The sequence below is a fragment of the Bufo gargarizans genome, chromosome 6, assembly GCF_014858855.1.
Source record: "Bufo gargarizans isolate SCDJY-AF-19 chromosome 6, ASM1485885v1, whole genome shotgun sequence".
Lineage (NCBI taxonomy): Eukaryota > Metazoa > Chordata > Amphibia > Anura > Bufonidae > Bufo > Bufo gargarizans.
The window spans coordinates 124450440-124522528 of NC_058085.1; the positions used below are offsets into that span (position 1 = coordinate 124450440).

At 41.2% G+C, this 72089-nt stretch overlaps 1 protein-coding gene across 1 annotated transcript; it reads right to left on the reverse strand.

Moving 5' to 3' along the window:
- Positions 1 to 13279: 13279 nt before the first annotated feature.
- LOC122940901 (keratin, type I cytoskeletal 19-like) lies at positions 13280 to 47336 on the reverse strand. The gene is made up of 8 exons (XM_044297800.1): positions 46879 to 47336; positions 30057 to 30139; positions 25896 to 26052; positions 23938 to 24102; positions 21321 to 21446; positions 20823 to 21040; positions 19700 to 19725; positions 13280 to 18521 (listed from the first exon to the last, which is right to left on the reverse strand). Exons 1-8 carry the CDS (start codon positions 47254 to 47256, stop codon positions 18430 to 18432), a joined length of 1245 nt encoding a protein of 414 aa, XP_044153735.1. The 5' UTR covers positions 47257 to 47336; the 3' UTR covers positions 13280 to 18429.
- Between the last annotated feature and the right edge of the window lie 24753 nt (positions 47337 to 72089).

Genomic DNA, 72089 nt, shown 5'->3' on the forward strand with positions numbered 1-72089 from the left:
AGAAATAGAATGTTATACCTTTTTTAGACATGAAGTAGATATCTGGCAGCTACCGCTGTCCACCTTATTGACTCTCTTTCTCTGTGTTCTCCTTGGCAGTCCAGTAAGATAACCTTCGGTTCCTCTCACTGAGTAGAGGCATGTCTGATTGAATCTATTCTTATAGAGTCTGCACAAACTCTGATATTAGTGACCAAATGCTTATTTACCAGACACTTTTCCAATACACCCAAGCCCTTAGGCGCAGCTGAAATTGGTGCAAAGGTAGCAGACTTACCTCGGTTCCTGATGCCTAAGGGGCCCAAAGGACAAGTTAGATGAGGGCTTTGTATAGATTTTGCAGTTGGGCCCTCTATATTTAAGTTACGCCTCTTCCGCAGCCTTTCCCTTCATAATACAGCTACCGCTTGTTAACTATTTGACAAACTGGAAAACTGACAAGCAATGGATGTTGGAAAGATGGCCTGAACTGCCCATTTGGCAATTCAGGGAAATACTAGAAGGCCCAGTGTTGGTATTGAGCCACTCATCCAGATACCCAGTCCATGCAGTTTCTTCTTCTTTTTCTCCCAGGCAGGCTCCTATATCTCATCCCCATCCCAAAGTAGTGCCCTGAAGCAAGGTTACTTTGGAGTATGGACGTTTATGGACAATTGCCCCTATTGCTCCTATGCAAGGCCATCAACTCCGTACTTTATTGTACTTTGAAGGGTTACAGTTATACTGTTTAATTTTGTTGAACTATATTTTATATATTTATTGCAATATATCCTGTTCTTGTCATGTAAATAGAGAACAGTGCACCCCCTCTGCCCAAACCACTCTCACTGCCTACCTGGATGATCCCGAAATGACGGCAACAAAGTAGTCAACGGGCCCTCCTAAGTGCACAGAACCTAAGAGGGTTAAACAGCCAAACAAACAGTCAAATGTAAACAAAGTAAAAAACTAAGAGATCATGTCAGAGTCAGATCATCGGACAAAGACAAAGTCAAATAACAGCATGTCAAATACCACGAGGTAACACCAGCAGCAAGATCAGTAGACAAAAGCAAAGTCATAACACAGCAGCAGGTCAGAGATAAGGAACCTAAAGTGAAAGTGAAACTAAGTGAGTGAGGTATGAAGACCAATTGCAGGTGACTGTGGCTAGCAGTTCCTGTTTAAATAACCGCTAACGGGTAGCATGTGACATCTACACAGAGCCTGATTGGTCTTTTAGGGAGCAGAGACGATGGGCCAATCAGCCCCACTGTCAGCAGGTATGATTACCACAGCAATGGAGAGACACTGATGGTTCTGCAGCTGAAGGGCCAGGTTCACCATAGAAGCATGGATAAGTACACTCTTATGGCACCATATTTGCACTCCACTGTGGAAAGGTTAATGCACAGCCATCTAATATTGAAAGACTTTGGGACTTTCCAGTCTGTATACTGAGGAACTAGTTATTTTTCATTGCTACCATAAGGGACTATGAAGAGCTGAGTTTTGGATGGAAAAAACAGACACAGTGAACTTTTGACCTTCTGAACTAGCTTTGTCAGATGGTTGTTTACATCTGGAAGCTGCCTAGTCATTTCCATTGACTTGTATTGAAGCACAATACCAGTCTATGACAGCTATAAACTGCAACATTGTTTCTGTTAGGCTGTTTCTTCAGCATTAACCCTCCCACTAGTAGGTTCTGGATCAGTTAGAAACTGTATAAAAGTGGAGTAGTCATAGCCTCTAGAGGTCTGCTGATAGGGACCAGAGTTTAGTGTACTATTGTGTCTGACAGACTACATGAGTAACCACAAGAAGATGCTGAGACAGGGATACTGTGCCCGACGACTGAGCCAGAGACCCTTGTCACCAGCCCTTTTGCCAAGCTATCAGCCTTCTGAAAGAGAGAGGAACTAGCTAGGTATTTCCTCAGCACAGAAGCCTTCTACTAGCAGAGAAGAGACTAGAGAAGCCAGCTTAGTGCATTGCCTGTGTTGTTTTGTACTTGATTTACTCCAGTAAAGAAGCACATGCTTTACTGCAAACCTTGACTCCCTGGATTTATTTCCACCACACCTCTCATGCTTTATGAGATGTGTTATCTAAACTAAAAGCAAACACCTTCAATTGCTTTTCAATGGCTTTTGTTTCAAGATAACGTGATGAGTTAGGAGTTTGTGTGCTAACCCTGCTACATCTGCAGTCACTCTTCATCTGGTGGATCCAGTGTACTGTTGAAACCACCTGAAACCCTGTCACTGCACCAACCCTCTTCATGTTGCAGCTTCAGCACAAGGGAGTAATGTTCTATGTCTGCAGAAAAGAGATTGCTGCTGCCAAGGAATCCTACAGATTGCCCTCCTGTACCGATGATCAGCCCTGGATAGGGGAGCCCTGCTTTCCCACTCCACTGTATTTATTTATTATATGCTGCGACTTGTAGTATCGTTGTGTGCCCTTGTGTATTTCTTCATTACTCATACTTCTCAAAAAACACTGAGGGACAATTCATTTCTATTTTTTTGTATAGCAATCCCTTCCACAATTTTCATTTTTTTCGCGTTTTTTTTTTCCTTCCCTTCTTCCAAGAACCATAACTTTTTTGCTTTTCTGTTCACATAGGCACCATTTATTGTACCATATTGTGTACTGAAAAATGGGAAAAAAATCTTTGTGGAATGAAATTGAAAAAAAATATGCAATTTCACTATTGTTTATTGGATTCTATTTTTATGACATTCACTGTACTCTAAAATTGACATAACTTTTTCCATGGATCAGTATGAAGCAAATCTAGATTTTAGTTTTAGATTCGTTTTTCTTTTCTACTACTTCTAAAGCAATAAAAACATGAAAAAATATCTTAGAGACACCACATTTTGACAGCCATAACTTTTTTTATATTTCTGTTTACGGAGATGTGTGAGGGCTTGTTTTTTGTGGGGGTAAGCTGCAGTTTTTCTTGCTATAATTTTGTGTACACAACTAATTTTTTTCAGGAGACGATGTGCTAGAAAATTGCAGATTAGGGCATTTAGATTTTTTTTTCTTTAAAACATTCTCCAGTCCAAGATGAATACTTTTATATTTTAACAATATGAACAATGTATTTATTTTGTATTGTTTACTTTTATATGTAAATAGGGAAAGGGTGAATTTGAATATTTAAAGTGATATATATATATATATATATATATATATGTATATGTATATATATATATATATTTGCAGAAGGATCCGACTTTGCACGGGTATATTTAATCTATTTCATTTAATATTTGTGTGTGAAGTTAAAAGATATCAACAGTGTTCGCCATCACAATGACCTCTACAGCATACCGCCCCTTTAACAGTGACTACCACAGTACTCTGCTCCCTTAACATTGACCTCCACAGTACCTCGCTCCCTTAACAGTGACCTCTACAGCAGCTGCTCCTTTAATAGTTGCCTCCACAGTCCCCTGCCCCCTTAACAGTGACCTCCACAGTGCCCGGCCCTTTAACAGTGACCTCCACAGCGACCTGCCCCCTTAACAGTAATATCCACATCATCTGCCCCTTTAACAGTGACCTCCACAGCGGCTGCGCCTTTATTAGTGACTTCCATAGTACCCCGTCTCCTTAAACCTTTGACGTGAACGCATAGCACCCGCACTGAATCGTAACCCATTCATTTCAATGGGTCTGTGTACATGTGCGTTTTTTTCGCACATAAGTTATGTGTTGCCTGAAAAACGCAGCATGTTCTATATTCTGCGTTTTTTACGCAGCCCTTTCCCCATGGAAGTTAATAGAACTTCAGTGAAAAACGCATTGCATCTGGAAGCAAGTCCGGATGCAATGCGTTTTTCACTGATGGTTGCTGAGAGATGTTGTTTGTAAGCCTTCATTTTTTTTCATGCACGTTAAAAACGCATAAAAATGCATTGCAACCACACAGAAAAAACGGAACAATTGAACGCAATCACAGACAAAACTGACTGAACTTGCTTGCAAAACGGTGCGAGTTTCACTGAACACATCCTAAACGCATCCTGAGCCAATCCGTATCGTTCACGCGAAAGCGGCATAGCAGTGATTTCCACAATAACCCGCCCCCTTAACAGTAACCCCCCCACAGTACCCACCCCTTTAACTGTGACTTCCACAGCGGCTGCCCCTTAATAAGTTACTTCCACTGTACCCCGTCTCCTTGACAGTGATTTCCAAAATAATCCGCCCCTTTAACAGTGACTGCCACAGTACCCCGTTCCCTTAACAGTGACCTTCACAGTACACCGCTCCCTTAACAGTGACCTCACAGTACCCTGCTGACTTAACAGTGACCACCACAGCAGCGTGGTCGTAAACTGCTGTACGGGCACACGGCAGGGCGCAGAAGGAAAGGAATGCCATACGGTTTTAGGAAGGCAGATTTTGCTAGACAGTTTTTTTTGACACCATGTCCCATTTAAAGCCCCCCTGATGCACCCCTAGAGTAGAAACTCCAAAAAAGTGACCCCATCAAGGAAACTACACCCCTCAAGGTATTCAAAACTTATTTTACAAACGTTGTTAACACTTTAGGTGTTCCACAAAAATTAATGGAAAATAGAGATACAATTTCAAAATTTCACTTTTTTGGCAGATTTTAGTCCATTTTTTCCAGCAACAAAGCAAGGGATAACAGCCAAACAAAACTCTATATTTATGGCCCTGTTTCTATAGTTTACATAAACACCCCATATGTGGTCGTAAACTGCTATACGGGCACACGGCAGGGCGCAGAAGGAAAGGAATGCTATATGGTTTTTGGAAGGCAGATTTTCCTAGACTGTTGTTTTTTTACACCATGTACCATTTGAAGCCCCCCCTGATGCACCCCTAGAGTAGAAACTCCAAAAAAGTGATCCCATTTTAGAAACTACGGGATAGGGTGGAAGTTTTGTTGGTACTAGTTTAGGGTACATATGATTTTTGGTTGCTCTATATTACACTTTTTGTGAGGCAAGGTAACAAGAAATAGCTTTTTTGGCACTTTTTTTTGTTATTTACAACATTCATCTGACAGGTTAGATCATGTGGTATTTTTATAAAGCAGGTTGTCATGGATGCGGCGATACCTAATATGTATAAAAAAAAAATTTATGTAAGTTTTACACAATGATTTCATTTTTGAAACAAAAAAAATTATGTTTTAGTGTCTCCATAGTCTGAGAGCCATAGTTTTTTAAGTTTTAGGGCGATTATCTTAGGTAGGGTCTCATTTTTTGCGGGATGAGATGACGGTTTGATTGGCACTATTTTGGGGTGCATATGTCTTTTTGATCGCTTGCTATTACACCTTTTGTGATCCATCTTGGATGTTTTTTTCCTACTGTCGTGTCGCAGTCGCAGCGTGTTGCATGTCGCAGTGCGACACCATAGACTATCATTATAAAAAATTTCAGGCGACATTGGTGCGATAACAACCCATCCATTTTTCTTCACTGCTATAGATCAGCTTTAGGCTAGGGCTACACAACCACATGTGTCACGCAACACATAGGGCACAACTACACTGCAACATGTGTTGTGCGACAATTTTTATAATGATAGTCTATGGTGTCGCACTGCGACATGCTACAACGGCGACGCAACTGTCGCAGAAAAATCCATCTTGGATGTTTTTTTTCCTACTGTCGTGTCGCCATCGCAGCATGTCGCATGTCCCAGTGCGACACCATAGACTATCATAAAAATTGTCACTCGACATTAGTGCGAAAAAATGTTGCGCGACACATGTCGTCATGTAGCCCTAGCCTTAAGCCCTGGCAAAGGAAAGCCTTAAAGGGGTTGTCCGGGTTCAGAGCTAAACCTGGACATACCCTTATTTTCACCTATGCAGCCCCCTTGAGGTTAGCATCGGAGCATCTCATGCTCCAATGCGCTCCCTTGCTCTGCACTAGATCGCGGAGTGCAAGGTCTCTTTTGTTTTCAATAACACACTGCCGGGCGGAAACATCCACCCGGCAGTGTGTTCAATAGGGATCGACCGATTATCGGTTTTACCGATATTATCGGCCGATATTGAGGATTTTGACCGTAAATCGGCATCTATTTTGCCGATATTCCGATAGCGTATGGGGTGCACAGATCGTGCTGCTGTACGCGCTCTCCGTGTTCCCCTTAGCTGCACAGGGGAGAAGGAAGCAGTGTCTCCTCCCCCTGTGCTGCTGCTGCTGCCGCTGCCTCCAGTGAAAGGACAGGGGACAAGAGGAGGGGAGGAGCTATGGCCACTGCGCCACCAATGAAGCTTAATCTCTCATTTATTCATATACAGGAGGCGGAAGCTGGCTGCAGAATCACATAGCCGGCTCCCGACCTCTATGAGCTGTAGCTGCGATCTGTGGTAGTTAACCCCTCAGGTGCCGCGGATCGCAGCTACTGCTCATAGAGGTCGGGAGCCGGCTATGTGATCTGCAGCCAGCTCCCGCCTCCTGTATATGAATAAATGAGAGATTAATCTTCATTGGTGGCGCAGTACAACCCCCCCAACACCCAGTATTGGACATTGGTGGTGCAGTTTCCCCCCCAATCCCAGTATTAGACATTGGTGGCACAGTGCGTCCCCCCCCAAGCCCCCCCAGTATTAAGCATTGGTGGCGCAGTGCGCCCCCCACCCCCACCCCAGTATTAAAAACATTGGTGGCGCAGTGCGCCCCTCCACAGGATCCCCTCTCCCCTGCTCCTCCGATCGGAGCCCCAGCAGTGTAATGCTGGGGCTCCGATCGGTTACCATGGCAGCCAGGACGCTATTGAAGCCCTGGCTGCCATGGTAAGCTCCATGCTGCTGTGTGCACAAAGCACAGAGCAGCAGGGACAGTGTGAGCTCCTATTCACCCTGATAGATCTCTATCAGGGTGAATAGGACAAGGGTTCTAGTCCCTAAAGGGGCTAAAAGTTAGTAAAAAAAAAAAAAAAAAGAAGTTACAAAAATAAAAATAAAACACCAAAATATTAAGTATAAATGAAAAAGAAAGATTTAAAAAAAAAATACACATTACAATAAACATTGATTTTCAGCAGATTTGTGTAGGAATTTTTATCTTTTTTTCAAAAATGAAAATTCCCAGAATATCGGTATAAATTATCGGCTATCGGCCTGAAAGTTCACAAATAATCGGTATCGGCCCTAAAAAATCAATATCGGTCGATCCCTAGTGTTCAATGACGTCACCGGCTCTGATGGGCATGCTTTAGCACAGCTCTAGATGTTTTTCTAGCTAGGGCAGCTCTAAATCCCGCCCATCAACATGATGGCAGCCAGGTGAGCCACCATAATGCTTCTTGAATCTTATTTTTTTTTTTTTTGCCTCTTTGCGTTAATGCAGCAAATTGTGCTATTTTAATTTTTTGTGGGAGAAATTTTATTTTTTGGCATTGGTTACATATACATATAAATTAAGTGTAATTTATAAAAAAAAATAATATATATATTTTTTATTTAATGTGTGCACAATAAAATGTATTTTACAGTAAATCCCGCCCATCAGTGCCGGTGACATTACTGGGGTTCCTGGCAGCCCCATGGAGAGCCCTGGTACATCACCAGATCTCCAAAAAATGCCTTTGCAGGGCAAAGGAGAGCATCGGAGCATGAACTGCTCCGATGCTCATGTGTCAGGGGAGCTGCCGGGGTGAAAATTGAGGTATGTCCGGTTTCAGCTCTGAACCCGGACAACCCTTTAATAGGATTATTATCATGGAAGGCCTGGAAGCCTTTACAAGGCTCCAGACTGTTATCACAACTGATTGGCATCTGATGATTTTTCCATAGAAGTGGAAAGAGGGAGCAATTGAGCAACAGAGTAAGCCCTCCCCCTCCAACTAACCTCTTAGATGCTATAGTTGCTGACTGTGGCATCTGAGGAATAACTATCTGCGTCCCATAGACATTTGGGATTACACAGTGCATAATACAATACAATAATCCTTTTAGCAGTAAATCTAAGGCCCCTTTCACGCAAGCGAGATTTCCATAGCACCCGCACTGAATCCTGACGCATTATTTTCAATGGGTCTGTGTACAGGAGCGTTTTTTTCACACATCAGTTCTGCGTTGCGTGATAAAAAGCAGCATGTTCTATATTTTGGGTTTTTCACGCAGCGCTGGCCCCATAGAAGTGAATGGGGCTTCAGTGAAAAACGCATTGCATCCGGAAACAAGTGCAGATGCAATGAGTTTTTCACTGATGGTTGCTAGGAGATGTTGTTTGTAAACCTTCAGTTTTTTATCCTGAGCGTGAAAAACGCATCAAAACACATTGCACCTGCACAGAAAAAAACTGAACAGCTTGCAAAATGGTGCGAGTTTTCCTGAACGCATCCGGACCTAATCCGTCACGCTAAGGCCTCTTTCACACGGGCGTCGCTGGTGAGGGCCGGATGCAATGCAGGTGCGTTCAGGGAAAATCGTGCGAGTAGGCACACAATTACAGTCAGTTTTGACTGCGATTGCATTCCGTTGTTCAGTTTTTTTCCACGCAAGTACAATGCGTTTTGCACGCATGTGAGAAAAAATTGAATGTGGTACCCATTCTATCTTCATTCAGCAGGACTTGCGTTGACGTCACCGAAGGTCCTTTTGCAGGTCCTTCAAGAACAAAGAAGAGGATCCCGGCTGCGCGATCTAGTGGATGAGGTGAGGAATGTTTTTATTATGTTTTAACCCTTAATTGACATTGGACTTTGCATTATGTATTAAGAATGCTATTATTTTCCATTATAACCATGTTATAATGGAAAATAATAAAATCTACAGAACACCGAACCTAAACCCGAACTTCAGTGAAGAAGTCCGGGTTCGGGTCTGGGTACCACATTCAGTTTTTTCTCACGCGCGTGTAAAACGCATTGCAAACTAAACAATGGAATGCAATCGCAGACAAAAATGACTGAAATTGTGTGTCTACTCGCGCGGGTTTCTCGCAATGCACCCTGAACGCATCCGGTCCTCACCCGCGACGCCCGTGTGAAAGAGGCCTAAGGGTTTCTCAGGCCCTAACCTGAAAGATTAGCCCTGAATCTAACCTGTGGAGAGAAGATGGGGATAGTAGTACTTACCAGCATCAGCATTTCCTGGATCCTCTTCACTGTCACGTGATCACTCCTTCAGCGTTTTGAACGTTTCCTGTCGCATCCTGTCTTCTTTTTTCCTTTTTTCAGCAGGAGATGGTGCGTCATCAATGACATCAACACCGCCTGCAACTGATGGGCCGGCCGTCTTCCTTCCCGATGTCTGCGCACTAGGTAAACGTCGGGACCATCTCACGGGGCATCATCGCTGATGTCGGTGTCAAAGCTCACAGCACTGTTCACGGCTGCTCAGAAGGCTTCTGTGAGAAGCCTGTGCTGGGCTCTGTAATGGCGCACTGTGGATGACACTTTGAGGGAGCGCTGTGGATGTCACTTTGGGGGAGTGCGCTGGATGTCACTTTGGGGGAGTGCTTTGGATGTCACTTTGGGGGAGCGCTTTGGGGCCACTTTGGCAACTGTCACATTTTTGCAACATTTGGTGTTCCTTGTCATTTTTCACAAGGGTCTATGTTTAAGAGCTAAAAGTCAGATTAGACCTGGATTACGGCTCATTTACTATGTGCGACTTTTAAAAAAGTCGCTAAAAAGTCGCAACCTGCGCCAGGCAACCCCTAGTGTATTTTTACACATAAAGGTGTAAACTACATTGAACCAGATATATTATTAAGATGCGCCAGTTCATAAATTTGGCGCAGGCACACAAAGCAAAGCCGGGCTTATAAAGTGACATAAGAACAACCTTAAATGATAAATGACACCCTTATTGTTTTAATTTGATCCTATAGGAAAAAAATTTGATTCTCTTAGTGCTGATCTGCTATAACGTAAAAAAAAAGTGATTCTCTTCTTAGTGCTGATCTGCTATAACGTAAAAAAAAAAGTGATTCTCTTCTTAGTGCTGATCTGCTATAACGTAAAAAAAAAGTGATTCTCTTCTTAGTGCTGATCTGCTATAACGTAAAAAAAATTGTGATTATCTTCTTAGTGCTGATCTGCTATAACGTAAAAAAAAATATGCATTCCTTCAGTTTCAGTTCAGCTTCATAAAAGAACTTGTGAATCATAAATACCTGTGTCTGCTGGTTAATTGTTTTAGGATACAAAATAATTAAACCAATCAAATGAACTCAAATGTTAATTAAAATAACATGACATCACTTATGTAACAATTAATTTGCCGCAAATTAACATGATTTAAATAATTATTCTCTCACCATCTGTAGCAAATTCTTTCTGGCTTGAGGGCAAAATTGCAGTTTGTGCCTTGTCATAAATTATATCGCTCCACCGGCAGTGCAGGCCCCATCAAGATCGGCATATCAGACGCCAGTCTTGTTGAATCAGGGCCTTAGAGGATAACTACTGTATTGTCATATAATTTTGAAGGTGTGTCCCAGGAGCAGAAGCTTACTTTTTTTCAATTGGACTCACCACTTTTATGTCTCATGCACACAAACGTATTTTCTTTCCGCGTACGTTCCCGTTTTTTTGGCGTATATGGAACCATTCATTTCAATGGGTCCGCCAAAAAATTGCATTCCGTTTCCTTATGTCCGTATTTCCATTTTGCAAAAAAAAGTATAACATGTCCTATTATTGTCCGCATTACGGACAAGGATAGTACTGTTCTATTAGAGGCCAGCTGTTCCATTCCGCAAAATACGGAATGCACATGGATAGCATCCATATTTTTTGCAGATCCATTTTTTGCAGACCGCAAAATACATACGGTCGTGTGCATGAGGCCTTAGGGAAAACTGTCACACAGCTCAACTCAGCTCAGCTCACTTCAAATGTCAGTGCATCTTATGAAGCAAATAGTAATAAACGCTTCCATTATGAAAGCACTTATTAGTACACAATAGGACAGAGGGGCGGTGAATATAGCACTCCTAGTGCTGGCTGTACTCTTGGCTCCCTGGACTTCTGCAGGAGCCGCGCAGCACTGCGTCCTGACTACAGTGTCAGGACGTAGCACACTATGACCTGACTCTGACCTGTGCGTCATCAGGTCACAATGAAGTGCGGCAATGGCAGAATACCAGGGAGCATGCAGAAACAGCATACTGGATCCCCCAAGGGGTGTCACCATCTGGAGCGGTAGAGGCAAGTTCATTTATTTATTTTATGTCTAATCTGAGGTCTGATTGAGGTCTGATTAGGGTTGGGGTCTAATGAAGATTGGAGGTCTGATTTGGCGGGCTAATCTCAGGTCTAATAAGGATTGGGGGTCTGTTGAAGACTGGGGGTCTGATGAATATTGGGATAATATTTAGCTCTCGTGTCAAGGGTGGCAGTATTTCTGAAACTGTGCGGTTTGTGAACTGTTTGTGAAAGTGTATTGTGAGTAGACAAATGGTACCATTGCGGATGAGCAACATGGAAACTGCCGAACACCTCAAGCCATTGATGCGATGTGAACGTCGGCTACAAAGGTGTGCGAGGGTGGACCGATACACTAGATTCGAGCAGCTCACCCCCAAAATGAACCAGGGGAAACCAGACGAGTGTCTAAAATAACAGTTCAATGAACCCTACTGTGTAAGGGGCTCAGAAGCAAAAATCAACTTGAAGAGTTGATGTTTCACGAATGACGTGTCAGCGAGTACTGAAATCTCCGAACCTGAAACTGTACCAAATAGCATGTGTGCAGGAACTAAAAGAGTCTGACAAAGCTAAACGTGTAAATTACTGGACTTGGTTGCCTTCTATGGTTGCTGACAGACTTTTGGACCCATTGCTGTACTTAATGATGGATGAAGCTTGGTTTCATTTATCAGGACACATAAATTCCCAGAATACAAGGTACTCGTCTGCTAAAAATCCCCATTTGACACAAGAAATGTTACTTCACAACAAGAAAATTGGTGTTTGGTGCACAGCGTCAGGAACAGGAATAATGTGCCCAATTTTATTCAAATTAATTGTGAATACCGCACTTTACCTGGACATCTTTGAACAGTTTTACAACCAACTAACACCAGAAGAAAAAATGTCCTGCTTTTGCCAACAAGATGGGGCAACATGCCAGACCTCACGGAAATCACCGGCACGGATTCATAAACTGTTCACGGAGGAGTGAACTGTGAGCAAGGAGTTATGGACACTACCTTTCCTAGACTTGTCCACATGCGATTTTTATCTGTAGGGAAATTTAAAACAGAAAGTGTCCAATAACAATCCACATCCCCTGGATGAACTCAAGGAAAGCATCACAAACACCATCCGCAGCATCACAAGCAGTATCAGTCGACATAATCTGACGATCCAAAGATGCGTTGTTGTGAACGGGGAACATTTTCTGACTTGTGGGTCAATTAAAACAGAATCCACTTGCTCGTTCACCTTGTCATACTATCGCTGTAGGCGGGCTACTTTTTTGTGGGCCACCCTGTATATATATTGCTTTGCACTGATGTACTATATATTAATTGTCGATAATGTTCAATAAAAGCTTATATTCCCAAAATAATATTGAATGTTTAAAAATATTTTACAAAACATAAAGGCTTCACTGTACACATGTGGTCTACATCAACAACAGTGCCAAATTCTGGTCTGTCTATGGAGACTTCCATATTAACCCCTTCCACACCGCCACCGTATATGTTTGGCAGACGTCTGAACTCTAAAGATGGCATCCCCACTCAGGAACATAGCGGATGCCATAGCCACCGGGCGCCTGCTCTTTTACACAGCAGAAACCCGAAGGAAAAGTGATCTGTGATAATGCCAACTATGGATTTTAACCTCTTAGATGCCATGGTAAATTGTGACTAAGGCATCTGAGCAGTCTTTGGCTGGGAGCTCTGTGCCCCCCGGGACCCAAACAGTCCCCCTTAGCTGAGATCGAGAGAGCTGCTTGCTTGCTGTGGCAGCCTTGGTACCTCTGAATGCTCCGAAGCCTGCCACAGTGATGTTCCTATGAAGCCCTGCTTCTGGCAGAGCTCCATAGTAACATAATGAAATGCCAATAGGCAGTCTATTGGGAGAAACGATTGCATCATTGCATGTTCAAGTCCCTCAGGGACTTCTGGCTTATAGCTGTGGTTTCACCGATAAGGGACTGAGAAGATAGCTGGTGTTTTTTCTGTAAAATTTCAGCGTGGCTGTCCTCAACAAAATTACACAGTGTGAATGGACCCTTAATGTTACCTTTATCGCTTTGTTCCCACTTCTATACATGATGTCTGACACTATGTAGTCATACTTTACTTGAAATGAGCTCATGCAATATGTTAGAATATTTTATTTAGAACTACAGACAAAATCAAGAGATAAGGGACACATGGACATATACACAGATGACAGGTAAGTGCTTATGTTCACAAAATAAAAAATTATAATAATACAGATTTGAGTTATTGCATTTACAGCAATCCATAAATATGCCTTAATCAGTGGGGTACAACATATATATTATAAATTTCTGTTTTCATACATTTTTATATCTTTCTCACATATACTGTACATGTAACAGCTCTCTTACACCTGCAAAGTAAACTGATCTGTATTCACCATTCTTCATCATAAATAACCTCTAGTAACAATTGAACATTCTTAAAACTGTCAATTAAAGGGGGAAAAGGTAAAAAATAAATTGAAAATACAGAAGTGGACAATGTTTTTGACTTAGCCCCCTATTCACAGGATTGGTGATATGTATCTGATCGTTAGTGCTCTGACTTATAGGACCCCCACCATGAACTGAGATCTATTCCCTTATATGAATGGAATGGCAGATCGGATAGAGCCGAGTTCTGTACTTGGCTTTCTTTGGCAGTGCCATGGTGAATGCATTTAGAGGCAGTGCACAAGTGTCATCTGCCAGTGCCATTCCATTCATATTTAGAGTCCCAGTGATCAGACTCCCACCAATGAGATACTTATCCTCTATCATGTGGAAAATGAACCTATTAATCTATCTTACCTTTTAGTAATATATATATATATATATATATATATATATATATATACTGTATATTTAGAGAGAGAGAGTTTCTTATGATTTAATTCCGTATTTTCATGTAAAATGCTATTTAAGTGCTGAAAGGACTCCTGGCTCCCCTGCCACTTCATTGCGTCTATTTGGTAGAGCGGGATTTGCTTCATTCATTGTGGGAATGGGACTAGGTGAATATTAATGTTTGTTTATTTTATTTATACCACAGGGGCCTAATTACTGTGAAGGGGGCACTAACGGAGTGGACTTCTGTGCGTGAGCACTAAAGGGGAGTATTGTGTGGGGGCATTAAGGTTGAGCACTACTGTGAGGGGGGCTGAGGGCATAATTACTGAGTAGTGGCACTAAGGGGGCATAATTACTTTGTGGGGGAACTAAGAGGATATTCTACTGTGTTTGAGCCCCAAAGGGCCTTTCTTTTGCATGGGGCCACTTAGGGGGCATTCTACTGTGTGAAGGTACTAAGGGTGGATAACTACTGTGTAGGTTATAGGGGGTTGTATGGAGAGGGTGGCCAATGTTGACCGGTGGTCGTGTTGGAAGTTGATCAGGGGAGGGGGGGAGCCAGTTACGCCCCTGTTTCTATCATATGCTGTCCTCGGATAAGAGACCTGACAGAACCAATATAAAGTGAATATACACGGTAGCTCTGGATGAACATTTTAGAGCAATTCTCGAATATTGTCCTCAATTTTTTTTTTTTATCTCTAAATAGAAATATATTAAAGTGAATACCTTGCTAGGAAATCTTAATCGTATGGTTCTCATATCAATTTCAAAAAAAGTTACAAAAATAATCTTTGATACTCATATTTAGCACATTCATAGTGGTTTTACCACCAGCACTGAACTTACATATACTGTCCAATCCAGGTTAAAGGAGTTGTATAGTATTAGAAAAATAGGGCTGCTTTCTTCAAAAACAGCACCTCACCTGGTCATATAGTAGGTCATGTCCAGTATTGCCTCTCAGTTCCATTGAAGTGAATGGGGTAGAGCTGCAGTATCACACACAACCTGTGGCCAGGTCTGACTCTCTTGGAGTACTTAAGCAACCCCTTTAAGCTTTACCATCTAGTTCTGAAATCATTGCATAGCATACATTCATTAAAAAAAACATGTTATACCATATGCGTGAAATGGGGCAGTCACGTTTTTATATACATGTAGCAGAAATGAGATTGTAATTTGCTACAAGTCATGTTTTATTATTTGTGGTCATCTATAAAAGATTAGGTAAACCTACTGCATTGTCTTAACTGTAAAAGGGGTATTCTGGTAATTTGAAGCTATCCCCTATCCACACAATAGGGAATAACAATTAGATTAGAAGGGATCCTACCACTGAAACCTCCACCAATTACACGATAGAGGGCCCCGTACCCTGCACGGCTCCCCCCAAATGAACAGAGCAGTGTACTTGGCTATCTCTGGCATTCACATAGAGAAGAATGGAACGGCTGTGCATGCTAGACCTACAGCTCTGTTCATATCGGCAGGCCTTTTGAGGTAAAGTGGCCTCCAATCTCCAGATCTGTGGGGATCCCAGTGGTAGGAACTTCCCCAATCTAATGGTTATCCCCTATCCTGTAGATATAACTTCAAATAACCAGAATACCCCTTTAAATGACACATTCATCTCTCCTAAATCTGCTAATGAGCATCTTTAATTCAATTTTCTCTCTTATCTAAACTACATTCACACCAAACAAGAGATCTAAGTAGTCCTAAAATATGGGAAAAAAATGAATCATATAAGAAAATTATAATTTTTTTGTAAATACATGCAAGAATTTACAAATTGATTAAAATATTAAGAAAATTTAAATAAGAAAAAGGGACAGAATTGCAAATGGTAACAGCTTAATATGAAGCAACTAGGATAGAGACATTGAGATCAGATAGATTATGGGCCTCCTCTATTACTAGTAGAGAGAATGAGTGGAGTAGTTGCCAATAGCTACCAGACACATTCAAAGGGGTTTTTAGGAGTTTTACGCCTCAGAATAGGAGGTCATCAATATCTGATCTGTGGGGGTGTGACACCTGGAAGCCCCACAGATAAGCTGTTTGAGAAGGCAGCGGTGCTCACAGTAGTGCTGCAGCCTTCTCTCAGCTTTCCCTAGGTTCATGTGACGTCACATTCAATGGTCACATGGCCATTAAAGTGAATGGGGATGTGGTGCCAAGCACAGCCGCCATACAATATACAGCGCTGTGCTTGGTGAGCAGAGGGAAGGCTGCAGAGCTACTGCGAGTGCCGGTGCCTTCTCAAACAGCTGATGGGTGGGGGTCCCAGGTGTCACACTTCCACCGATCAGATACTGATGACCTATCCAGAGGAGTGTCAAACTCCCAGAAAACCACTTCCAGTAATGATCACAACTATATCTCCCACCAGTGGCATTTTTGCCTAGGCGGCTGTACGATGGCACAAGCCTTTTTTGCAAAACCTCCTTTGCAGGAGAGGCCTCTAGCCTTACACAATTACCAAAACAACTGGATTGCCCATCTTTCCAGTTGCATCTTTTGCCATCATTTCAAGCGGACACACAGCCATGATCATAGCTAGTGGTACCCTTTAAAGGGGATATTCTTCCAAAATGTAAAATTGCCCACATATTAGGCAGTCACAAGTTAAAGCAGCAGCCAATGTTTAGTAAATATGTTAATTTACTTACAGATATTCTTTGCCGTTTGATTGCGGTGGCTGTTTTGGTAAAGGTAACAGCAGGAAGTTGAGCCATCTTGTTTGTCATCTTTTAATTAGCTCCTCATAAACTGATGTTAAAACGGATACTTTTTCATAGATTGTAAATAGGGATGAGAGAATCGAGTTTGGTTGAAACATCCGAAGTCAATTTGCATAAAACTTTGTTCCAATACTGTATGGAGCAGGAGCTTCGCATAGTATTAGGATGTATTGGCTCCAATGAGCCAAAGTTACTGCTTTGCAAAGTGTCGCGAGACTTCAGGTAATAACTTCATAAATTAATTTGTACTGTAAAAATCTATTTCCCGAACTCAGTTCCGGTTTCAAGGTACCACTTGGAACCGAACCCAAGTTGAGGAAATGGAGCTCCCTACAGTATTGGAACAAAGTTTTATGCAAATCTATTTCTATGAAAGTACATAAACTATAATTACCAAACTTTGGCTGTGGGGGGAAATAAATGCTTGCATCTGATTGATTTCTATTTTCTATTGGTTTTGAGGCCTAGTGTGTATTTTTACATATCAATCATTTAACAAAAATGTAAAATATGATTAAAATAAAATTCTATAAATTTGTAACAATAAAAGATATCCTATGTCCTTAAAAAGCATGAAAACACATTTTGGAAACATTCTATGTTTTACGTTACAAATTAATTGTTAACCGTGACTACTCTGTTTTATGTTGATGAAGGTGTAATGAGTTTGGTCAATAATATTTGCAGCCCTATTTTTGTATGTCAAAATTATGGACACCATGGCGAAATCTGATGAACCCCATTATAAGTTATTGGGTCTGTTGGACACCAGTGGTATCCTTCAAACGATGGATCCAAGCAGAGTGTTGTGGCTTCTATTTAGAATATAGCCTTAATACTTTAACTGGACAATCGTAAATTATAAGTGATATAAAGATGGCCTTACAATCATGTCATTTCGTCTTATTAGGTCTTAAGGAAAGCTGTGTTAAGGTGGGGGTTAAGGGGTTGCTCACTTGGATAATCCCTTTTTGTTAGGAATGTCTTTCAAACATAAACTGATTCCAGGCTGCTGGGACCTGTTGTGGAATCCAGGGGCAAGTGTTTAATTCCCCTGCAGTGCCACCACAGGGGACATAAAGCATTACACAGGGCCCATTAAAATCAATAAGTTATTCATGTAATACATGAACGTGCTCAGTCCTCGACAGACACTCTTTGGGTAACTCTTTGACTAATAGATAGGGGTCTCAAACTAAGACCATGTCTGTTAACTCAGTGCCTTATAAGGTACTTGAAAATGGGATGGTCTAAACTAGACACCATGGCCCTCTATTGTCTTTGGAGGTCAATAAGATGTGTAGAAAAGACCAGTTTAGATGTTAATGAAACATGAAAAAAAAATAAAAAATCACATTTTCAGGAACACATGCCTATATAAAACCTTTACAAAAAGACCAATCATGTAATATAAAAAATGTAACCTAGATTATATGACCATAATAATATGAGTAGAACTGGCATCATTCTATGTTTCAGTTTAAAAGGCAACCCCCACACTGCAAATTGCTCTTGTGTTCTCATCAATAAATATCTTTCTGGACATGTATGTATTAGAGTAGTCCTACTGTACATTAATGATAAATATTGGCACATGTAAACAGGGGATCTGTCACGCGCTTTTGATGTAAAACACTTTGCATCCCAAAATTTGAGTGTCTATAGCTGTCACAGTTTCTGTGGTATCTCAGAAATTCTGGAGTTCACTACTCTTCCATTGACCATGTCTTGAACGATGGTTTTGACTTTTCGGTGTATGTCTGAAATAGCAGAAATATTGAATTATTAAGGTGATTATGCAAAAATAAGCATCTGATTAATCTGTATTTTTGAAAGTCAAGCAGTATGAAGGAATCTTTTAAGGTTTGTCTCAAAAATGAGGGTCCCTAAAAGGTTGCCTTATAAATTACTGTTCCTGACCATGACAATGTATTGAATGGCTGGGTTCATTCTAGCTCATAGAGGCGGATCCTGATAGAGCACTCTTCTCTATGATGCCACAATAGGACTTATGGAAATGGATTTTCTTTATAAGATAAACTCTGTGAAGGGTTTTCTGAGAGTACAGTATTGATGACTTATCGTCAGGTCTGACTCCTCCTCATTGAATACCAAGCACAGCCACTAGGAATAGCTTCAAACAGCTGATCGGCAGGGGTTGGAAGCCCACTAATCTGATATTGATGACCTGTCCTGAGGATACATTATCAATATTATACTCCCCCAAAACCCCTTTAAGGCTATATGCTTTAATAGGTTGTATTTAATTGTATGTACAAATGGCACATTGTGGTGTTATATAGGACAAATAGTGCTGCAGGCTTAACTATTCTTCCAGTCACGTCGGACACAACTGCTGAGAGAGGCTCCAAAAGGTGACAGTGTGAACAGTGCTCTATAGTCTTTAAGGCAGTTTTTCCTCAAAAACAGTGTCAATCTGTTTTAGGATTGTCTCTATTGTTGCAGCTATTGCCCAGTTAAGTGTATGTAAAACCTAACATAGCCTATGAACAAGAGGTGTACAATTTCTGCAATAAAATACCATATTTTGTTCTCTTTTATATCCATTTATTAACATATCATGTCATTATGGTCATATCTGTTAGGATTTGGTGGCTGGCACTCCACTCATGGAGGCGGAGGCTGCCCAGTGTTGATCAGATACTTTTTTATTTTAATGGTAGTTATTAAACTACGGTATAAGTGAGAAAAAACATTGTTAGAAAGAAGACATAATAGGTCATTCAAAATTTACAAGACGTAATGACCTCATTAGTGATACAACTGAGTATTTTTGAGGTAGGCTCAGTTCATACCCTGCATTCTTTTCTATTGAAGTGCCACAAATTGACTAAGAATCCATATTTGATTCACAAGTGTGAATAATTTCCATATAAATCAGTGTATAACAAAAATATATATGAAGACTAAATTTTACCTGTAGATTGTTGAGTAGACATCTCACTGAAATGAAGAAGAAAAAACAGGAACATAGGTGAATATAGAAAGGGCTAATGTAATTCCAGTCTATAATAATTTCATTTTATTTTGGACGATCAGTCAAATGCTAAGTGACTGGGATTGATAACAATATACTGTATTTATGGCAGTTACGTTCTTCAAAGGAGTTGTATGAGAAAACAGTGTTACTCTTGTCCCTAGTCAGTGTCTACTACTCACATCAATGAAGGTGAGTTGCAATACCAGAGAAAGCCCATGGACTACAATGGTACTATAGTATTTTAATCCCACGCAATCTATTTAACCATGATTTAACAGTAATTGACTGGAACATATTTATATGGAATCAATTAATGCACTTCTCAGCATTTATTTAGTTCATATATTTACCTGGATATTAGATAGGCACCAATGCTGTATAGTCAACTTCTATGGTCTTGCACTACTGAAAGGGTCATACTGTTTATGTAGTTTCAAGAAACGAAGTCTCAACAGAATTCAGATAGACCAAAATGCTACATTGGGGTAAGGCCTACTGAGTTACATGGTTACGTGTAGCATTCTGTGCTGGCTAGTATCCAAATGGCCAGGCCCACTCTATAAGAGAAGGCAAATCATTCTTTGCAACTTTAATGGGATGGCAAAAAATGGCAGGTAATTGAATGGATCTCTGCATAATTGAGTTTGCACATTCAATTACAGGTGGTGCCACCAGCTTCTGGTCAGAATTTTTAAGCTGCCCATATATTTTACATTTTAATAGGAAGAGCGGAGTAAGCTTCTTACAGACTCCCTTGCCATTCAAATTCAATACATTTAATCCTTATTTTATTGAGAGTTTTATTAGATTTTTGGCCAGTCCTGCCAAAATCGGTGGGTTTGTCCAATGTATTCCTAGTGTGTATGGTGGCCCTTTGCTTTGCATTAGTCAACTGTTCAACTATAATTTGATATTCAGGAAGCCTTGCTCTTCCTGTAGCTTGTTCAGTGGTGGGCTCATATTGTCACCCCAACATTATACTTGAAGTCAAATCTACAAGCGGTGCTCAATGTGTTACAAATAACAAAGTGATATTTCTCTTCCTAGAGTCCCATCATACCTGCTATTTCCATCAATTAGTCGTCGATATGTGCTAATTTCATTCTCTAGACGATTCTTTATGTCCATAAGAATCTTATATTCACTGTTCTGCCTTTCCAGATCATATCTGACTTTGCCCAACTCAGTTTCCAGCTGGCAGATTAGCGTCTGAATTTTCTCAAGATGTTCTGATGAGTGGTTTTGGGTCTCCTCTAATGTGTTCTCTAGACCATGTTTCTAAAAGATGAAATAGTTCACAATCAAGAATTGTGGAGAAACAGTGAAAATGGATGTTCCAAGACACTTATACAATTTCTTTTTTTTAAATATAGTGCCACTGACAGGGCACTATACACTCACTGGCAAAAAGAAGGAGTTGTTGGAATGGTGAGCTTGCTATTGAATGAGTATGTGTATATATATATATATATATATATATATACATATATACATATATAGAGAGAGAGACAGAGCAAGTAAATACTTATATACAATTAGACCAAGAAACAACACTCACCCTACTGATCTCTGCTTGAAGCTCTATTTCCAGATCCTGGAGAGTTCTCTTTAATTCTCTGATCTGGTTTTTGCTACTTTGTAAGGCTTCGGTGTTTGTATTTACTTCCTGTTGGACTGTTGATGACTGAAAAAATATTAATGTACATTGTGACAATCAAATGGACGATTATGAATCTTTTGACTTTTTGTCAAAGCTCACCATACAATGAAGATTAGAATGAGGCTTGGGACTATGAATACTTACCAGGCACAACTGTACATGGCAGATTGTTATATTAAACCATATTTGGAGGATTTATTGATTATCGTATATGCCATAGTCCTGCTTCTGTCACAAGACACGGTTTGTCAATAATTATATGAATTATATGATTTATTTTTTGAAGTTATAAGTTATGACATCTTTTCCAGTCACTTGGCGCAATCGTTAGAATGTATTAGGAAAATTAAAATTTGTACAACACTAAGGTCGGGTCTGTGCTGGGTTTGTTTGTAGTCTATAACCATGGAGACATACGACTACATGGCAGCAGTATACAAAAAAGTTGTTGTTTTTTCTTTTTACAGAAAACTATTATATTTGAAAATGTGATTAATTTATTTCATTTTAGATGCACTAAAACAAAACTGAATTGTAGAAGTGCACATATACTTTACATTTTTTTTAAGGATTATAGAAATAGGTTCCATTCCCTTGAAATAATGAACTCACCTTAAAGACTGTGGGGAATTTATTAATATTGGTCTTTGATAGGGGACATATTTTGATTTTCTTCATATGTACACTAATGTATGTAAAATATATTGTTGGGGTATCATAAAGCTTCACTCTCTCCAATTATAAAGCCATGATTATCTACATACGGAAAATGAGAGACCGGTTTTCTGTGGAGTGTAGTACAGTTTTTCTCCATTAACGATAGTATTATTTATGTTTCTGGATTGCCACAGGTAAAAGAAAAATAAATGAACATGTTCCAATTTGAAAAAATAACTAAAGTCAAAATTAAATTGGAATACCATAAAATGGGGGACAAACAAAATATTTTCCTATCAGACCAATGTGACTAGAATGTGTTGGCACAGAGCAAGTGCTAAGTCCAGAAATTATTAGATTGGATATTTCAAAGAAGCTGAAGCAAATTAAATATATATGCGGCAAGCAGGTAGTGGCATGTCACAAATTATGGATAAACACAGGGCTGTCCTCATAAATGTGCCAAGTACGCTAGATGACAATCTCAAGGTTGCAAAAAGAAATCCTATATAGTTAAGATAACAACTGGAAAAAGTCAGTTTCAGTGTATTAATATGTAAAAATACAACTGTGGTCAAACAGATTTAGCATGTGGATCCACTAATTATTCCAAAAACAGAAAAAATAAACTATGGGACAAGGCATGATCAAGGTCTCTGTAGGCCTTAGCAAAATATGTGTGGGGCACCACATTTTACTGCTATATTCAAATGTACAATATATTATACAGTGAAAAAAATAACCTTGCCATATAATGCACCAAATATTGCTGGCATATACAGATACAACCAGCATTATCTTTGGTTTAGAGTGTTAACGCAAGAAAATCAAATTACAGTTAAACAACAAATCGTGTTAAAATTACCATCCTGGCTCACCTGGAGTCAAAGTAATGCTAGCTACAGCTTTAGTTACACCATCAATTAAGAATGAAATAAACTGTAAGGGGAAAAGTTTAGAGATATTTACTTTGGGTGGGAATGGGTTAATAAAAACCCAGGGGCAAACACCCTTTCGTGTCTGTGCTATAATCTAGCCCTGGTAGTGAACATTAGTACTATACTGAGGAACAGGATTTCCATTATATATATTGAAAGTCGTTGTTTTCATTAAATGTGTATTCCCATCTCGGACATTGGCAGCATTAGAGGGCCAGTTCTAGATTTAGTTTGCAGAGCTGTTCAGGCTGGTGGTGGAAAATATACAGTGGATGAAGTCGGAAGCAGAAGGCTCCATCCACAATGCAGTTCCTGGCGATGGTCTACTGCAGCCCAGCTTCCATTCACTTGACGGATAGAACCTTCTGGCTCCATCCACTGTATAGTTTTGAAGTGTACATAGTGACAGCCTATCACTGATGTGATATTAATGACCTATCCTGAGGATAGGTAATCAATATCTAAATTCTGGAAAACCCCTTTAATAGGTCCGACAGGATGTTTGAGGGAAGTTGTGATTGGATGGGGTTATCAGGTCTCAGTATACTTTCTTCAAAATAAGTTAAAGGAAAGTCCAGAAAGGACCCTAATGGCAAAGCTAGATTTGCAAGCTCTATATATTTTCCAGAGCTTTTGGTTTGTATTTCCATAATCTGCCTGTAGGAAATGAGAACAACTAAGTAACATATCTCAAGGGGACACAAAGATGCTGTAAATTGCAGCCACTATGGACAAAAAGTCAGTAACATCTTCAGATGTTCAGATGTGGGAAATCAATCAAAATGTTATTCAATCCTGGTCATTTTGGTTCAATGTGAGCAATAAGCATAGCAGAGTGACACAATAAGAAAAAGGGATGGGTGTAAAGAAAATGTATTCATTGCTTTAATCTTTCATGTTCTTGATACAGAACTTCGTACCTGCTGTTTATACCAATCTTCAGCTTCTTTGCGTTTTTTTGCAATTATAGCTTCATATTCTTTTCTCATATCAGCAATAATCTTAGCTAAATCAGCTCCCTTGGGGGCATCAACTTCCACATTGACTGATGAACCCTGCTTCCGAGCTTGAGCCAGTCTCATGTCCTACAGCATTAAAAAGACATTATAAATAACTATATATATATATATATATATATATATATACACACACACACACACATACATTTATTTCCTAGAGCAAAATAAGCTGAGCAAGTAGGGATTTATTGACAGATGGATATTGAGACAAAATTTATTCCATTACACTCAGCATTCATGTATGAACAATCTGAATCTGATTATCTGGTTGTAAAAAGTTGAATATTTAAAGATCTGGTTGTTATGTCACTTGGCCTTTGGCTCCAGGGGTGTACTAACACACCACAGGATCTTTGATTTGGCCAAGGCTTAGATAAAGGGTCCCAAAGGGTCCAGCAGAAGTTAATTTTTGTAACTTTGAATCTAATCACTTCTCACTAGGGTGTAAAGGATTTGATTTGTCCTGAATGTGCAGTGATAATAATAGTTAAAGTGATTCTTTAATTAGGGCTGACATTTACATAGTGCCTCTTTTTTTATTTTTTTTAGCTGCTGATCTGCCAGTTCAAGAGCTCCTTTTCCGCTATCCAAGATGGCTGTATGACTTCTCAGACTGCCTGATGCATATTGTGCATTTGGTAGTCTGAAACACTTCCAATCCAGGAGCATGGCTAGACAGGTAGGAAGTGGTTTTGGCTAAGAAAGCACACTATGCACAGGAAGTCTGAGAAGCTGTGCGGCCAGGTTGGATGGCAGGAAAGGAGCCCGAGAATTAGTGGATCTGCAACTAAAAAATATGAAAAGGAGGTCACATTTAAGTTTTCTATTGGATCTTCAGTTAATGTGACTTCTTCCCTTGATCTGGAGGGTTGCTTTACAGTATGTATGGTCATGATCTGTACAGCTGGAGGGTGGGCCCTCAGAATAATTTCTTGCTTTGCGTCCAAGGTTGTTTGACTTTCAAGAGATACCTAAACATTGCAAAGGACCAGAAAGACAACCTTAAGGACCTCAGCCCCAATGCTAAATCTGTAACAGGGCGTTCAATATGATGCATAGTACTGGTGTCCTATTATACGGTAGGATCTTTTATGCCTTCCCAGATTTCAAGCTAGAGCTGCAACTGCAACATTTGTACCACCTATACAAAACTCTTTACTATAGATACAGTAATATGGGTATCCACAGTACACATCACAAATTAAAACTACTTGCATTTCTTGAACGGTTTCCTTAATCATAATCTGAAATGTATAAGAAGTTTGAATATTTCTCCATGTAGAGTATACTGTGGCTATTAATGTTTCCAGTGTATAGAGTTTTAACAATGCTACCCATGCCCATGGTACTGTATATACTACAAAAAGACTCTGAGCATATCCATGCATAGGGTTTTGACGTTTGACACTACAATCCAGGTGAGGTGATTCTCTATATATGTTTGTTTGTACCCTATGTAGTTACACCCTTGAAGGAGAGAAAGTTTTATCATGGTCCATTACAATTCATAGTTTATAATATACGCACTTATAGTGGGCATATAATTAACTCATAGGTCTTTAATATACAATTAACCCATTATTTGTAAGCTTACTTATTGTAATTGATTTCTGTATGGTATCACTGTTGGTAAAGTATAGGAACCTGACTCACTGTACACACCTGTGGTACCATGTTTATCTCTTCTATTCAGCCATATTGTCTTATGAACTGGTCACTCGTTTCGACCCAAGTTTCCAGACTATTGTCTTTTTCTCATTGTTACTTTATGTGAGACCTTGCCTAAATTTTTTCTATTGTGTCCACACCTTAGCAATGATAACAATTCTGTACAAAAAGAATAGAGAATTAGACAATACCTCCTCATGGCTTTTTCTCATGTAGATCAGCTGCTTGCGCATTCCTTCTACCTCCATTTCTAGGTCTGTTCTGACAATGGTGAGATTATCCATCACCTTACGAAGGCCTTCCAAGTCTGCATCCAATGCTGCGCAAAGTACTTTTTCTGTTTCATATCTAGAACCGCAAAATAAAATATATATATATATATCTGGCGAAGGCGTGGAGAATACTAAAACGTTTATATGAGATTAGAAAAAAAGATCTACTTGTTATTTCTATGAACAGTGCCACTCTTGTCTATTGGTTGTGCCTGGTATTGTAGCTAAACCCAAACCTCTTGAGTGAAACTGAGGTTCTGTAATAGACACAAGATGTCATAGTCTTGACCTGACAGCTGTTAGATTGCTGATTTTCAATTAATTTGGGTGAAAACATAAAACAACTCACAGAACTAGTGAGTAGCATTAAAACTTTGATTAAAGAGCTAAAAGCAACACCAAATTAGGTACAAAATACTTGTTTAAAAAAATGGAGGAAAAAGACCAGTCCACAGTAAGAAAAAGGAGGAGGTCAAAATGGAAACTGTCTCTATCATCTAATCTCTTACCTATAATGGGGCATCCATCCTGATAAGGATGATCCCATGTCGGAACCTAGGGTTATTGAACCCTTGTATGCCCCAAACCTAAGTTTGGGATACACTTGAAAGTATACAACAGGGATAAAAAAGTAAATGGATGCAAGTGACCATATAACTAATCATGTACAATGTAAAATGTACAGATAGCATAGCATGACTGAAATATTTACATAATCCAGATAAATAAAAGGGGTTAAGATGGAAAATAATTGGTCATTGTCATCATTGGATACTGGTATATCCCAAACTTAATGGCTTTAAGATGTACTAGGGTGCATTAGGCCTAGATTTTAGCAATGGATTGGCCTTATCAGAGTGAGCATCCAGTTATAGGTAGTGGAATAGTCCTAGGGCATTACATTTTCCTACTTGAACTCTCTGCTGATTTTCCTCTTTTCTGACCCCTTTACACTTGATTTGCCCAATTGTGCAAAAAAGAAATTGGTATTTTTTCATGGTGCTGCAAAAATAGTGGACTCCACAGGGCAAGGTATGGCCCTAGGTGTCCCAACATATTTATATAATTTGGCTTCTAGCAGGCATAGATTTCAGTTTTGTCGCAGACGCCCCATGATACACCACGATTATTAAGAAGCATGCACCTCTTTAATACCCGTAGTACATCTGACACTAGCAGACAGCAAATTAACCCTGCTATAAAAAAAACGCCATAATAGATGTCCCCCACAGTGCCGGTTTTGATGGCAGTCCTTTCAGCAACAGACACAACCAATATACAAGAGTGACAGCGTAAGAAAAGATATTTTATTTTAATATTATACAAACCTTTTAATTGTATATATCAATTACTGCCAAAAAGAGGAAAATGTACATTTAAAGTGAAATCCTAGAGCACAGCTACAAATCAAATAGACAGAAAGAACTAACAAATATGCAGTAATGTTTCTGTTTTCAAAAATGGCGATAAGTGACAAAAGTACAGATCTGGATATTATAGTTAGAATCCCTTGAGTCGGAGAGGACTGGTGGCTGGGAGATATAAAGGGGTTTCAGCTGCAGCTAAAGTGGTTGTCTGTATCCACCCCAACTCCCCTGCCCCAGAAACAGCATCCCTTTTGTTTGTGGTTGTTTGTGGTTAAGTATGCAAGTTCAGTCCCATTCAGATAGCTGCAATAACAGACACAGGCATAGACAAGAGAGGGGCTGCTTGTGAAACAGAAAAAAAGCAATTTCTCCCCTCTGGGCATTCCTTATCCACATTGCTGCATTTCAGACAAATGATCTTTAGGTTAAGGTTGATATGTCTGATTTTCTAGCAATATTTTCCGTTATGTATTTTCTAACATTAGACTGCTGCAGAGATTGCTGGAGGTGCCCCTGATGCCTCTCTGCCCTGTTGTACGCCAGAAACTGAGGTCTACACCAGCTACATTCTGGCATAGACTTCAAGGGTTTTTCTGGGTTTTTATATTGATGTCCTATCCTCAGGGTAGGTCATTAATACCAGATAGGTGGAGGGCCGACACAAGGCACCCTGCCGATTAGCTCTATGAAGAGACGACGCGAACAGTGTGCACATGCCGTCTCCCTTCTCTCTTCCTGCTTGATGCTGCTTTGCCATAGACATAGCAGCAGCAGGAAGCGAGATAGGCGTCAGACCCCTGCTGATCTGATATTTTTTTTACCTATCCTGAGGATGTCATCAATAGCAAAAGCCCAGAGAACACCTTTCAGCTATAACATATGCCATTTTCCGCCAGAAGTTATGGTAAATCTGGTGGGCAGAGTGAAGCCCTGCTTCTCCCGCTAAAGCCCTTCCCCTTTTCTCAGCACTTTGGAAAAGTGCAGGAAAACTTAAAAAGTCACAAATTAGGGTGCACATATCTTCTAAAAACAGTACCACAGTGGTCCACAAGTTGTGTATGGTGTTGCAGCTCAACGTCATTCACTTCAATAGAGCTGAACTGCCATACTCAACATAAGCTATGTACAGGTGTAGAGCTGTTTCTGGTAGAAGGCAGCCATGTTTTTCTAATCCTGTGCAATCCTTTTAACCAAGCTCTGAAAATGATCTCTTCTTTTTATTCCGAAGTGTCACAACATCAAATCCAATTAGTCCATTTCATAGAAAGCACATTCCCTGCATTACTGTATCCCCGGGTGAGATCATTTATGAGTAGTACTCCACATTTGAAACCTTGGTGTAAGATTCCACGTGTAAGAATTTGGCAGAATTGCAAGTTGTTCTCCAAGTTAATGTTTATTTTACCTTAACTGAAATAATTATCCACTGACCATTACATCTGAAGCAGGTATAGTCTGAAGAATCTATAACCTATAAAATATTTTTTTCCTGCATAGTAAGCCATCAGCAGAACTATTCTATGTGTCCACAAACAATGATTAAAAAACTGCCAGCAACTAATTATTAAATACTTATTTGTAAAGGTATAGTGGAAGAGCCCTCTACAAATTTCCTAATAAAGTGCTTGACCTGATGTGCTTACATATATATTATTAAACCACTGACGACCTATGAACAAATGATTAAACAGGTAAAATAGAAAAATACACAAGATTAATGGTAATAACTTAGATGAAAAGACAAAAGTGATACCCACGGGGTTTTAGAGAGTTTAGTTCTGATTACTGATATGTGATGTCAATGTGTTATGAAAGCATGGTAACTAGCCTGAAATATTAAATACCACTGCATTTATAATGGGTAACATATTACAATAGGGGTAGTACAGTAGGGCCATATCAAATGCCTGACATTGAATCACTTACTCAAGGTGGAGGTGATACATGACACAGAGAATTTCCAAGAACACCAAAATGAAAATCAATGGGCCATGCATCAACAAATCAGGCGCTGTACTAGGTATAATATTGCATATTAGTTTCTTCCAGAATCATCTAAATATACTACATCTTTTTTAGAATGCTTTACCACAGTTTAGTTCAATAGAAAACTGAACAAACTGGATTTTTATAAGATGCCTAGTTGGAATGTTAACCTTCAAGGCTTGAAATAATTTAATGATCTACTTTCAAAGATGCATTGTTGACATAAACATGAGTGTAAAGTAAAGAATGAACTGCCATCTGTACAGTATTTTAGGCATTACTGTAAATGTTGAGTAGAAACTTGGTTGAAAGGATGTGTGCATTTTTACATCATTTGGATCATTACCACTAATTAAGACTCCAAGTGGACTAAATGTATTTACAGTAGGGTGTGTTATCTTGTTAAGACAGGTTTGTAGACCTACATTTTTTATGTTTGAGGATTGTGAACATGGAACTTAGTCAACACTAGATACTTGACCATGGTTGCATTGACCCATCAACGTACCGGGGGTCTAGACTCTTACACAACAATGGGAACAAAAAGTCCAGCAGAAGATAACCTCATTTAGAGTTGACTTGATTGGGGCCAATCATTTGTCACTAGGATCTATTTCTCCATAGTGTGACCTGGTAGCCTATATTGTAGCCATCTCAATCAGTAAATTGAGATATTAAATTAGCGTAAGTATGGCACAGTAACCATGTACACAACCCATTTACTCACTTGCGCTTGAAGTCATCAGAGGCAAGTTTGGCATTTTCCATCTGTAGTGTTAATTTTGCGCCATTTACATGTCCATTAATAAGCTGTGAACAGAGAGAAAACTTAATGAATGAATAAAATAGGAACAAAATTTACATACTAATTTCCTGCATGTTTAATGTTCAATTATCTTGCGGCTTAACCTCGGGACCTACATTGATCCCTAGAACTGGGGTTCCGTGCCCCAGTTTGAATGGACAGCATATTGAGCTCCTCCACTGCTGCTTCATTAAGTCTATGGGATGGACAGAAATATCTAAGTATAGTGCTCAGCTACCTTTGTCAGTCCCATAGACTTTGAAAGGACCAGCAGTGTCCTTGCTCGACTACTGATCCATTCAAACAGGGACGTGGGACCCCTATTCTGGCAATCTGTGAGGATTCTACTAGCAATAAACTCTTACCAATCTCGCAGTTATCAACTATTCAGGGGATAGATGATAATTTGTTATTACCAGAATAATCCTTTACGCTGCCATACATATTCCATTGAACTGAACATAATCATCATAGAGTTCTATGGTGATCTGTGTCATGGTTCAATAGAACCACAGGGGTCACGGTGTTGTGGCTGTAATACAGATCCTAAAATGCATTCCTATTAACCAATCCTTTAGTGGGACACTGAACCTGCAGTCTAGCTTATCTCTATTTATCGAACAGTAGAATATCTTTTGTGGCCTGTGAGGAGCCATTTCAGGTTGAGAATTCGAGTAGTGTTCCTCTATGAGATCACTGACAGGAAGTCCAGAAAAATGTCTGCTCCATGGTCACTACAGTATGTCACATATATATCCAAATCTCATAACCTCCATAAATATCATATATTCATGGCATTCCATAAGAAATTATAATACCTGATCATCTACATGGGTTAATGATAAAGTTCAAAGACTCCCATCAAACTGAATAGATTTACAGCTTATGACATAAGCTAGAGATGGTTTAGCCACTTCATGTAGGCAGCTATATGGGCCTTCCACATATATGCAGCCACCTCCTTTACAAGAGACACATGTCTTGCAGTAATCAATGAAGAAGTGGTAACAGCACTCTTTTAGAATGTAGTGGCCCTTAATCTGACTTGATGAGAGAGTCCTCTCCAATAATGAAATTATGGAACCAATCAGAAGCTGTGAAAGAAGTAAGTTACCAAAGTATCCATTAAGCACTAAGAGCCGCTTCTTCCAAGTGCTCCATGATTAGCCCAAATTAGGACATTATGGAGGAAATTGATAAAGAGACCGCAGAAGTCTCCATTATTCCTCCCCTGCATATACTGTCTGTGTAGGAGGTTATTCAGAGATTCTAAAAGATGTGTTTTGACAAACATAACAACATTTCATGATCCGTCTCTACAAAATCCCAACCAAGTAATGTAATTGCATGAACACTATGACTCTAAGTTGTCAGAAGAATTTATTAGACGAGTAACTTCGGGTTTTGTTAGTTTGTCACTGACAAGGCGTGGGCTCTATGTTTGAAGTTCCAGCAATAACTTGCTAATGTAAATGTGTTAATCCATCCATCTGTACTATTAGCAGAGGGATCAAGGGTGGGACCCATTTACAGCTGCCATGCGAATAAAACTCACACATCTATTCAAATGACTAGTGATTGCACATGAAGCCTGTCCTCAAAAACCTTTGTATACTGTCCAGCCGATACTATGCTGCCCGCTTGTTCTATTAAAACACAAATATTGGCCCATGGGTACAATGCCCTTGTTTTCTTGAAGGCAGGATTAGGGATTGTATAATACAATGGGTAATTTGGGTGGGTCAAATGTCTTCATTTTTGGGGTTATCACATTGGTCTCATACAATGCCTAGGCAGGGTACTCACTCAAGCACATGACCATATTAGTGATACGTGCTGTACAGATCAGATCCATATTGTGCTGTCTGTGGACTACTATGGGCTTATACTGGGTTCAAAGTACAGATCTGTAGTGAGTCCATATGCTGCTGTACATGGTTCATAAATGTGGCAATGCTATGTGCAAGGACTTTAAAATAGTAACAATAGTAATACTAGATGTACTCACACATTTTGTATTCTGATGGAGTGGATGTGACATTTTGTAGATTTATCTGGAGTCCTATTACAATATTATTTCATGAGTTGAACCCAAGCTTTCATGCACCTAAAATGCCTATGCCACATAAGAAAATTCCAGTGTTATAAATGGTCGGGACTCCTTTAAAGATTTTGCCTCTCTTGGTTTCATGTACTGTATTACTTCATTTTCCCGGGGGTGGCATTGCAGAGCAACACTTGCTTTTGAGTTTGCCAACAGATTGCAGCTGACTGTTGGGTGTGTCAACCAAAATGAATGTTCGTTGGTTGAAATTTAACAACAAACATTCAGTTTAACTGACCGATTATAGACCAATATAATTTGAAATGAAGCCAACCGCATTGGATATTTTAGTACAAGCAGAAGATCTTTTGTTGAAAGAACCCGGAAAGAACTTCATTGAACGTGCATGGGCAGTTTGAACAACTGTCACAGCCAATATGGACTAAAGTGTGTCTGGCCGTGTCTACGAAACAAATGTTCACCAGATGTTTGTTTGTTCTTCTACTGTTCAGCCATCAACTAACTCATATCTGATGTGTATGCCCATCAAGGAAATCATGTGATCAGCTTACTGGATTTTCGGTATACCCTTCTGAAAAAGTGGACAGCCTCTTTAATTCAGATGGCATGAACGGTATTAAAACCTGCACTTAGAGAACTCGTAATAAAGTAAAAAAGCATGTGTCTAACCTGTCTCCAAACAAATCTGAATAATCCATGGGGAGGTTTATTGGGTCTAGACATTCATCACTTCCTCTTCCGTGTTTACGAGACTACTGGCTTAGTCTTCTCATGATGCCTCACAATATCATGAGTGCAGCAACAATTGTAATCCCATCTTAATCTCAAAATACCATTATGAATAAAAACATAATTTACTGCAATAACCCAATATACAACACAAGGTATAATATTAGGATGCTTTAGGTGCAGCACATACCTGCATAGGCAAAGTATACATCAATATTAAGAATACATTGTATATCATCCTATTGGAGCAACCAAGCAGATTGCTGTGCTCTTTTGGTTGGGTGACTGTAAAAAAATAAAGAGAAGGAATCTGGTTGCTACAGGCTACTTGACCATTTTCTTTTGCACTATTTGGTATATCTCCCTATTGTATATCCTAAAATATGAGCTACTATATGCCTAGGATTTTATTTGCCTATCATAGCACCAACAGGTCTGAAGTTGATTTGAAACCCATCACCTATAACTTAATACAGTTTTTATGGGTTGAATATGGAATGTATTATGACATATGACTGTGTATTTGCATTGAGCCTCAGACCTGCTCCTACAGCTTCTGTAGACCTGGAGCTTCTACATGTGTATTGCTCCATACCCATACAAGGAAATCAATTACTGATATTACAATTGTGTCCAGCTATCCAGCTATTTACATTCTTACTGTGACTCATCAAGTGATGCACCCAAAAAGCTGTCTCTTGCATCCAGTCATTTAAATTACTTCACTTGACTGGCGTCAGAAGTCAACTGAAAAAATTATATTACTGAGAAACTCAAGTTTGGCACAAACTGCCCAGCTTGCCTGCACATTGTTTAAGAAAAAAAAAAAAAGATTACATCAGGATCATTTCTGTCATGCCATTGAAATGATTATAATTACCTGATTAGCAAGCAACAGACATGTAGTAACAGTGAGCAACTAAAAGAATAGGCAGTATGCCTCAACCAGCCAACAGTATGAGGTCAGTCAATGTACCTGCACAGTTAGCAATGCCCCAAAACGAAATTATTATTTATGATGGCAATTCATGGTAACTATGGACACAATTCAGGGAGTTTTTAATAAAATAAACTATATCTTCATATTATTTTACCTTTGATTCTATCCATTATAAGTTCATATGAAAAAATATTTGGACATTTTTGAAGAGCTGATAATATGGAAATATCTTAGGAGGTTTTCACATTGCAACCAAAGATTCTAGGTATAAATTTAACCAGCTGCAACTATACACTATGGAACTACGTCAAGCCACCATATGTTGTTTAAAGGGCCTACAAGTCTAATGCTAATATAACTGGGAGGAATTAAGCTATGGTTTATAGAGACTTTGAGGGGTATATTGACACATAACTACCAAGGAACCAAAATCAACATTCTGACATAACTCCACAAAGCTTCTCTAGGTACATTGTTTGGTTAACAGGGAACAGTCTTATCTTTTCAACCATAAGTTGCTATAGCTATGCAACCTGAGGAAAGATGAACCGATCCATTGCAGTCCTTAACATTATAATTCTACAGTCCAATTTCACATTGCTTGACAAGCTGTAGTGCATAAAAAATATAAAATGCTTAGGCTCTTTAGGCAAACATGGACCTCTTTTAACTGTTTTGTTCCATCTGTTGGCCTTACTCTTGTTTAGAAGTTTGTTAATTCATCTTCTCTATTTGTTACTTTGTCTTTTATGCTTTGTTCCACTTTCATGGTTGCCTGTCCTTCACTATTCTATGTCCTATATAAATCAGAAAGCATTGAGATAAAATTTTTGAAAGCTCTACACCTTTTATATCATGGCACAAATTTATGAATAGAGCAAGGTATTGATAGTATTGGAATGAATTGCGAAAAAACTTTTATATTACATAAGCTATCAGGTCAATGGAAATATAATCTACTAATAATGAAGAAACAGTAATCTATTCCAGAAAATGAAAGACTTACACTACCACATTTTATTTACTGTAGTTCAGATGTATTTTTGAATTTCAGAATTATTTCTATGTGATCTATGTAATATACTATGAAAGCTGCTTTATCGTGCACACAAATTATAGTAGCTCAGTAGTAGATCCCAAATGGGCCTGGATTTATGCAGATTTTTGTACTATAGCCTAAATGTAATCCATCTGATTCTGAACCTATGAGCAACAAAACCAGGATCTCATGCAGGTGTAATTATGACTCATCTTCTTTTTTGGCCTTATAAATGCATACAATTAGGGTAATTACAAGGCACGGTCAATGCAATAACGCCAAAGATGGGCTATAATATACCTCACACACTTCCTATATGTTTAGCTCTATAGGATAATTCATAGACGTTATTTTATTTCCCAATTATTTCTTCAACAAAGATGAGTTAATCTACAAGATTCTATCACTGAAACAGTATGCATTAAAAGCTATGAAAAAACAACCATTTGCACATACACTGTACTTATTCTTGGCTCTCCCAGATGTATTGAACATTTCAGACCAAATACCCTAAAGTTTAACATTTCTTTTTGGGCATACAACTGAATTTGAGAAGGGCAACATATCCCTGTTAAGCATGGCCAATAATCCAATCTGTGTCCAAAGTGCACCAGGACCACAACTAGTAATGTCTAGCATTTTTTACTTTATTTTCTCTACCTTCACCCCTGTATATAGCCATATTGTAGTATGGTCTAACCAGGGTAATTTCTAAATACAATGCAAAGGTGGCCATCACCCAGGCCCCTCTGCTACCAAGAAAATAGCCCATATTAGTATATATGGTATGTGGTGGTATTGTTGCAGATTTTGAATTGGGGACCAGGAGCCTTAAGTTAGCAATTTGGATACAACTGATTCAGTATTTTAACCTCCATTGCCAATCTCTAACATATAACTAATTAGAAGTTGAACAGCCATGCTCTCTCCTTACTAGAATCTACAAAGCAAACATTTATGGATTCACACATCTTGAAGACTCTGAAGGAGACAGCCTACTGTCAGCCAAACTTGCTGTTTTTGACAGTATTGGCTGACCATCTAATTTGTTCCGGAAACTCCCTTGACAGATGATGTTGGGGGAGAAAAGGATAGGATCAGGGGCGTAGCTATAGAGGGTGCAGAGGTAGCAGTCGCTACCGGGCCCATGAGCCTTTAACTACGCCCCTGGATAGGATCTTTATGTTCTATAGGGAGATAAACCACTCCCAGAGGTGTCAAGAAAAACAGCTGTCAGCAAAACAATATATAAGGTGTGCAAGACTCATTCTGTGAAGTCCCAGTGAATAAAAGTCTATATTATTTCAACTATTTTTGTTTTTCTTTGAAAAAATGTTGTCTGCTATAAGAGGAAGTCATAAAAATGTGATTTGGTTATATTCATGGATGTATTGCTTGTTACTGGATATAGCCAGGACCAATGGCCCCACCAACATGATTCCCTTACAGTGCCCTGCTTTTAGAAAGTGGGGAGGGGGGCATAAAATGCCATTACTGTACAATTAAATTTAGTCTCCATGATGCTGAAAATGGTTTTAATGGCTTCTGTAGTCTTGATATTAATTTATGACATCTGTCCAACATTAGTCAAAATTAGGAATAAATATGTTCCTCAGATTTCTTGTGAAATATTGGTGAAAATGAGCTAGTGGGTCTGAAATCCTTCCTTTCTAGATAGATATGTTGGGTTAAAATTGCTTTGAGGGAACTTTGGGGCCTTTCAGACACCAGAGCCTAGGTTCAACTGAAACCTTTATAGCTACGCCCCTGCTTATGACTATGTATGATAGGGAATTATGGACCCATGCTGGGTGCATTCTGTGCGCTGGCTTATGGGGCCTTTTGAAAAGGACTGTATTCTCCACTAGAATTCTTTCTGTAAGGCTCCATTCAGATGGGCAATATTTCCATTTGTGTGCTGTTCAAATCTGCACAAACTAGACTGCTTACAGACCCCATTGTAATATATGGGGCCATTCATTCATCAACTTTTTTATGTGGACTGCAGATCTACGTGAGTCTCAGATCAGAATAGCCTATGTTATGGTGCACTCCACGATTTCCTCAGACTGCAACCATAGCGCTCGTAGCTACCAGTGTGCAATTTATCGACCATGCCAATAAAACCCAGCCAATAAAATATATGGCTGTCTGTAGAAAGCATAATATGACAAGCATAAATCTCTCTGTATGGGCCCATGGAAATCTATGGGTGTCATATTACAGATCTGTACTGTACATATTCAAAGTATGTGCATTAGTTCTTAGGATGCAGAAGTAATATTTACTCCATTAATATTTCCACTGTAAACACAAGTATTTGGCCTTCTGCCTGGAGCAGAAGTTATTATCTGTGTATGAAAATCAAGAAGTTATGTCAATATGATACGAAAGTACTGGATTGTTGTTCTGTGAAATTCTTCTGTCTGTGCTTCTGAAATTACATCCCCACAGAGGGAACTTTCACACAAAAGAACTATAGATATTTGTGAGCGGTTACATTTCAACCCTGTATTTGGAAACATCTGACTGACTACATTCTGATAATCTTGTGGAAGACCCAATCTCTCAGACACCAAAGTTTTTTCTGGGATTTTATTACTGACGATAGGTCCAACACCCCATTCCTCTGCCAATCTACTTTTCAGTGTAGCTTTGATACCGGACGTCAGCATTGAAACTACACAGCCCCATCCGTTAGTAATGGATGGGGGTGTAACAGCAACATTGCTCCCACTCCCTTCAATGGCAGCAGCACTTGAGTAACCAGTCCGATCCACTGCAAACAGACAGAACTGTGTAGTCGAATGCTGACTTTTTGTGTCGGAGCTACTCTAAAACAGCTGAGGATAGGACATCAATATTCTAATCCTGAAAAACTCCTTTAAGGTAACATCCACAGAATTTAGTTATCATTCTAGGTTGTCAGGGATATCAATAACATTGTTTAAAGTATTTGACAATATCAGCTGACCCAAGAGAGAGTCATGAGAACCACCCCATATATGCACATCCAACAATCCAAAGTTATCAAAAATATGAAATTTCTCAGGGGAAGCCGGACTGCTCCGGCGATACGCGTTGGGTGCGTTCTCATTCTTACAGGTCCACTATACCAGCGGTCTATTTAGGTTTGACATTTTTGCATTCAGACTTTACTTTGGTTTGCTTGTATCTTTAATGGTCTTACCTTATTTTATATTTGCTTAATGCTTGTTATTATACATCTACATGCTGGTTTATAATATACATGCCTAATTGCGGCATTTAGTGGACCTGGTTGTGTCGGTCATATTCTTTGTACACCGCACTTTGTTCTAATTGTATACAATTTTTAACTTGTATTTGTTGGTGTGTCTAATAAATTTCATATTTTTGATAACTTTGGATTGTTGGATGTGCATATATGGGGTGGTTCTCATGACTCTCTCTTGGGTCAGCTGATATTGTCTTATGTCTTTTCACCACCCTTTGCACTCCAAATTTTATCAGGTGTGCCCCCTCATTTGTGTATCTCTCAACATTGTTTAAAGTATTTAACATCAGTAGGAGCATAGGTGGCAGATGACCCTATATTACCGATTGTCACATTGAATAAAATCCTAAAAAGTGACATGGACATTGCGATAAGGCTGAAGAGCTCAATTCTTGATCCTAAAATCTCAGAACAAGGCACTAGTTCCATATTTGTGAACTCTTCGTCCATTAAAGCCTTTTGTAAGCCTCTTTAGAAATGTCACTTAGTTGGATCATACAGATCAAGACATTCTGAGTTGAGGATGTTAATCTGGTTTGTTGAGCTATATTCTAAGTACGGCAACAGTTTCCCTGATGCAGTTTTGGAATCCAAAACCAATGATTTGTAGAAGCAGTAGTAGTTCTGCAAGTTCAGCTTGGCAAGACCACAAATACAGACCAAAACCCATATATATCGAATAAGTTGTCAATGTGTATACTCCAGCCATCACATGAGCTGTTATACATAGCAATGTCCAATGACGATGATTTCTGCATTGTGGTGGTCACTGTCAGATAAAAAATAACTATCCCTTGTGTTGTAAAAAGGATCCCAATCCTATAAAACTGCCAAAATCTAAAATTCAATTACACTAGTCAACAAAAGCTTTATTTCATGATCCAGACATGAAAAACCAAGTGTACTGTATGTTACCATCTATAAAATTATACCCTCAAGTTGTGTGAAGATTTGGTAACATAATTTGTTACACTGGAATTGAAATGAATGACCAGGTGAAGTCTAGCAAAAAGTGGTACTTTTAACGGGAACATGAAAGTAGCTTTTCTGTCTCTTTTTATTATTCTATTCAACACAAACTCTACATTCTAGTCCTCAGCACATGCACATTTCCAGAAGACGATTATTGATCAACACTGTAAATTTGTGCTAAGTGGACGTTTCCATCTCAGGAAAACCTATATGTCCCACCATGGCTTCTTTGACCCACAATGATTGGAAGTGGATACTGGATGCATGAAGAAAGAGCTGATCTCACCTGTCTGATTTATGCTTGATGTTTAGATCATAATGTATCCATAATATTAGTTAATTATATATTTTGGTGTATTTTATGTTTTCATTTATAGATTGTACAACTGTTCCTTAAAGGGAACGTGTCACCATGGAAATGCAAAGTAAGCTACAGGCAGCATGTTATAGAGCAGAAGGAGCCGATCAGATTGATATTGGAGGTGGTCTTCTATGACTACAGAGATAGCTGTCAATCACTGATAGGACCACCTCCATGACTTCAAAGCCCAGAAAGAGCAGGAATTGAAATGAATGAAATACAAATTATACTGGATCTTTTCCCACAAAACGATATATCAATCTGCTCAGCTTCTCCTGCTCTATAACATGCTGCCTGCAGATCAGACACCATGTTCAATGTGACAGGTTTCCTTAACGTGACTAATTCACTTAGAACTACAAAGGAGGTGTATTCATGTTTATTAGCACAATAATGCAGGGTGTCATTTTATGAACCATTCTATTACAGATTGAATGTTTTATTTAAAGTGTGTTATAGTTTATGTTATCAGTTTATGAACATGTCACATTTGTAAAGCATAGCTTTAGAAGATTCATTATATTGCTATAGTTTTGTGTGAAAAGATTCAAGATAACTTTCCTGCCTCCTTATGTTTAGGAGTCCAGTGGATAGCCCTACTCAGTAGAACAGGAATTTAATGTATAAAATAATGAATATTTTCCCACAAAACTATATATATATTGATCTTCTCAGCTCCTCCTGCTCTATAACCTGCTGCCTGCAGATCAGGCACCATGTTCATTGTGGCAGGTTTTCTTTAACATTTCTGAATCTTTGCATTATAGCATCTAGTCATACATGTTAGATTATGGGTTCATCAATGAAATGAGTTTCCTATTAAACCCGGGTTCATATCTATGTTGTGAATTCCGGCACTCTGATCCGGTCACTTTATTCGGCATGTATGTTGGCTTTCGGCTGCACAAAAAATACTACACCTAACAACTTTTGTTTGGCCAAAAGCCTGCATATATGCCGGAAAGTGGCTGGATTCCATTACATTGAATGGGCATCCGGTGGCGCACAGTGATGCCGGATACCACAAACTCAGCGCAGATGTGAACTCTACCTAATCAGATATGTGGAGCATGGACAGAAAATATTGCACTGTGCACATTTTAAAGGGGTTTTCCTGTGAACATTATTTATCACTAATCCACAGGATAGGTGATAAAGGAAGGATCGCTGCCGCTGGGGATCAGTCCGACTGCTCAGACTCCAGAAATCCTGAGAAGAAGTGTCCGTGAGATCCCTGTCTGAATGGAGCATGCATGTCAGTCAAATTCACCTCCATGGAACTGATGGAGCGCTGTCTATGTTTGTCCCACAGAAGTGAATGAGCAATCAACCGACATGCACATTGGCAATTCATTCATATGGGGGACATGAGACCCCTATTCTCAGGATTGTTGAGGGCCTCAGCAATCAGGCCTCCAACAATCCTACAATTATCATCTAACTTGTGTAACGCTGATAAATGAAGCTCCTGGAATAACACATTAAATAAGGAAGAGTAAGGCCTCATGCACACAAGAATGCTCTGTATGATGACACATAGAATCCTTGCTGTTAAGAATATGTGAACACTCTGCATGTTGCCATATGATGCCTTCTTAAGGTACCATATCCTCCCAAAGACTCATTGCTTGTCAGAGAGAACATCTTCTTGCATAGTCCCATGTTCATCACACTGAAAGAAGGAGGACATCTTACATGTTATAGACATTACATAAGCTATTGAGCACACACATTAGTCTTCAGGAGCTGGTCCCTGGGCTTGCAGCTTCAGGAAGTACATGTACAGGTCCTTCTAAAAAAATTAGCATATTGTGATAAAGTTCATTATTTTCTGTAATGTACTGATAAACATTAGACTTTCATATATTTTAGATTCATTACACACCAACTGAAGTAGTTCAAGACTTTTATTGTTTTAATATTGATGATTTTGGCATACAGCTCATGAAAACCCAAATTTCCTATCTCAAAAAATTAGCATATCATGAAAAGGTTCTCTAAATGAGCTATTAACCTAATCATCTGAATCAACTAATTAACTCTAAACACCTGCAAAAGATTCCTGAGGCTTTTAAAAACTCCCAGCCTGGTTCATTACTCAAAACCGCAATCATGGGTAAGTCTGCCGACCTGACTGCTTTCCAGAAGGCCATCATTGACACCCTCAAGCAAGAGGGTAAGACACAGATAAAAATTTCTGAATGAATAGGCTGTTCCCAGAGAGCTGTATCAAGGCACCTCAGTGGGAAGTCTGTGGGAAAGAAAAAGTGTGGCAGAAAATGCTGCACAACGAGAAGAGGTGACCGGACCCTGAGGAAGATTGTGGAGAAGGACCGATTCCAGACCTTGGGGGACCTGCGGAAGCAGTGGACTGAGTCTGGAGTAGAAACATCCAGAGCCCCCGTGTACAGGCGTGTGCAGGAAATGGGCTACAGGTGCCGCATTCCCCAGGTCAAGCCACTTTTGAACCAGAAACAGCGGCAGAAGCGCCTGACCTGGGCTACAGAGAAGCAGCACTGGACTGTTGAATGTCATTCGGAAATCAAGGTTCCAGAGTCTGGAGGAAGACTGGGGAGAGGGAAATGCCAAAATGCTTGAAGTCCAGTGTCAAGTACCCACAGTCAGTGATGGTCTGGGGTACCATGTCAGCTGCTGGTGTTGGTCCACTGTGTTTTATCAAGGGCAGGGTCAATGCAGCTAGCTATCAGGAGATTTTGGAGCACTTCATGCTTCAATCTGCTGAAAAGCTTTATGGAGATGAAGATTTCATTTTTCAGCATGACCTGGCACCTGCTCACAGTGCAAAACCACTGGTAAATGGTTTACTGACCATGGTATTACTGTGCTCAATTGGCCTGCCAACTCTCCTGACCTGAACCCCATAGAGAATCTGTGGGATATTGGGAAGAGAAAGTTGAGAGACGCAAGACCCAACACTCTGGATGAGCTTAAGGCCGCTATCGAAGCATCCTGGGCCTCCATACCACCTCAGCAGTGCCACAGGCTGATTGCATCCATGCCACGCCGCATTGAAGCAGTTATTTCTGCAAAAGGATTCCCGACCAAGTATTGAGTGCATAACTGAACATCATTATTTGAAGGTTGACTTTTTTTGTATTAAAAACACTTTTCTTTTATTGGTCGGATGAAATATGCTAATTTTTTGAGATAGGAAATTTGGGTTTTCATGAGCTGTATGCCAAAATCATCAATATTAAAACAATAAAAGGCTTGAACTACTTCAGTTGGTGTGTAATGAATCTAAAATATATGAAAGTCTAATGTTTATCAGTACATTACAGAAAATAATGAACTTTATCACAATATGCTAATTTTATGAGAAGGACCTGTATTTGTTGACATGTACTCATCCATTTAGATGTATCACACATCTATGAACTAGTGTATGAGAAGAAACGAGAAATACAGTACCCCTCCATTAGTGATCCCTGAAAACTGCATAGTAAAATAACCCTAAAAATTCTACAACTTCTTTAGATAACTTTGTTCAGTTGACGTGATAGTTGGCTCCTTTAATAGCTGATGGAGCTAATCTTTAGCGCCAGTTCACAAGGAGTTTTTTGGCGCTGATTTTGGAGCGTTTCTGCCTCAAAATCAGCTAAAAAAAAAACAAGTCAAAAGAGCCTTCCATTCATTTCAATGGGAAGCAGCACTTGCCTTTTTTTACACATGTAAAAATGAAGCGTGGAAAAAAGAAGCAGCATGTCCTATCTCGGGGCAGAATCTCCCATTGAAATTAATAGGAAGCTGAAAAAAACTGCTCTATGTAAGTCCATGAGTTTTTGTGAGTTTTCAGCGTTTTTTTGGGCACACATCTGCTTCAAAAACCTTAAGCAGAAAATTCAGCTTTGTAAGGACCCATTCACACAGCTGTATGGTATGTCCGTGTTGCGGATTGGAAATAGCGGTCTGCAAAACACATGCACCGGCCATGTGAACTATGCATAGCAGATACGGACCTATTCACTTGAATGGGTCCGCAATCCACAAGATACAGCAAAAGATAGGACATGTCCTATTTTTTGCAGTGTGGAGACACGGACTTGAAGGCCCACGGAATGGCTTCCGAGTGTTTCCAAGGACTTCCGATCCACCCCTCTGCACCAGCAAAGCTAGGACATGTCCTATCTTTTGCCGTGTCTTGCAGATCACAGACCCATTAAATTCAATGGGTCTGCATCCAAGATGCGGAGTTTACACTGCCGGAGCCTGTGTTTTGTGGTCCACAACATGGGCATGGCAACCATATGATTGTATAATTGGGCTCTAATAAAATGAATGCCCATTGGTTAAAAATAAAACATAATAAATCTGAAAAAACATGCAGGATCTGTGCTGATTTTGTTAAGCATGTTTTTTAAAATCAGTCGTGTTAACTGGCCCTTAGGATGCTCTCTAATAGTGGGGAAGTGATGCATTTGTTGCTATTTTTAGCCAAAACTGTGATTGGCTCCAACATGTATCTGATCATGGTTTTTCATAAAAAAAAAAGAAAAAGAAAAGGAGAAAATGTGGTATGCAAGTTAGATATACCACACCCTAACCTAGATGTGTGACCTTGGCCTAAGAATAGAAGGTGTTAGAGCTGCCCTTGCGTCAAGAAAAGTAGTCTGTAGTGCATCATTAATAACATTCAATATGTGAAGGACTATGTTGTAGGCCCCTATCATCAGTTAGGGTGTCTTCTAGAGGACACAGTTAGCATTGGTCTTGCTGTTGAAACTCAACACACAGACTTGGTGACAACAATTTTAGGGCCTGACTGTAATGGTGGACATTTTGAATGTCATCCAGATAAATATTAAGTCTAACATACAAAAAGAAACCTCGCAGCTCTCTGCTATGTACAGAGATGAAAAGGTGTTCGTAGACACGCAGCATTATTTGGTGGTGGACGATGGTTCTGTCCAACTCACAATCTGCAGTTAATCACCACTTCTTTGGCTTTATGTATCCAACATCATAAAAGTGAAGCATCTTCAGCATTCAGAAAACACGTGCAAGATAAATATACTCACAAGGTTCAAATTCCTCCAAGCTTTGTATAATATTATCTCTTTAAGGACACGACCACATGGTGAGGTCATGAGCTGCGGTCGAGACTGGCGGAGCCAATTAGGCCGCAGCTGCCTTTTATTTAACTAATGAAGACTGCACTGTATATATCTTCATTGTTAATGGCGGCACGGCATCTTCAATACCGTTTGGTCATTAACAATGAATACCAGCTATACAGTGTGGTCTTCATTAGTTAAATAAAAGGCAGCTGCGGCCTAACTGGCAGTGCCATTCTTGACTATAGCCCGCCATGACCCGAACGGCCCACGACCATGCCGTGTGACCATACCCTAAAGAAGTTCCATGCAACTCCACACCTCGTGTACCTATCCTCCTTTTCAGATGTATAGAGGATAAAATTCCAGGATCCAATTCCAGTAAAAATTGCAGCGTTTTTGTATCCAGTATAGAATTCAGTACAAGTACACAATCACTGCTTACGTGTGTCATGCCCTATGAGTAAGGGCAAACTTAGTGTCTGAAACATGTAAGAAGTGTATGTGTACCTGTACTGAATTTTATACTGGATACAATAAACCTGCAATTCTTGCTGGGGATGGGATGCTGAATCTTTCTCATCTATACACATGGAAAGGAGGAGAGGTACATGAGATGTGGAGTTGCAAAGAGACAATACTATACAAAACTTGGAAGAATTTGGACCTTGTGAGTATACTTATCTTGCTCGTGTTTTTCAAATGCTGAAGGTTCGTCACTCTGGTGTGCCAACACATAAAGGCCTCATGCACATGACCGTGCCGTTTTTTGCGGTCCGCAAACCGTGGATCCGTAAAAAAACAGAAGCCGCCCGTGTGCCTTCCGCAATTTGCAGAATGGAACCGGCGGCCATCTATATAATGCCTATTCTTGTCCGCAAAGCACGGAGCAACAAGCGGGGCCACGGAACGGAGCAACGGATGCGGACAACACACGGAGTGCTGTCTGCATCTTTTGCGGCCCCATTTAAGTGAATGGGTCCGCATCCGAGCTGCCAAAACGGCGGCTCAGATGCTGACCCAAACAACGGTCGTGTGCATGAGGCCAAAGTCAAAGAAGGATTTGCTTTCAGCCATAAGAAGTAGTGACTAACTATAGATTGTGAGTTGGACAGATCCATCTTCCACCATCAACTAACGTTACGTGTGTACGAACTCCTTTTCATCTCCTTGCATTGTAGCGAGCGGCATGGTTTCTTTTTGTATGTTATTGAGATTGGAAAGTTACCTATTTCCTGAAATCTTCTGCGCTCAATAGTGCAGACTTTAGAGAGGAATTATTGTATTTGTTATATAAGAATTGTTTTTCAACAACTTGTCAACTTTGTTCCATATCAATGGCAAGGTCCCAACACTAAATTCCATTGTCGTTATGGGAAATCTATACTTAGGAATATGCACCCTGTGATGATAAGACTGGTGCAACCTGTGGATTATGAAAGGTTTGCTTAGGAAAGATGAAAGGATGAGGGAAGAGAGACAGCTGTAATAGAAGCTTTCACATCTTAAAGGATTAGCCAATGTAAGGAAGCGAAGAATATGTCATCCTGAGAATAGTAAAGAAGACAGAAACAACAAGACATGTGTGAGGCAGTGCAAGATGTCAAGGAGGCATCTTGCAAGGAGAAGGATTTAAATGATAAAAGTCACCAAATATACAAAATATTTGATCTGTTTCTTGGAAAGCTTGGTAGTAAATAATATGTCACCATTAAAGGGGTTGTCTCACTTCAACAAATGGCATGTATCATGTAGCCAATGTTAATACAAAGCACTTACTAATGTGTTGTGATTGTCCATATTGCCTCCTTTGCTGGCTTGATTAATTTTTCCATTACATTATACACTGCTCGTATCCAGGGGCTATGACCACCCTGCAATCAAGCAGTGGTTGCTGTGCTTACACACTATAGGAAAAGGCTTCAGACTGTCTGGTGGTGGCCAGGACCGCGGGAGTGTGCATAGGCCGTCACTTTTTCCCATATTGTGTAGCATGTCCACCATTGCTGGATTGCAGGGTGGTCATAGCCCCTGGATACGAGCAATGCATAATGTGATGGAAAAATGAATCCAGCCAGCAAAGAAAGCAATATGGACAATCACAATACATTAGTAAGTGCATGTGAAGCTTGTCCATACATTGTCACTTATGTTTTGACATATGACCTCTTCTGTATCCCTACAACACCAATATCACCTAGATTGGTAGCACAATTATATCTAGTCAGAGATGCCCACTGATCCAGTCAAGCTTTAAGAACAGATTCTGCAATATTATGGATTATGGACACATTTTACATCACATACCTGAGACTGAAGTTCGGCGATGGTCTTCTCATATGAACTGTAGTCTTTTTTCTTGGTCTGTGTCCTTTGTTCATGCCATTTTTGGATTTTATTCTCTAAATCGGCATTGGTTTCTTCCAAAGATCGAACCTTCTCCAGGTACGTAGAAAGACGATCATTTAAATTCTTCATGGTCTCCTTGCCATTGTTGGATAGCAGACTTTCACCATAATCCTTTGCATAGCTATAACCTCCCATCGCTGAAGAAGTTGAACTAGATCTGGATACTGAGACCTGACTTACACCACCAGTACTGTATGATGAGGAGCTGTAGGACCCACCTAGGCCCCCATTACCTACGGTGGACGATGACAGGAAGTTGCTAGTGTAGTGGCTCATGATCACGTCAGCTGAAGACCTTTAGCAAACATCAGCTATGATCAGCACAGCTGCTCTGTTGCAGAAGAGTATCTTAGCTAGTCTACTTTATGTCTTTCAGAGTGGGAGTTGCCTAGCAAGGCAAAAAGGTTGTGTCATCTCATTAAGTACGTTTCTCATTGCTCAATCCCGCACCTTGGTGTTATTATTTTGAATAACAAGTCGCTCCTTCTCTTTTTTTTTTTAACCCTCATTCATAGTATACCAACAAGGTGTGTCAGAGGTGGAGGCTAATCTGCCAAGTTTCAAATCATGTTTCAGGTACAGTATCCTTACTGCAAAATCCGCCACAAATAACTCAGCAGCAGCTCTCCAGACTCTAGAGTATAATTACACTGTCTCCAAAGGTGTTAACTCCTTCTCTGCTAGAATGAGAGGTTTATTCATGAAAAGACCAATAGACAATTTACAGGATAAAGTTAGATAAATGAGGTTGAATAATGTTAAGTATTGCTAACAGAAACACTGACAATAATGCTCCTTCTTCTGACCTGGGCAAGGTTCCCCGGCTAGCATTAATAAGTATTTAGCACCAGGTCATGCTTTTTGGTCAGTTTTTAGAAAAAATCTTATCATTAATAATCTAAAAGAATACTTGATCAAACTGTTGGGTGGGTTTTGGTCTTGTGGAGAAGTGATGAGGAAATGTTGCTATATTCTCCATGAATGTACATAAACTTTAACATAAACTTGGCAGACTTGATGGGTTTACCATTCAAGTTACTTAACTGAAGAACCATTTTAATAGGGTTCTTTTCAGTAATTACTAAAAGGTTGCACCAGTAAAAAACAACTAATTTTACTGTATCCATGGTTATGAATGTACCATCAGTTTTGCAGTATTCAAAGATAGGGAATCATAAAGCAAAGTAAAAAAAAAAATCATAAGTAGTCTTACATGTTGAGTTGTTTGAGGATCCTTGGGTTCTCTAAAGGAGATCATTCTGATTGCCCGCCCTCAGCCTATACAGAACATGAGCAAGTGCATATTAAATAGCATCATAATATTTGTTATCATTGTACGCATACAGTAGGACATATCATTAAAGGGAGTCTAAGGTTATTTATGAATCAATCCATAAGGCCTCATTCTTACAAGTGTATGTATTTTGCGGTCCGCATAACGTAGATCAACAAAATATGGACGATGTTCATGTTTTGTCGGTGTTACATCCGTTATTTTTTGACTGAGCCACTGACTTTCACAGAATGGACATACAGATGTGGGAAGCACATGGATGATCCATGCGCTTTGCACATCTGTATGTCCATTCTGCAAAAAAGAGAACATGTCCTATTCCTGGCTAGAAAATGCGGTCCATGGACTCATTGAAGTCGATGGGTCTACAAAAAAATAATAATGCAACAAAGACGTCACACAGATGCCATCTGTATTTTGCAGATCCTCGTTTTGTGCATGAGACCTAAGAGATGTTGAGCAATGGAGCGGGGCGCAGACAATAGCGAAGTGGAACTTGACTTAGGGGGAAGTATTCAGGCAGGAAAGGGTTAGTGGATGTATTCAGGTTTAGGTGTCTGCAGGGTTAAGTAAGTGGGTGGGGTTTGAAATTCGCGGGCTGTATATTATCTGGGGTGGGGGTGGGATCTGTACCAGTGTCCGGGGTATTGCAGTGAGTTGGTGCTGCGGTGTCATGTCCGCCTTAGACAAATTGATGGCTGCGGTCAGGGCCGCGGCAGAGCGGCATGGTTCCAAGTGGGTTCAGCAGAGCTTGCAAGCGGCTATGGCGGCGCCTGTGGCGCCTACGGCTGCGTTGGTGGGGAGGGTTAGGGCCCGGCAGTCCGCACCGCCTGAGCGGCTGAGTCCTGAGGCGACCCCCCGAGTGCAGCTACGAGTGCAGAGCCCCCTGAGAGTTACCCCTGGGCTAGGGCCGATCAGGTTGTGGCTGGTAGGCGTAGCAGCCGTAATCCATCGCCTCGTCGGGCGCCTGCTGGAGAAGGACGGGTTAGTTCCCGTTGTTCGTCCCTTGCCTGGTGGGGGGGGGTCGCGGGGGGAGGAAGCCTTTCCTGCGCTAGATGTGCCCAGCGTGGAGCAAGGCAGTCTGGGTGTCTTACCTGCACCTGCGGTGGGCAGACGGTCGTCGGGGAGGACGTCGGGTGATGCGGCCTCACGCTCCTGTGGTGAGGGCTTGCCTGCTGAAGTGGCATTGACGGAAGTGGGAGCGCTGCAGCCTGGTCCTGGAGGTCGGCAGCATTCTTCTGTGTCACGGCCTGAGGAGTGTTCGGCGTCCACAGCGACACCGGAGGTGGATCGCTGGCTGGGGGTTCTGGTCTGGCCCCGCCACCAGTGCAGCAGGCAGAGGTCACGGATGTGATGGGACGCAATGCGGCCATTGGCCAATGGGCCGGTGGGTCAAGGGGTGGCGGATTGGACGTGGTGACCAGTGCGGAGATGAGACAGCGGCCACCGTCAGGTGGGCCTGGGAGCGACGTGTCCTCGGATTTGTGACCCGGCCACGTTGACGGTGGTAGGGGTCTCCATTCTGTTGCGATGTTGGAGGAAGGGGAGCTCAGCTTGGATGAATGCGAAACGGACGACAGGCCGAAGGTCGTGTCTGGTGTTGGTCCATCGTCTTCTTCTTCTCCAATCGTTTTGAGGCAAAGTACTGTTCCAGAGCAGTCTGCGGCGACTCGTAGGTTACCCCATGGTCAGCCAGGTGAGAGATCTTCGTGTCAGGCTCAAGGTGGTTGCGGGTTGGGGGTTGCGGGGGGTCAGTTAGGTAGGGTTGGTATGAGGTGTGTTTGTTTCGGGCCGCCTTTTCGCTGGCTTTCTTAGGGGCCTTTAGAGTTTCTAAGCTGGTGGCGAATAGTGGCGTGCGAGGCGGCGGACTGTTGTGGGATGACGTTCGTTTGGATGATGGAGGTGTGCGTTGTGTTTTGCGTAGGTTGAAGACTGATCAGATTGGAAGGGGGGTTTGCGTGGTGTTGCGCCCATTGGTTGGGTCCGTGCTGTGCCCTGTTCGGTGTGTGGCAGAGTTTTTGTCATTACGACCGAGTGTTGCGGGTTTCTGTTTTGGTGCACCTGAATGGTCTGGCGTCCCGTTTTCAGTTTGTTGCGATCTTTAGGCGGTGTCTGACGGCTGCTGGGCATCCGGCCATGGAGTTTCGAGTCTCATTCCTTCAGGATAGGAGCGGCGACCAAGACGGCTAGATGGGGTCTAAGTGACGTGGTTATTAAGCGGATCGGCCGGTGGGAATCAGATTGCTGTCGGTGATATATTTGCCCTCATATGTTGTAGTAGGGGGTGCTGTTTATGATTGCATGTTGGGGGCGAGGTTCATTGTTTGTTTTGTTTTTTAGGGTATTCTCCGTGCTTGCAGTGGATTCTGGGTCATTCGTACGTTCACTGGGAAGCGTTGAGAGCTGATGTGCGGAGGAATGGAAGGCAGTTAGGTTTTCGGCCGGAGGAGTTGCAAGTGCGGTGGATTGGTGTAAGAGGGATGTTGTGGGGTCGGGTGTTGCCTGAATTCCATGCTTTTGCGTTGTTGGATAGGCCCCCCGACATTTAAGTTTTGCATGTCGGGGGAAATGATTTAGGTGTTCGTTGTTCATGGAATGTGATACGTGACATCAAATTGGATCTGTTGCGGCTGTTAGGTGAGTTTCCGGATTTGTTGGTAGTTTGGTCCGAAGTGGTTGCTAGAAGGTCGTGGCGGTTTGCGAGGTCAGTGGAGCGGATTAATAAGGCGCGGGCGAAGCTCAATAAGGTGGTGGGTCATTTTGTTAGGCGTCAGGGCGGATTTGTGGTGCGACATCGAGAGTTGGAGGCTGCTTCGTCTCAATTCTTGAAGGCTGATGGTGTGCATCTCAATGATGTGGGTATGGATTTGTGGGCGTCTGGGTTACAGGATGGTCTTGAGACAGCTTGGAGAGTGTGGCGGGACGTCCACAGGTGAGGTGTCTCCTGTGTTCGTCTGTAGCCGGTTAATAGAGGGTCCTTGAAGGCAATACAATGTTTAAGAGGTGCATGACACGTTGGAGCGTGCATCTCATGAGGTTCGGTAAGCTGATGGCTGGGGCTCCTGTTTGGGCTAAAATGCCTACAGGGGTGGATGGAGATATAATTTGGAGGATTTGGTACCTTTGGGTCAGTGACTGCGGCCAAGGGTAAGGTGGAAATCAAGTGGAGTTGGGGAGTGAAGAGCGCATCTTGCTTGGGTTGCCTTTTAGGATCCTTTCTCAATGTGTTTGAATTTATTGCACTTTATTTATGTGTTTATGATTGTGATCATTAAAAGAAAGTTGATGAAGAAGCTATTTGTTTGTTTAATAAACAGGCTGCTACGGCCATTTATAACAAGAAGTGGACTTCTGATTGTTTTTTTGGAAGAGAGGGTAATTTGGGTTGGTAGGTCGGGCAGCTGACTGAAGTAATCTTACATCCTATTAAGTCAAAACTTTAGACAGAGGCAAGTGATTTTGTCCAAATTCATCCCCAAATAGGGATTCTTCTGCTGGACGTTTGGAGCTCATTTTTGTGCCAGACCATAATCATTCCAGCCATGTGTGTATTTTCGAGAAATTTGAACCAGCGGTTAACTGAATTCCTTTTCTTTTTACCACCTTTTCCCAAAGAATGGTGCTATACACAAAAGCTTGCAATGGTTTTTGGTGATCACAGCAATTCAAGCAATTTTTTGCAAGATTCTGAGGATCAAATATTGTCATTAAAGGACGCTGTATTCAAGGACCAAAGCTACTAAAGCCCTTTTCTTTAAAAAATTTCATATACATACAGGGAAATTTCTACTTCATCCAAAGAAGATGTGCTGGCTTAAGATCTCCTATGATGACCATAGACAGAATATAGACAAACAGTATTCCATAAAAACAAGGCTGTGTTCTACTGACTGATTCCCTATCCCGTGGTTAAGAGCATATGTTCCTGCAGTCTTATGGGCTCAAAGTACTCCTGTTTGTAAAGGTAAAGACTCCAAAAATAAGCATAGTATATATCATGGAAATGGTGGGTATGCATCTCCTGCCAGGGCATAATTATAGGAGATGCAGAGGGAACACCTGTACAGGCCCTAATGTCCAAAGGGACCGTGAAGCTCTTCAACTACGTAAGAAGGCACCAGTAATACAAATGGCACTTATCTTGTGGCACCTATCTGTTTGCCATTATTTGGATCCAAATACTGGGAAACCCAGTTTGTTTGTATAGTGTATGGTCCTCGATTCATTTGTGTAGAAATGAACAGACAAAGTTTACCGTGGTGATAAAAGGCAATACAAGCTCATTGAGGATTCTAGAGCTTTCACTACAGCAATCAGTTGATCACTACTTTGGCTATCTTTAGAGAAGTAGTTGCTTTCATGAGACAACTCCGTCAAGAAAGCATATAGGGTTTGCAAGGGTCAGGTTCAATATTGGTGTCTTTTGTGGGATAATTACACTATTTGATAGGAAGAACAAAGTAGTAGTACTTACAGTACATGCTTATAATGACAATGAATGTGAAGAAATATACTTTGCAATAATGGTTCGATTTTGATGACCTATCCTCAGCATAGGTCATCCCCACCTGGAACCCCCCACTGATCAGCTGTTTTGAGCACCTGCTGGAAACAATACAGTGGATGAAAGGCTCTGCACACTGTGTAGTTTCCGATGCCAGTGTTCTGCAGCTCAATTTCTATTCACATTAATGGAAGGTGAGCTGCAGAATCCAGCATGGCCACTGGACAGTGGACAGAACCTTCTGGTTCTGGCTTTGTCCCCTATATAATTTTGCACAGCTGCCTGAAACAGCTGATCGGTGAGGGTAAAAAAGTGTCAGACCCCCTACGATCTGCTAGTGATGACCTATCCTGAGGATAGGTGACTGAAATGTAAGTGCCAGAAAACTCCATTAAATTCAATATAACTGGGGATATTTGAAAGTACTACTTACAATTAACAGCAGCAGTCAATGCCAAGATTCAGCTGCAAAAGCAAATGAAATGTGAGAGCGCACAAAAATTAAGATGAAAAACTCTGATTATAATATAATGTAGCATCACAAAGCTCTTGTAAGGCTTAATTTTAAATGGGGTTGAGTTTTTAGCGTTAAGTTCTATAAAGGACTAGCAGAAAGACCCGCTTTCCACGGGTATATTTAATCTATTTCATTTTATGTTTCTGTGTGTCGTAAAAAGATATCAACAGTTTGCCCCATAACAGTGACCTCTACAGTACCCACCCCTTTAACAATGACCTCCACAGTGCCCACCCCTTTAAAAGTGATTTCCATAGTGCCTGCCCCTTTAACAGTGACCTCTATAGTGGCCGCCTCTTAAACATTGATCTCCACAGTGGCCACCCCTTTAACATTGACCTCCACAGTGCTCGCCCCTTTAACAGTGACCTCCACAGTACCCGCCCCTTTAACAGTGACTTCCACAACGCTCGCCACTTTAACATTGACCACCCCTTTAACAGTGACCTTCATAGTGCCCCCCCCTTTAAAAGTGACCTCCACAGTGACCGCCCCTTTAACATTGACCCCCCCTTTAACAATGACCTTTATAGTAGCTGCCCCTTTAACAGTGAACTCCACAGTGCCTGCCCCTTTAACAGTTACCTTCAGATTGCCCGCCCCTTTAACAGTGACTTCCACATTGCCCATCCTTTTAATAGTGATCACCCCTTAAACAGTGACCTCCACAATGCCCGCCCCTTTAACAGTGACCTCCACAGTGTCTGCCCCTTTAACAGTGACCTCCACTGTGCCCGCCCTGTTAACATTGACCACCCCTTTAACAGTGACCTTCATAGTGGCTGCCCCTTTAACAGTGACCTTCACAGTGTCTGCCCCTTTCACATTGACCTCCACAGTGCCCACACCTTTAACAGTGACCTTCACAATGCCTGCCCCTTTAACACTGACCTCCACAGTGCCCACCCCTTTAACAGTGCCCGCCCCTTTGCCATTTACCTCAACAGTGCCCGCCCCTTTAACATTGACTACCCCTTTAACAGTGACCTTCATAGTGGCTGCCTCTTTAACAGTGACCTTCACAGTTGCCGCCCCTTTAACAGTGACTTCCACAGTCGCCGCCCCTTTAACAATGACTTATACAGTGCCCACCCCTTTAACAGTGACCTTCACAGTGTCTGCCCCTTTAACAATGACCGCCACAGTGCCCGCAACGTTAACAGTGACCTCCACAGTGCTTGCCCCTTTAACAGTGACTTCCACAGTGCCCGTCCCTTTAATAGTGACCTCCACAGTGTATGCCCATTTAACAGTGACCTCCCCAGTGCCCGCCCCTTTAACAGTGACCTCCACATTGCCCATCCCTTAAATAGTGGCCTCCCTTTAACAGTGATATTCACAGTGCCGGCCCCTTTAACAGTGACTTCCACAGTACCTGCCCCTTTAACAGTGACCTACACAGTGCCTGCCCCTTTAACAGTGACTTCCACAGTGCCTGCCATTTTAACAGTGACCTCTGCAGTGCCTGCACCTTTAACAGTGACCTCCACAGTGCCCGCCCCTTTAACAATGACCTCCACAGCGCCCGTCCGTTTAATAGTGGCCCCTGCCCCCCAGACATGTAGCAGTGTAGTTGTGCTGTCATACGTCATATGACTGAATATTTAAGGACCTGCGAACTGCAAAAACCTGTGATCAGTTGCTATGGCAACCTGGAGTAGGACCTGCGAGCTTCTGTTGGCTAATAAGGAACATGTGACCATGTAAATGGCAGTTTGGATTTAAGTGAAAGGCTTGCTGGCTTCTATTGGCTAATGTAGGTCATTTTTGGGGAATATCTCATGAACGGTGAGAAATTTGTAAATTTGGTAAAGATAGGTCTAGTCGTTTGGTCGTGCATAAAGAACCTACAGACAGACAGATGTCTAGACAGACAGACAGACAGAAACTCATTTTTACATATATAAGAGATATGTAAGGGTTTGATTTAATTTAAAAGGGTGGGGGGTTTCTGAATTGATAAATGGTATACGTTTTGTGTATAATAAAGGATTAAAAAAGCTGACCCCTTTGAGGAGAATTCATTAGCATGGAGTAATATACACAGCTCACAAAAGAATTTGCATGTAAACTTTTAGGTCTATGAACACTATATAAAATGGGGGACAATGGGACATCATTTACAGATGATCAAAATCCATTACATAATTTGTGTAGGAAATGATTCTTTACGGGAAGGAGCTATGAGATCAGAGATTTTGCGAATTGCAGAACCTCTGGAGTGGTATACCTGATTACTTGCCAGTGTCCCCTCAATTATGTGGGGAAGATGAAAAGGGAGCTGAGGAGAAGAATTGGGGAACATCTAGGAGACATTAAACATAGAAGAGATAAACCGGTGGCTAATCACGTTCATGAATTCCATGAGGGGAATCTAAACTCTTTGAGATTCCAAATCATTGAGGTTATCCCTCTCTCACCACGTAGGGGTGATTGGGACAGGAGGATACTACAAAAAGAATGCCAATCGATTTATAGACTTAAGACATCTAGCCCTGATGGCCTTAACGAACAACTATCGTTTGGATGTTTTTTATAAATAGAAAGCATCATAGGGTCACTACATAATGTTCTCCTGAGTCCTATGGACTTTACATTTTTTTTCCTCTCCATATAAAATCCCCTTACCTACCCTGGAATCCTTCTATGTCTCCGGTCCTTCTCCTCGCCCTCCTGGGCAGTGGGCAACTGTCAAATATGCTCTTAATATACATTGAAGAATTGTCATACGTATATACACTCACCTAAAGAATTATTAGGAACACCTGTTCTATTTCTCATTAATGTGATTATCTAGTCAACCAATCACATGGCAGTTGTTTCAATGCATGTAGGGTTGTGGTCCTGGTCAAGACAATCTCCTGAACTCCAAACTGAATGTCAGAATGGGAAAGAAAGGTGATGTAAGCAATTTTGAGCGTGGCATGGTTGTTGGTGCCAGACGGACCGGTCTTAGTATTTTACAATCTGCTCAGTTACTGGGATTTTCATGCACAACCATTTCTAGGGTTTACAAAGAATGGTGTGAAAAGGGAAAAACATCCAGTATGCGGCAGTCCTGTGGGCGAAAATGCCTTGTTGATGCTAGAGGTCAGAAGAGAATGGGCCGAATGATTCAAGCTGATAGAAGAGCAACGTTGACTGAAATAACCACTCGTTACAACCGTGGTATGCAGCAAAGCATTTGTGAAGCCACAACACGCACAATCTTGAGGCGGATGGTCTACAACAGCAGAAAACTCCACTGGGTACCACTCATCTCCACTACACATAGGAAAAAGAGGCTACAATTTTCACAAGCTCACCAAAATTTGACTGTTGAAGACTGGAAAAATGTTGCCTGGTCTGATGAGTCTCAATTTCTGTTGAGACATTCAAATGGTAGAGTCCGAATTTGGCGTAAACAGAATGAGAACATGTATCCATCATGCCTTGTTACCACTGTGCAGGCTGGTGGTGGTGGTGTAATGGTGTTGGGGATGTTTTCTGGGCACACTTTAGGCCCCTTAGTGCCAATTGGCCATCGTTTAAATGCCACGGGCTACCTGAGCATTGTTTCTGACCATGTCCATCCCTTCATGACCACCATGTACCCATCCTCTGATGGCTACTTCCAGCAGGATAATGCACCATGTCACAAATCTCGAATCATTTCAAATTGGTTTCTTGAACATGACAATGAGTTCACTGTACTAAAATTGCCCCCACAGTCACCATATCTCAACCCAATAGAGCATCTTTGGGATGTGGTGGAATGGGAGCTTTGTGCCCTGGATGTGCATCCCTCAAATCTCCATCAACTGCAAGATGCTATCCTATCAATGTGGGCCAACATTTCTAAAGAATGCTACCAGCACCTTGTTGAATCAATGCCACGTAGAATTAAGGCAGTTCTGAAGGCAAAAGGGGGTCCAACACCGTATTAGTATGGTGTTCCTAATAATTCTTTAGGTGAGTGTATATTGGATCGGAATTGATCCAAAATGATTTATTTAATCCAGGATGGTGTTACTCAAATTTAAATGAGGTGTCCCCCATCTAGGATTATTCCTGTGAGCAACGTTAATAATATAGGTGTTTAGAGCCTTGGATATATTTATCATATATCCCTCTCATCATTATGCCCCCCCTCCCCTTCTTTAACTCTTTCTCCCTTATATATATCTACCTAGCCAGATATAACATGGATAAAGAAATAACTAATGATGAGCCCACATATTGCCCCAGTGTTTGAATATGGAGTGTGTATCTGCTATAGTCATTTGCTGGCTTTATCTATCGCAGTTATTCTGAGCCATGCATTGACACTTCCTGTCTATGGAACGCAGCATCGGGCTGTGGAGCGCATGGCGGTGATGCAATATCCGATTTGTGGAGTGCATACGCGACGTCACTTCCAGTCTGTGGAATGCATGTGTGATGTCACTTCCGGTCTGTGGAATGTATGCGCAACGTCACTTCCGGTCTGTGGAACGCATGAGCAACGTCACTTCCGGTCTGTGGAACCCATATGCGTCCCACAGCTGCGTTTTTCCCTATATCGGTGGGTTATAATAATAAAGAAACATGTGGAGTGAAAAAAGGATAATAAGTAGGTCCTACTTTATTATATAATACTGGAGTGACCCATATAAATTGATTCTGGCAATATATAAGTGGTAGAAGAGGGGGAGGACTTGGGGTGGGAGGGTGCGGACCCAGAGGGGAGGAAATGAGATTTAAGTCTCCCAGATGGTCCTGATTGAGGGACAGAAAGTGACAGTCCCCATCATGAAACTGAAGCTAAGTATATATGGTCCCCTGACGAATCGGTCCTAATACACATTGACTGGGGAAACGCTGCGTCAGGATTAATGTTTTTGTTTTTCATATCTTCCAAGATTTGTTTGGTCTTTGTATCTAGTGGCATACCTTTTTGACATTCAGTATTACTCAGGAGATTTATATTATTTCTTGTTTAGGCATTGTAATAGGGCTCTACAGGGATATAGAGACAAAGAACAAGGACAGGGAACCGCTACCACTAAGGGGTGTCCCTGGGCTGAGATCTAGCGAGGGATGTATAGGGAAAACTAGGTATCCTCATTAGTTCTATGTGCTCCCTATTTGTTGCCATGATAGATTGTTTATCAGCAAACATCTTCACTACGTCCGTTTACCAGCAAGCATCCTCACTACATCCGTCTCTGCGGTGAGCCCCCTGCAAATTTATGGGCCTTATTCTTCAAACCGTGAGTAATCCCAAAATAAATAACCCATTGTTCTGAAATAATAGGTATCCCATTCGTATCTGGTATCTTGACCCATGGGGTCTGAGCTTTATGTGAGCATACGTTTTTAAGATATTATTAAAAGTTATATTTTATTATATGGGAAGGTGTTCTAGCTTTATGTACTTTACGGTAAGAACAGTCAAACTTCAGAATTGATTTAAAAAAATAAATTACGGGTTGTATTGATTCAGGGGAATTATCTTAAAGGGTCAGATATGAACTTTTTCCCTTGTGAGTTAAAATAGCCTACAATTATGAGTATACAAGGGCTTTTTTTGCTTTGCTGTGGATAAACAGCTACGTCTAAGAAAGATTGTCCTTAATGGGCATGCATCACTGGAAAAACATAGTATGCATCAAATACACAATTGATTAACTGAATATTTTTTACTAGACCGTTTACATTACGGAATTTTAATATCCATAGGAGCGATGGGGTAATTACTAGATAGATCAGGTGATTAAACAAGGGACTTGTTTAATTTTTATGATTTCTTCAGGTTTAATGTATAAGAATGCATGAAAGAAAACTCTAGCTTGTTTGGGCGGATATCTGAAACACGTGTGAAGTGTAAATTTGTCATGTGACAATTACATTTTATTACAAATTATGTCATCATATTTTTTTTTTGTAGACTACATGCTTTTTTTCTGTCACAGTGCATTCCTGTAGTATCAGTATGATGAATAGTAGGTTTTATAGCAATGCATGTGTCAATGTGTTTTAACGATGATCCACAGTATTTTGTCATTAGGGTCTAATCTATTTATTTGAGCAGCAGAAGGATGCAAGGATTGGAGTTTTGGGTGCAACCATAGCAATAGCACCCACAGCAGCTGGAAGAGTCTGACATGGAGACAAATAGGCCCAAATGACCCCACTCTTATGGCTTCTTCAACTCTAATATTTAGGGGGTAAAAAATCTGAATTCCAAATCTAGAGCTACTATAGGAACCAGTGGTTATGCTTGTATAGTGCAAGAGGATGCTGTGGGGGCCCTTTAAAAAAAATGGACCAAAAACTATATAGAAGGTACCACACAGGGAACGATCCAAAGGTAAGGCCAGCTCAGTTAGTAAAATTAGTGGTAGTTTTAACATAAAGGCCCCATGCACGTTAGAATCTCGCTGGCAGAACCTGCCAACAATCGGGAGTATGACCGGTACCGGACTCTTCCCCAACATATGATGTTGGGCCTTGGAAGGGTTTCAATGCTCAATACTTTTGGTGTGCAGTAACCCAGTTGTCACTGCAAAAGGGTTTTATGACACTATATAATGCACTTTCCTTCCTAAGCCTGTGTATGGGGATATTAGGTTAACTGGCCTGCTCCTTTTATGCCGTTGCCGAGGGTGGGTGTAACCCCCCCTCACAAGTTAGACGTACGCCGATGTAGCAGAGTTAACACACACACTTGGTGAATTATCACATTTAGTTAGCATTTTATGATTGTGACTGTTCTCTCTAGTGCATCTGTACCTGCAGTGGAGGGAGTGGGAGTGCGGTAGCCAGAGTTGAGAGCAGAGGTGCCAGGCGGTATTACACCATTCCTGTGAGCCAAGAGCAGCCAGCAGAAGAAAGAAAAGTATCAGAAACCAGCATCTGAGGGAAGAGAAGACCTGAATCTAACAGAAGGTAGAGTGGCGTTTGTATTGCACTGATAAAGTTTCCTGATGCCCTGGTTTCCTCTCACAAGATGAAATAAGAAGCTATTATTGAATGGGGACCCACTTAAATGAACATGCTCAATATCATGTATTATTCAATAGGTTATATATGTAAGATAAAAACTATAGAAAAAATACAGTGTGTATTGCTGGATACAAGACCCTACACAGGATGCTTGTCAGTTAAGAGAATACGTAAAGAATTTACCTTCAGGCCAAGATTCGAAGAGAAAACAGGACGTACTGTTAGGCTGAAGTTGAAGACTGAGCATAGGAAACTTGATCTGAGCTTCTTTATTCTCAAAATTATGAAATATATATTGCATAGATAATATCGCAAACATTTCTATGTTTTCATGTACACAGTTTTTCTATGATCGAAAATCCAATTGCCAACTTTATCTCTTTATATCGTAAATAACAAACTGTAGAGAAAAATATGGAATTGCATATACACATACTATGTACTGATCTATTGGTGCTAAGCACAATTTTTAACCATACACGCAAGACACTTTGTATATGTTTTGATCATAGACCAATTCACTCGGTTAAGTTGGCTTCTTTTGGATGGGTCTCTACTAGGTGCAGCACCACCAATTATAACAATCATAAACAATTTACTCTCCTCTAATCTATCCGTTATGATAAATTCTTAAGCAAAGTACCCTGAAAACCAATCAAAGATTACAGCAGTGTTCCCTATTCCGTGGTTCCTGGCCCCCGTGCCAAAGGTACCTGCTTTGTTAGGCTTTCCTTTACAGTATCTGGGGGAAAGAGTTATATTAGCAGCTAAAACTCATTGTGACTAGGGATAAGCGACCCCATGGAAGTTCGGGTTTGCCTGGTTCGTCTGAACTTCAGGTTATAATAGAAGTCTATGGGCAGCATAACAGATCCATTATGCTCCCATAGACTTCTATTATGACGGAATGCAAAATGGAATGCCTCTAAAAGTCTCCCTTTTGCATTCTGTCTTAAGAATTAAGTTATTTTCCTATATAACCATGTTATATTGGAAAAAAATTAAGTAATTCATAGATCGCCCAAAACTAGACTTAAGTGAAAATGTCTGGGTTCATGTCAGGGTACTCGAACTTGCAACAATTGGTAAGAACACGAACTTTGCAATTCGGGTTCGCTCATCCCTAATTGTGACTTGTTCAATGTTTTATTTGAAAGTAGCTCATGACTTCCCAAAAGTCTGAACATTTGGCTTAGGTAAACATTTTAGGCATCTTATCTGTGAATGATACTGCTAGATGTCAAGATGTTAATCAATACATGAAAACTAGATATGATGTTTTAATAACCTTATTCTTTCATATGAAACAACTTATCTAACAATTCTTTCATTAAGCAACAGGGAAACAAAAGCAATGTTTGACATAATAAGCTAGCTACTTTACTTTACTCTACTAATTATGGTAGACCTAATAGGTCTAAGTCTCTAAGACAAGAAACTATATGAGGCTCTATTGCAGGATCATTAACAGAACCAGGAAAATTCGTATGGACAGTTGGACACCTGTGCCCAAAAGGCCAAAGGTGGAGTGTGTCACCAGTTTATAAAATTGGACTACACCTCTAAACAATCAGGCAAAACATATACAATGGTTCAGATTTACTAATCTGTCTGCGCAAAAAATCTGTCTAAAATCTGGGGGAAATTGGCACATCTAAGGTTTCTATACTTGACATGCTTGACTAGGAAGTGTGGCTTAGCAAAAAGTGGCAGAGCTTTGTGAGAAAGGGGGCAGATATATAATGTATCATTGCACATCAAAATTGAGCCACAATTCTGGGGTACAAAATTTGTCAATGTTTGATACAGGGTCAGAGAGAAGTATTTATCCCTCCACCAGATTTATCATCCAGCATGTGATAAATCTAGTGCAAGTGTAGACTGCCTGTCTAAACGTACACCATGTTTAGGATTAATTAATCTGGGCCTATTTGTGAAGCTCAGTGCCAGGTTAAAGGGGCAGATAATGACTCCAATATTTTCTTTGGTATCTACTGAATGCCCGTGTCATGTTCTATTCCATCAGGCCTTGTTAAACAGTGTGCAATTCTTCTTAGTTCAGGGACATCTCTAGAACCAGGCATACATGGAACTTGCCCAGCATTTTTGGCCCTGGATCTCCGAGTGCGTTCTACTTTCAACTGTATCTGCATCCTCAAGAATTATTGCTTGGTGGGAGTCTAAACAAAGCACTGTTTGGAGGGGAGCTAAAAGCAGTACTATTAATTAGAGATGAGTGAACTACACATGATTCATTTCGGGTCCAGTTAGCCGAATTTTGGAAAAAGTTAGGTTCAGACCCGTATCGGTTCGGACCAAACCGAAATTGCCCCAATTGCACTGAACGTTGGTATATAACTCAGTTGAGCCTCCTAGGACTCTAGACATTTTTAGTAAAACTTGTAATCTATTTTCTTTCATTTTAATTTTATTTTTCCCCTCCACATCCCCTCTTCCCAAGCTGTGGAACGCAATGACCGCAATAGTAAATGATGGCTGAGTCACTCTGACATACTATACATAGCTATGGGTAAGCACACTTTTGACGGTGTTAACATACAGCATGTTTAAAAACACACTACTTTTCCATATTCCAAAGCTTCCAAAAATTGTCCCTTATATGGGGCAGATATTTATACACACAAAGTGTTATGGGATAAAAATAAAATAAAAAGGTGGCTTGATGGACCAAGCATTAGGGATGAGCGAGCCCAAAGTGTAAAGTTCGGGTTCAGGCACCCGAACCCGAACATGGACTTTGTCACCTGAAGTCTGTGTTCGGGTTTGGTGTTTCGGATGCTGAATAATCCAGAACAGCCAATCAACAAGCATTTTAGCTGTAGGCACTTCGAAGCCGTCACAGTAATGCCTAGTATTGGCATGGCTGTGATTGGCCGGCGCAGCAAATGTATAAATGCCAGATAACGAATGGAGCCGCCATTCTACTCTAACTACTGTAGGGACAGAACGCTGCACTTCAATAAGGCTCTGGGTGCAATCTGGAAACCACTGTGTAGGGAAAGTCTGCAAAAAACGCTTTGTAGGGACAGTGTGCAATAAGACTCTGGGTACAGTCTGCAAAAACACTGTGTGTGTAGTCTGCAATAAGGCTCTGAGTGCAGCCTAAAATAGGGCTCTCCACCCGTGACACAGAAATACTATTTTTCATATGGCTGTTAATTCTGTGTCTGACCTACAGCCATTTTTGGGGATGAAATACACCTCTTTTGCATCCGTAACACAGAAATACAATAGTTCATCTGGCTGTTATTTCTGTGTGCGACCTACAGCCATTTTTTGGGGTGCAATACACCTCCTTTGCATCCGTGACACAGAAATACAAATTGTTAATCTGTCTGTTAAATCTGTGGGTGACATAAACCCATTTATTCGGGTGAGATACACCTCCTTTGCACCCAGAAATACAATAGTTAATCTGTCTTTTAATTCTGTGTGTGACATAAACCCAGTTTTTGGGGTGAGATACACCTTCTTTGCATTCGTGACACAAAAGGAGGAGGCGAAGGAGGAGAAGAAAGTCGCCAATGCTGCTGGGCACAGGCACCTCACCACCACCTCAGAAGGGAGGGTTAGCATTTCCAAAATGTGGACAACCTTTGTAAGCACACCACAACATCCAGCACCACCATCTGATACGGACCATATTAGCAGAAGGCAGCATTTCAGCAACATGGTGGAAGAGTACGTGTCCACATGTCTGCACATATTGTCCGATTGGTCTGCCTCATTTAACTTCTAGGTCTCCAAATTGGGGACATGGCCTGAGCTTGCCCTTAATGCCTTGGAGGTGCTGGTCTGCCCTGCAGCAAGTATATTGTCTGAACTTGTGTTTAGCACAGCAGGAGGTGTGATCCGGGACAGGCACATCCACCTGTCCACTGCTAACATGAACAAGCTCACATTTATAAAAATGAACCGGGCATGGATCGTGCAGGACTTGTCCATACCTTTGGTAGAGTAGAGAAGTATACTGGCCGCTACACCCAACCATTGTTATACCACAGTTTGTTCGTTCTGTTTGCCATTTACCAATGTTTTAGGAACTCCTCCAAAGAACAAAAAAACACCCACAAAACTAATGTTAGCTACTTCCTCCTCCATCTATTACAGCTACACCGTCACGTCCACTGCCTCCTCAATCTACTGCTAGGAATGAGCGAACTTGTGTTTTTCAAGATCGCGTTCGGCATTCGGGTATTTGTGCAATTCCGTTATGGATTCCATTATCACAGAATTGCACAAATACCCCAACTTGAAAAACTGTTCGCTCATCCCTACCTCCTACTCTACTTGATTCTATTCTACAGTATGTTATTTTAAGTCATTTCCCTATCCACATTTGATTGCAGGGCAATTGTCCCCTTACCCCCATTTTGCTTCCTTTTGCAGCACTCTAGCCCTTACTAAGACTATTTTACAGGCATTGTACAGCTCCAAAGTTTGGGTCCCTATTGACTTCTATGGAGTTCGGGTTCGAGTTTGGGTCAAGTTCGGGTACCTGAACCAAACTTTGATCTAAAGTTCGGCTAAACCCATCGAACCCGAACATCCACGGCTCCCCTCATCCCTACGAAGTATCCAAAATGTATGCCTTGAAAAGGTCAGAATGCCTGCTGATAAGATATGCACAGGTGCTGACTGTCAGAATGAAAAGTGGCTTGTTGTGAACAAGCATAAAAAATTCTCCCTTCTAATTAGGAGCAGCAGCAGTACAGTGTGGATATGGACAGGGTACTGTATGGGTATAGTTGCATGCAGTCATAATAGTGGCAGCAGCAGGAGCAGTATAAGGCTGAAACATACAAGGCTTTCTATGGGTAGTAGTGACAATAGTGGTAGTATTAGTAGTGATAGTGGCGGCGGCAGATGCTTTGCGTTAATGGTGGTGGCAGTGGGGGATTAACAGTAAGGAGCAGCAGCAGCTGAGGCAGTGGTGGCTGTAGCAGGCAGCAGCATGATGGAGGCAGCAGCATTACAGAAGATGGTGGTCGGCAGATATCAGCAGTGGCATCATGGCGTCGGTGACATGATAAAGGTGGCGGCAGCAGCAGCTGTACAGAATGTGTTGGTTGGAAAGTGGCATAAGTGGCATTATGCATGCAACAGCAGCCATACAGATGGTAGGCAGACAGACAGCAACAATGGCAAGATGGGGCACCACCAAGAAGGCGAGGTCTATTCATCAGAATCATCCTGAGGAGTGAGAAAAATGTGGGTATTGATACAATAATCACGTACATATTCTGCTTAATAAAACTGAACCCCACCAAAAATTTTTTACATTTCATCCGTGTTGAAACTGAATACACATAAATGGACGAGGTAGGCATTAATGGCATGATGCAGGCCTCAGCATGCAGCTGACCAGAAAGTGATGGTAGGCAGACAGACAGCAACAGTGGCAAGATGGGGCACTACCAGCAAGGCAAGGTCTATTCATCGGAATCAGCCAGAAGAGGAAAATGTCAGTATTGATGCAGTATTCACACACACACACACACACACACACACATATATATATATATATATATATATATATATACAGTTGCAAGAAAAAGTATGTGAACCCTTTGGAATGATATAGATTTCTACACAAATTGGTCATAAAATGTGATCTGATCTTCATCTAAGTCACAACAATAGACAATCACAGTCTGCTTAAACTAATAACACACAAAGAGTTAAATGTTACCATGTTTTTATTGAACACACCATGTAAATATTCACAGTATAGGTGGAAAAAGTATGTGAACCCCATAGACTAATGACATCTCCAAGAGCTAATTGGAGTCCAATCAATGAGATTGGAGGTGTTGGTTACAGCTGCCCTGCCCTATAAAAAACACACACCAGTTCTGGGTTTGCTTTTCACAAGAAGCATTGCCTGATGTGAATGATGCCTTGCACAAAAGAGCTCTCAGAAGACCTACGATTAAGAATTGTTGACTTGCATAAAGCTGGAAAGGGTTATAAAAGTATCTCCAAAAGCCTTGCTGTTCATCAGTCCACGGTAAGACAAATTGTCTATAAATGGAGAAAGTTCAGCACTGCTGCTACTCTCCCTAGGAGTGGCCGTCCTGTAAAGATGACTGCAAGAGCACAGCGCAGACTGCCCAATGAGGTGAAGAAGAATCCTAGAGTGTCAGCTAAAAACTTACAAAAGTCTCTGGCATATGCCAACATCCCTGATAGCGAATCTACGATACGTAAAACACTCAACAAGAATGGATTTCATGGAAGGATACCACAGAGGAAGCCACTGCTGTCCCAAAAAAAACATTGCTGCACGTTTACAGTTTGCACAAGAGCACCTGGATGTTCCACAGCAGTACTGGCAAAATATTCTGTGGACAGATGAAACCAAAGTTGAGTTGTTTGGAAGAAACACACAACACTATGTGTGGAGAAAAAGAGGCACAGCACACCAACATAAAAACCTCATCCCAACGGTGAAGTATGGTGGTGGGGACATCATGGTTTGGGGCTACTTTGCTGCGTCAGGGCCTGGACGGATTGCTATCATCGAAGGAAAAATGAATTCCCAAGTTTATCAAGACATTTTGCAGGATAACTTAAGGCCATCTGTCCACCAGCTGAAGCTCAACAGAAGATGGGTGTTGCAATAGGACAACAACCCAAAGCATAGAAGTAAATCAACAACAGAATGGCTTAAACAGAAGAAAATACACCTTCTGGGGTGGCCCAGTCAGAGTCCTGACCTCAACCCGATTGAGATGCTGTGTCATGACCTCAAGAAAGCGATTCACACCAGACATCCCAAGAATATTGCTGAACTGAAACAGTTCTGTAAAGAGGAATTGTCAAGAATTACTCCTGACCGTTGTGCACGTCTGATCTGCAACTACATGAAACGTGTTATTGCTGCCAAAGGAGGTTCAACCAGTTATTAAATCCAAGGGTTCACATACTTTTTCCACCTGCACTGTGAATGTTTACATGGTGTGTTCAATAAAAACATGGTAACATTTAATTATTTGTGTGTTATTAGTTTAAGCAGACTGTGATTGTCTATTGTTGTGACTTAGATGAAGATCAGATCACATTTTATGACCAATGTGTGCAGAAATCCATATCATTACAAAGGGTTCACATACTTTTTCTTGCAACTGTATATATATATATATATATATATATATACAGCTTAATTAAATTGAACTCACCCCTCAGTTGCAACCGTGTGGAAAATGAATATATCTAAATGAGACTTGATGCTCAATTTCCCCTTAATACACACAGGTAGATTGCTGCCACCTTTTTCTGCAGTAATCACCAAAGTCCAGCCAATGGTAATTTCCTCCTAGAGTGCCCTCATTACTAACAATATCCCTACAGTGCCAGTAGTGATAATGCCCCCCAGGAGTGCCTCTAGGAAAAGAACTGTCGTCCACATTGTGCTCAGTAATAATAATAATGACCCTACAGTATCCCTAGTAGTAATAATGTCTCCATAGAGCCCCTAGCCCTATAGAGTGCCCCTAGAGGTAATAAGGATCCCTATTAGAGATAAGCAAATTTCTAAAAAAATAGATTCATCCGGTTCGCCAAATTCTCCAACAAATTTTTGTTTGATCCAAACTTATTTGTGGCGAATCGCATTAAAAAACTTATATTTCCTGGCTATAGAGAGCCTTTATAATGGTGTAGAACACTGTGCCTTGCAGTAACACGCATGGGGAGTCTGCTGTGATAGTGAAACAATACTGAGAGTCAGTATGACATGTAGATGACAGGCGTTACTCTTAGAATCACTGCACATTTCACTTATTTGGGCAGTTACGGGCCAAAACTGACCAAATAACTCAAGTGTGAACTCAGCCTTACAGGTCAATGTTAGCGGCAGGTATAAAGAACCTTGCAGAAGCCCAAGATCCTACTATAACGTGAAAGAGCGCACTCCTTTTACACCAATTCACTGATTCCACATAGATTTCTATTGAACCTGTTCTATTAAACTCTTATACAAGTAGAGCTCCCCGACAGAGTGGAGAGAGTGTCAGCAGTAAGTTTGTGTTGACGCCACCGATTATTTTGCCCTTCCTCTGATTCGTCAGAACAATAACCCCCCCAAAAAATTTCCTGTCTGTGGAGCATCCACCTTCACTCAGTCAGCATTTGGTTAGTAATCCATCAGTATTGGTAAAGCAAAAAAAAAAAAAACTGTAGTGGATCCAAAACAGAAATGACATGTGAATGAAATATTTGCATGTCTTCTGTGTTTTGTACCCACTCCTGCTTTTGGCTACCAAATCTTAAGCCAGTTCTGATGCAAAATAGGGACCATGTCATGCAGGCCTTACAGCTGTTACATTGACAGGATCTGTTGTGCATGTCATTTTTCCTTCCTTCTGTCAAATCAGAAGAAGGGTCAATTAAATGATGATGTCAGCCAGGCCGAAAGGCAAAATAGTGGGTGAGTCCTAAAGTGGGGAGGGTGGGAACAGCATGAGAAGAGCACGGAGTGGCCCTACGACATAGTGGTGAAGTGAAAGCAGCATGAGGAGACCACAGAGTGGCCCAATGACAGTGTGCAGGTGGCAGCATCAGCAGCATCAGGAGGAGGCCACGGGGTGGCACAATGACAGTGTGGAGGTGGCAGCAGCATCAGTAGGCCACAAAGGGGCACAATGACAGAGTGCAGAGGTGGCAGAAGCAGAATCATCAGGAGGAGGCCACAGGGTTCCACAATGATAGTGTGAAGGTGGCAGCAGCATCAGAAGACCTGATTGGTGAGGTGGCAGCAGCATCAGGAGACCGAACAGTGAACCATTGAACAGAGTGGGGAGGTGGGTGGCAATACCAGTACCAGCTGAAGATGGTGAGTGAAAAAAGGAACACTTTGCATCAGATGTGTGGCATCAGGCGGGTGGCAGCATCAGAATAGTAGCTGAAGCAGGTAGCCAGAAGAAACAGGTCTCTTTTGTCAAAGTGTTGGTGTGGCACCATGGATAATCTAGTTTGATGCATCAGGCATTGGTGGGTGGAAATCCTGGCTGATCCATGCCTGATTCATCTTGACAAAGGTCAGTCTCTCTATATTTTGGGTGGACAGGCGAGTTCTTTTTGTGGTAACTATGGCACCAGCCACACTAAACACCCGCTCTGATGCCACACTACTGGCCGGGCACGACAGCTTTTCCAGGGAAAACTCTGACAGTTGCGGCCACAAATCCAGTTTTGCTGCCCAGTAGTCCAGCGGATCTTCAATGTGATGTGGCAGGGTCCTGTCCAAGTATGCCACCACCTGCTGGCTCAGGTCCTGCTCCAGTTGTAGCTGCTGCTGGTGAGTAGTTTCTTCACTAGGCGGGTGAAGAAAGCTGCTCATGAGCAGCTCTAGACTCAAGTTGCTGCTGATGAAGCTGGAACTGCTCCTACCCACCATCCTGCCACAGCAGCCATGGCAGAGGAACATGAGCGCAGAGGGCCCCCCGGTCAAACCTGTGAAAGGATGGACGATAGTGCAGATAGGCAGCGGCCAACTGACTACATAGGATGTCTCTATAGTAGTTCAGTTTGTCCTCCCTCTCATTGGGTGTAAAAAAGGCCCCCATTTTGGACTGGTAGCGAGGGTCTAACAAGGTGGAGACCCAGAAGCTATCCCTCTGCCGAATGCTAACAATTCGGCTGTCACTACGCAAGCAAGTAAGCATGCATCAGGCCATTTGTGCAAGTGACTCGGAGGGACTCCCTGCCTCCATCTTTACTGCATACTGTCTTGGTCATCTGCCTCATCTTCCTCATTGCCCTGTAGCTCCTCTAGCTGCTCCTGCTCCTCTTCTCCTGTCACCTGTGTATAAAAACCACCCATTTTGCTGCACATTGCTTGTGCTCCAATGTCTTCCTCCTCCTCCAGTTCAGCCCCCACAGGGCTCATGTGGCTGTGAGATCTAGGCACCACGTCTTCAGTCCCCCGACCAGCCAGATTTACCAGGATCTGTTCCAGGACATGAAGCAGTGGAATGACATTGTTCATCCCGTAGTCCTGGCGACCGACAAATAATGTAACCTCCTCAAAGGGCCTGAGAAAACGGCAGGTGTCACGCATGAACTGTCACTGGCTGACATCAAAGTTACACAGGGGAGTACTCCGCTTGGATCATCATGAAATCATTTATGGCCTTTCTCTGTTCGTATAGTCGGTCCAACATATGGAGGGTGGAATTCCAATGGGCGTAAACGTCTCATATCAGCCTATGTTGGGGGATGCTGTTCTGCTGCTGCAGCTCAAGGAGGGTGTGCTTTGCGGTGTACAAGTGGCTGAAGTGCATGCAAAGTTTCCTGGCCATTTTTAGGATGTCTTGCAGATGGGTGGAAGACTTCAGGAACTGCTTGACAACCAGAATGTGCACGTGTGCCATGCAGGGTGTATAGCTTAGCCCTCCTCGATGCACCATCGACACCATGATCTTCCCATTGTGGGTGTCTGTGGTTCCGATTTTGAGTTGTCGCGGAGAAAGACAGAATTTAATTTTTTGATGAAGGACACGGAGCAGTTCCTCCCCTGTGTGACTCCGTTCAACCAGGCAAACAAGGTGTAGAAAAGCGTGACACAGCCCTGCCCTGCACATGTTGTATGCTGGAGGAGCACTGTGAATTGTCCCTGCAGTGGAGGCTGAGGACACAGTGGAGGATAAGAAGGCGGACATTGTCTCAGGACCAACGACATGAGAATGTGGAGGCAGAAACGGCGTCACTTGGCCAAGTTGCTGGTGTGGCTGGGCAGGAACCACATTTACCCAGTGGGCCATAAATTACATATATTGTCCTTGACCAAAGTTACAGCTAACAACAAATTTTCCCAAAAAAGGCTGTATCACAAACAAATTTTATCACTGAATGGCTAATCGACGCAATTACTCAGTCCCTACAGAAGACAGTCTACATTCACCTTCTAATTTTCCAAAAAAAGGCTTTATCACAAACAAATTTTACCACTAAATGACAATGTAAATTTATCGCAGAACGGCTGGTAACACATACTTATTTTTGCTATTAATACAGCGCAACAATGTCTGTATGACAATGTAAATTCACAGCAGAACAGCTAATAAAACGTACTTATTTTTCCCATTAATACACCACAACAATGGCTGTATAACAATGTCGGTTCACTGCAGACTGGCTAATAAGACCTATTCTTTTTCCTATTTATACACCCCCAAAAAATAAATATTACAATCACAATTCACTGCAGAACGGCTAATAGGATGTACATATCTATCCTATTAATACACCCCGTAAATGGCTGTAATACAATGGAACTTCAGCGCTGAACGGCAAATAATATTTTTTTTGCCACTAATACACGCCACAAAGGGCTGTCATTTTCTCACTTCAACACACAACGGCTAATAAGACCCTTTTACTTTCTCCCCACTAATACACGCCAAAAAGTGCTTTAAAACAACTGCGGCCGTGAACGGCAAATAATACTTTTTTTTGCCACTAATACATGCCAAAAAGGGCTGTAATTTTCCCACTTCACCACACAACAGCTAATGAGCCATTTTTCTTTTTCCCCACTAATACGTGCCAAAAAAAGGCTTTAAAACATATAACTGCGGCCATGAACGGTAAATAACTTTTTTTGCAAGTAATACACTCCAAAAAGGGCGGTAATTTTCTCACTTCACCACACAACGGCAAATGCTTTTTTTTGTTCCACTAAGGCTACTTTCACACTAGCGTTCGATCGGATCCGTTCTGAATGGATCCGCTCATATTAATGCAGACGGTGGCTCCGTTCAGAACGGATCCGTCTGTACTATATTGGCAAAAAATGGCTAAGT

What these genes read in the sequence shown, in the direction of transcription:
- LOC122940901 (XM_044297800.1), bottom strand. Translation starts at nt 47,256, where the DNA reads ATGAGCCACTACACTAGCAACTTCCTGTCATCGTCCACCGTAGGTAAT. An exon ending in TCGCCGAACTTCAGTCTCAG is followed by an intron (nt 30,140 to 46,878) that starts GTATGTGATGTA and finishes CTCTGTTCACAG; the next exon opens with CTTATTAATGGACATGTAAA. An exon ending in TTCAAGCAGAGATCAGTAGG is followed by an intron (nt 21,041 to 21,320) that starts GTGAGTGTTGTT and finishes TTCATCTTTTAG; the next exon opens with AAACATGGTCTAGAGAACAC.